Raw genomic sequence first — 72,089 nt, forward strand, 5'->3', positions numbered from 1 at the left:
AATCACATCTTTATTTCAAAAGATTTGGTTTCCTTTGTACTTTGTTTTATGCATTTAAAAACCTTATTCTATTATTGTTCTGTAAGAAATGATGAACAGGCTGATCTCAGAAAAGCCTGGAAAGACTTACATGAATAGATGCTAAGTGAAGTGAGCAGAACCAGGAGATCATTGTACAGGGCAACAAGAAGATAATAAAAATGATAATCAACTCTGGCAGATGGGGCTTTTTCAACAAAGCGATTCAAGGCCATTCCTATGGTCTTGTGATGGAGAGCCATCTGCAGCCAGAGAGAGGACCGAGGGGACTGAAAGGGCATCACAACGTGGCACTTTCACTTTTCCTTGTTGAAGTTGTTGTTCATGGGCTTATTTTTCTTTCTCATTATTCCCTTTTTGATCTGATTTTTCTTGCACAATATAAATAGAAGAATTGCACCTGTTTATATATATATTGGATTACTTGCTGTCCAGGGGAGGAGGTGGAGAGAAGGGAAGGAAGGAAAAAAATTGGAACACAACGTTTTACAAGGGTCAATGTGGGAAATTATGCATGTTTTGAAAGGAAAAAGCTTTAAAAAAAAATAAAATAAGAAGTTGATTTGCGTGCAAGGAGGGCCTGGTCTGGTTGGCTCCGTTGTGAAAAAGCAGTTATTAAACTACAAACACTTCCCCGGCCCGGTCCCCTTCAGCAGGCGAGCAAGACTGAGCAAGGCTGCGGGTTGGAGAGTGCAAATAATAAAACAGAGGGAGGCCATTTTCGGAAGCAGGGGCTCTCCGCCTGGAGCTCGCGAGCTTTTTAAAAGATATTGCACTAAATATTGCAACATAATTGGTTTCCTTCGGAAACATGTTAATTTCACTACGTTACTTTGTGCACAATGCCCCGGTTGCCACCCTTGGAGTGTTTGCAAGAACGAGCTCTGGCCACCAGGGGCGCTGTTTGCAGTTTGACTAGAAGCTCCGCGAGGGTAAGGACCAAAGCGCCTCTAAAGCAAGCTCCGCACGGGCGGGAGACGCGACGGCGTGGCGTCAGCGCCGAGTGTGCGCGCGCGCGTGAGGCGAGGGAGCGGGCGCGCGCCCGGCGCTCCGGCAGGAAATCCCGCCCCGGAAGTGCCGCTCTGCCCGCCGGCAGAGCCTCGCAATGCGGCTGTGCGGGAGGTAGGGGGCGGGGCCCGGAGGCGGCTGACAGCGAGAGGAGGGAGTCGAGCCCCCAGTTTGAGGAGAGGGTCTTTGTCCCCGCGGGACCCCTCCCCAAGATGCCGGCCTTCCGACAGGTGGGAGAGAAGCAGCTGCCCCAGGAGATCATTTTCATGGCCTGGTCTCCCAAGAGGGACCTCATTGCCTTGGCCAACAAAGTGGGGGAGGTAAGTGAAGGCAGGACCCCCGGCCCGCCCGGGCCTCAGTTTCCCCCGCAGTTCCCCTCGTTAGGCCCCTCCCCGAACCCGAGGGCCCGCGGCCTTGTCGCCGGAGACGCTTATAGGAGTTCCTTCATACGGCAGGAGGCCCCTTAAATAAAAGGAAATTAACTCAAAGTAAATAAAACTAAATAAAAAAGAAACAACAGGTGCGGAAACGGAGGGAAGCTTTGCCATCCCCAGCCTCGAGTTGGTGCGACTTTGGTTTCCCATCCAAGTTAAATTATTTTCCAAAAATTATACAAATGTATGTGTGTATGTATGTGTGTGTGTGTGCGCATATAACGTGCACGTGTGTGTCTGTTGCATGTTACACATTTATCCATTTCAGCCCTTGCTAATATCCGCAGGAAAAGACAAAGAAGGGAAAAGCCGAAAAATCCCTTCAGTTTCCATAGCGTGAGGCCAAAAGAGCAGATGAAGAAGCTGAGGCTGACAGTCTCTGTGAAGCGCTTCAGACTCTGCTGAAGATACAAAGCTAAAAACTTGCCTCAGACAGGGCAGTGATTACCCGATGTCATGTCCCGAAGTTCCGGGCGCAAAGGATGCTGGGTTTTTGGAGGCGAGGATGATGCTGGAACAGGGAAGAGAGTTAGAGGTTTCCAACGGAGCCTGTAATAAAGGGGAAGGCCGGGGCAGGGCGTTTGAAAATGAGAGAATGGGTGAAACCATGGGATACATGTATAGGAAAATTGAATGCGCCGTTTTGTGGGTACGTGGGATGTTCCACTGGATTTGTAGTTAAAGAAAGTTGGGTTTGTGCCTCAATGTGAGGAACACTTACTAATCATGTGATCTTGAACTAGTCTTCTCTCCTCATGGTGTCTCCCATAATGTCTCCCTGTCTCCCAGTCATTCTGTCTCACGGAGTCTCTGTCATTGCTAGTGCCAACTTGTACTCTATATACTGATAGGTATTTTGTCTCCATTAAAATGTAAGCTCTTTGAGGACTGTTCTTTTGTTTCTGTACTTTCAGTGCGTTGATACTTAATATATGCTCCTTAACTGATGGCTCTATAACTTATGAGTTTATGAATACATGAAGGTGAGTAGTGGGGCATGAGTCTGGAAAGGTAGGCTACTTGTTGTAGCAACCACATGATGGAGACTCTTACGCTTTTTTTTTTTTAAATCATCATTGTAAGGAATTTGGGGAAGCTTCTTCCACCAGTACTGATGGACATCTTAGAGGTACTGATAGGTTGATATAGGTTTGATTATTATGCAGAAATAATCAAACCTATATGTTTTTGACTCACTAGGACAGCTTTGGAGAGTTTTAATTTAATTTAATAGGGTGATGGAGAGGGTGACAGGAGGAGGCAAATAGTACAGATATTGAAGAACACTTAAATATTTATATCATATTCATGTCCTTGAGCATAGAGATAATTTTATTCTTTATATTTGAACCTCTAGCACCTAGCATAGTGTCTAACACATAGTAGGTACTTAATAAAACTTGATTAATTGTCAAGAGACATTTCAAACACAACCCGTCCAAACTCATCATTTCTTCAAAACCCCTCTTTTTTCTTAATTTTTTAATTTCTGTCGAAGACATCCTCACTCTTTGAGTCTCCCAGGTTTGGAACCTTGGCCCCTCAAATCCTTGTGCCAACATGTCTTTTCAACCACATTGTACAATATTTCCCCTCCTCCCTTCCAGGATCTAGCCAAACAGAAACTCGCTCTATTCTTTATACTTCACATCCCTCATCCTTGCCTTTACACTGTTCCTGATGATTGTGAGACATTTCCTCCTCATCTCCATCTCACAGAGTCCTTCTCACTTCAAAATCCAGCTTAAATACTGCTTTAACATGAAGCTTTTTTAAATCTTCTCAATTACTAATGCCATTCCCTTATAATAACAAGCTTACTAAATGCTTGTTGATTGACTGTTACTTGTTAGGGACCTATTATCCCATGCCCTAGTTCTTAAATGATCAACTTTAGGAGGCTAACATTAAATTATAAAACTTCTCTTACATTAAACTCTACTTAGAAGGAACCTTAAGGAACCTTTTATTGTCAAGCTTGGGAAAAGTTCATAGAAGAGCAGGCTCTGATTTTCTAAAGCAGAAGTTATTTACCTTGACTCGAACTCTAAAAAACTATTTTGAGAACTACATTTCAATGTAATTTATTTGCTTTGCAATCTTATATATTTTATTCATTTAAAAACATTATAAAAAGTCTTTATAGGTTTCATCAGCCTGCCAAATAGGTCCTTGATCCAAATCTGATTAAGAATGGCTGCTATGGTGTTGCTATATTCTAGAATGAGTATAGTATTGTCAGGTTTTTCCAAAATGTTTCCCTGTCATAAAATAATTTGGATTGCTATTATTTCTACAAAAGCTCTTATCTCAAGTGCTGCCAGAATTAAGATTTATTGGAACAGGTGTTTGAGGAAAACAGTGTTCTCTATCTATCTCAAACTAGGCCATCTGCTGCCAACCTCCTTTTATAACTACTGAAATTGTCTTTTTTATTTTGCAGGGTGTTTTTTAATTTTTAAAAAATTCTCAGTGCCCTAATATTTCTTCAAGACATCTCATTTTGTTAATCCATTACTAGGAGAGCCATCTTATGTTGCTTTTATATTGAAGCATATGTAATTATTCTGCATACTAAAAATGCTTTAAAAAAAAAACTTTATAATTTCAGTTCTTCTAAATGTGATGTTTGTCATGGACTGAGAAGAGGAATAATTATATTCCTTTCCACATCCAGCACTTATGTTGAAGCACATTTACATTTATGATATTAATTGTTGACCTGTCAACATTAAAAAGGTTAGATAATTTACTGGATAGACAATTAAGTAGATTTTCTCATTTCTTCAGTTTTTAAAAATATATTTTTACAATTCCTTCAGATACTACTGTCTGTAAACAACTGTGGGTTCCTTCCAAAGCTAGTAGATGATTTAGAAAATAGGAATTTTAATCTTTATAATTGTCTTGCTTTAAGACTCAGCTGGAGTTCCACTGTGTGCAGTGATCTTTCCTAGTTGCCTCTTGATGTAACGGTTTTCTCTTTGAGATGTAACTGGTTTCTCTTTCTGTTCTGTATAGGTTTTGCATGTACATAGCTATCAAGAAGTTACTCTTCCTTTAAAATATGAATTTCTTGAAGTCAGGACGAATTTTTTTTTTCATATTCCTAACACTATTCAATAATACCTGGTAGATAGTAAGCATTAATGCTTAGTGATTGACTGGGTTTATTGTCTTTATAGTTAAAAAAAAATTTTTTTTTTTAAATCTGTTCCTCAGGTTTTACTTCATCGACTAGCAAACTTTCAGCGAGTATGGAGTTTGCCACCAAATGAAAATACTGGAAAAGAAGTGACATCTTTGGCTTGGCGACCAGATGGGAAAAGTAATGATAAGTTGTCTTTTTTTATTTTAATTAAAGCTTTTTATTTTCAAAACGTATGTATGGATAATTTTTCAACTTTGACCCTTGCAAAGCACTTGTGTTCCAAATTTCCTCCCCTTTCCTCCCACTAGATGGCAAGTAGTCTAATATATGTTAAACATGTTAAAAGTATGTTAAATCTAATAGAGGCATACATATTTATATAATTATCTTGCTGCACAAGAAAAATTGGATCAAAAAGAAAAAAATGAGAAAGAAAATAAAATGCAAGCAAACAACAGGAAAAAGAATGGAAATGCTATGCTGTGACTCACACTCAGCTCCCACAATCCTCTCTCTGGGTGTACATGGCTCTCTTCATCACAAGATCATTGGAACTGCTCTGAAATATCTCATTGTTGAGAAGTCATGTTCATCAGAATTGATCATTGTATAATCTTATTGCCATGTACAATGATCTCCTAGTTCTGCTCATTTCATTTAGCATTAGTAATGTTAAGTATTGTTGCAGAAATTTTCATTATCAGAAAAGGGAGTTTGGTAGAAACCTTATTCCAAGATAGAATTTTATGTCCATATTATGTCCTAAAGTTTTTAAATATTCCTGACTTGATTCTTTTTAGAAAGCTGTTTCATAAAAATCCAAGTGAAACTTTAACAATTTTTTCCTGTAAAGACATGCTTAAATTAAACATAATTTAACATATAGATAATGGGTGGTTTTTTTTTTTTTACCTTTTCCAAAAAGGAAAAGTGGAAAACACTTGACTTTACAGATTCTAGTATTTAGTTTGTTTGCTTGACATTCCCTAGCCTCCTTTCTCCGTTCTTTTGGACTGTAGAGCATCTGGCCCAGTCTGTATTTTTGTAGGTATATCCAGCTCACCTTGTTTCCTTCCATTTCTTTCCTCCACACATATTTCATATTGTTTTTTGGAGGTAGCCCTGAGTTTTTAACTGTCACTAGAATACTTGCTTTGGCTGGTTCTGCCAAAGTTGAAAGACTTTATGTCCTTAAAGATAATGTGTCTGCTGCTGGAACCCGAAAAAGATTGTTGGCTGCAAGATAGCTATTAAGAATAAAGTATTTGTCCATGGTAATTCTGTGAAAAGCTTGATAGCGTCCTCCAAACCAAGGCAAACTGTACTTTCATATTTGGTGGCTTCATTTTGAAAATGGCAGGGAGGGAAGGCCTTGAAAACTGTAAAAGAAGTTTGCGATTAAAAAGTGAGAAAAGTCCTAGATTTCTTGGAGACCTCATGCCTATAAATCCTAATTTTCTTCAAAAAGAGTTGGAAGATACAGGGAATGTCAACCACTATTGAGTTTCTCATATGGGCTTCTTTTCTGAGTTAGCTGCTTTTGTATAGTTGGGTCTGGAATTATGTAGCATAAAAGTCCAAATACCAAGAGAAAAGATGAAAATGTGAAGGAGACATTGTATGTACTAATAGCAACTCCAACTTAACCTATTTGAATAAGCCATTGGCTTTGAAAAAGGGGAAATGGACTAAGGTAAAGATATTATCATCTTGCCACCATTTCTTAGAAAAGTTTAACTGTTTTAATATAATTGCCACATTGGAGAGGCCAAAAGAGCATTGAAATTAACAACTTAGTCCTGAAGTCAGGAGGACCCAAGTTCAAATCTGGTCTCAGACACTTAACACTTCCTAGCTGTGTGACCCTGGGCAAGTCACTTTACCCTAATTGCCTCAGAAAACAAAAGGAAATAAATTAACAACACTTGATCTCATTGTTTAGCAAGAGACGTGGTGGACAAGGGCAACTGTAGTTTAGAATGTAACCTCATTTTTAGAAAATTATATGGGAAAATGAAAGAAGATTACAAGTGGTATTGGATCACAAAATAATGTAAAGCAGTGAAAGAAAAGGCCTTTAAAAATTTAATGATCAGTGAAGACATTATGAGATCAATCATAGATTCATTATTCCCTAACAATTTAATCCAGTGACATTGGCCTCCTTTTTTCATGAACAAGACACTTTATTTTTTGTCCTGGGTCTTTTCTCTGGCAATCACCCATGTCTGGAAGACACACACACACTCTCATATACATTCACACACTCTCTCTCTCTCTCTCTTTTTCTCTCCCCCCTCACCAATCACTTTTTTTTTTAAACTGAGGCACTTGGGGTTAAGTGACTTGCCCAGGGTCACACAGCTAGGAAGTGTTAAGCGGCTGAGGTCAAATTTGAACTCAGGTCCTCCTGACTTCAGGGCTGGTGCTGTATCCCCTGTGCCACCTAGCTGCCCCCACCAATTGCCTTTCTTAAGTCCCAACTAAAACTCTTTCGTTTGTAGGATGCCTTTCACAACCCATCTTAATTCTAGTAACATCCCTATGTTAATTATCTCTTATTTATGTTATGTATGATCTGGTTTTTCTTGTTTTCTCCCATTATATTGTGAGTTCTTTGAAGACAGGAACTATACTTTCTGACTTTTGGTATCCCTAGTGCTTAGCACAACACCTGGCACATAGTAGGTGCTTAATAAATATTTATTGACTGGTCAAAAATTCAAATGGAAGAGATACTTCTTTTTTTTTCCCCTTTTTAAAAAATTTAAAATTATTTTTTATAATAGCTTTTTATTTTTCAAAATACATGCAAAGATAGTTTTCACCAATCACCCCTACAAAACTTGATATTCCCAGTTTTTCTCCCTCCCTCCTCTAGACAGTGCATTTTCCAGTATAGGTTAAACATGTGTAATTCTTCTGAATATATTTCCACATTTATCATGCTACACAAGAAAAATCAGATCAAAAAGGAAAAATAATGAGAGAAAAAAACAAGCAAGCAAACAGCAACAACAGAGGTGAAAATACTATGCTTTGATCCACATTCAGTCTCCACAGTCTCTTTCTGGATGCAGATGACTCTCTATCACAAGTCTGTTGGAATTGACCTGAATCACCTCATTATTGAAAATAGCCAAGTCCATCAGAGTTGATCATCCCATAATCTTCTTGTTGTGAACAATGTTCTCTCAGTTCCTCTCACTTCAGTAGCATCAGTTCATGTAAGTGTCTCCAGGCATTTCTGAAATCATACAACTGATCGTTTCTTAGAACAATAGTATTCCATTATATTCAAGATACTTCTTTTTGATCCCTTTTGATCCTAATCTACAGTTGATTATTCTGTTATATTATGCTGAATATTTTGAAATCTGAGCAATACTTCAGGGCTTCAACAGCAAGATCCTCGTCTACTCCTATGAAATTACCCTAAAAAGCCATATTGAGAAGAAAAAAAAAAAAGCAAATGAAGGATTATTTGGAAAATTATAACATGCGGTTTGGCTGAGCAGCCCCTTGAGTTTAGTCCATAATTACATATATCTTGAAAAGGCAATTCAGATAAACTATGAACTGGGACAAAATTGAATAGGATGAAAGTGAACTGAATAGTATTTGGGAAATTGTGTGGGGCTTCAGATAGTTTGCTCCATGTTCCCAAAGCAAATCTTCTACTTTTCTCCAGTGATGTTCAGTGTCTACAAATCCCAGAATACAATAGGTTTGTAAGAAGCAAAACTGAGGTTACCCAAAGAACAAAAAGGAAAGATACAATATAAACACAAGTTTACTGTAGTCTGTCTGTTACCAATAGTGATTTACATGGGAGAAGTTCTGTGAAGAATATCATCGAGGATATCTGTGACCATAGAAGGTTCTTTTGTCATTTAGTGAGAACTAATAATGACATGATCTAAAGGTTTTCATAAAATACACAAACATTAAAAGATCTAGAAGTATGTTGGAGAAATCCTCTGGAGGATTTATATAGGCTATCAATGAGGATCACACAGGATAAGAAGGTATGAGTAAATGACATAGTATCCACGCTGATGAGAACAGATACATTGAAACACCAAAGAATGTTTCTAATTTTTATGGTTAATGAAAATCATCACTAATTTCATTTAATGTTTTCGTGGTTTGGGCTCTCCCCTGTCCCTTTGTACAAATAATCTGAAGAAATTTGTTCAGTTGCATTTTATTTATACAGTGTGCTTCTCCTGGGAAAGAACCATAGTGAAATTAACATGTACTCATAAATCAAAAAATTTTATTAATCAGTAAATGAGCATTAAACATTTTCTGTGTATCAGGCATTGTACTAAATGCTAGGGAAGCAAAGATTTATGAAAGATCATACAGTAAGTGTTGGTTAAATAATGAGTAATGTTATCACTAAAAAATTAAATATGAGTTTGTCAGATAAAGGCTATTGAGAATTATTTCAAGTAGTTTGTTTTTGGGAGGGATAAGCAGGAATTTATAAGACTCTTGTACAAAGTTGTACTTTAGTATAACTGGATGATATTACCTGAGTCCATATTTGAAATTTAATGAAATAACTTGAAGTATTAATATTTTTTATTGACCCATTCAGAGATTCTACAATGTAAAATTTATTTCTTATCAAAGACAAATGTGCTTCTGATTTCTGTGTTCTCATTTGGTAAAAACAGCAATAGGATAGAAAAAGTATTGAAAAGTATAGAGATAAAGTAATTTCTTCTAGGCTTGTTTGTAGATTCCACTATATCTTGGTAATAAAGAATGCCTGTATAGCAATATATTGTAGTTTTTTTTTTTTTTTTTTTTAACATGTATAGGTCCTTTATGGACTTTTTTTTTTTTGTCTTAAAAATTTTCCCAGGAGTTTAATGCTGCATTATTAATAGCATCATAAGCTAGAATTCTTAACTAACAATAGCTATGATGAGAATTTATTTGAAATGGACAAAATTAAACAGCAAATTAAAACTGTTAAGGATATTAACTTATTAACTATTCAGGATTCTTGAGCCTATCAATGCTGTCAATAGAGTTACATTTTCATATGCTTAATTACCTGATATTTGATTGTCTTTTTCTTGTAGTTTTGGCCTTTGGCCTTGCTGACACCAAGAAAGTTATTTTGTGTGATGTTGAGAAGCCTGAAAGCTTGCACTCTTTTTCTGTGGATACGCCTGTTACTTACATGCATTGGATGGAAGTTACTGAAGAAAGCAGGTAGGTCAAGAAATTTTAAAATCTGCATTAATGTAAACTCAAAATACCTATCAGAGATAACTTACAATGTAATTTAGGAATACCTCTGGCAGCAGCATATTTCTCCCTGTTTTACCAAAATTAGTTTTTTTTTTTTTTTAATATAATACTCTCCTAAATTCTTTTCTTTTATAAACAAGTGTCTTTTTTTCCCCTCAATAGTATTTTATTTTTCCAAATACATATAAAGATAGTTTTCAACATTCATTTTTTTTTCTTTATTATTTTAGCTTTTTATTGACAAAATATATGCATGGGTAATTTTTCAACATTGACCCTTGCAAAAACTTCTGTTCCAACTTTTGCCCTCCTTCCCTCCATCCCCTCCCCTAGATGGCAGGCACTCCCATACATGTTAAACATATTAAAGTATATTCAACATTCATTTTTGTAAGACTTTAAATTTTTCTCCCTCCCTCAGTTACCTCTCCACTCCCCAAGACAGCAAGCAATCTGATCTAGGTTAAATATGTGCAGTCCTTTGCAACATATTTCCATATTTGTCATGTTGTGCAGGAAAAATCAGACCAAAAGAGGAAAAAAAAAAAAAAAAACTATGAGAAAGAAACAATGGGGAAATACTATGTTTTGATCCACATTCGGTCTCCATGGTTCTCTCTCTGGATGTGATTGGCGTTTTCCATCCCAAATCCATTGAATTGCCTTGAATCACCTCATTGTTGAAAAGAGCCAAGTCCATCCCAGTTGATCATCATATAATCTTGTTGTCACTGTGTATAATGTTCTCAGTTCATATAAGTCTTTCCAGACTTTTCTGAAATCAGCCTGCTCATCATTTTGTATAAAATAATAGTATTCCATTCCATTCATATACCATAACTTATTCATACATTTCCAAATTGAGAGGCACTAATTTCTAGTTCCTTAAGCAACAGTATTTTAGGACTCTGTATATGTGTGTGTGTATTTCTACTTATACATATGTATAAGTATCTCTATTTCATGAAAGATATTAAAATTATTTTTTAAAATTCAGTAGAGGCTATTCTTGACAAATTATTCTTATCAGTCATTCCTAAATAATCAGGAGTTTATTGTTATTCTGTGGTTTTTAGGAATTTAAGAAAAATTACTTAAGTAGTGATGATTTATATACAAATTTATGAATAGTATGCTGAGCATCCAAAGGCTTTCAGGGCTACTTTTGTGTTAAATGTGGAACTGTTAAGTCAAGACTTTAGAATGGAGATTTGAGTATAAACCACAGAACTGACCATAAGCTAGCATAATTATAGCAGTGTTCTTCAAAGCAAATCTTGATACTTAAGAGTGGTGACATGAATTCTTGGATGAGTGTTTAGAGTTCCTGAACTATATTCCTTTATAGCAATTTTGTGACCTTAGAGAAGTCATTTATTCCTATTTTTAAATTTATAAAATGTGTACATTTGTCCTTTGCAAGACTAAAGTTGTTTGTGAATAAGGAAAACTCTTAATATGTTTTTTGTTATTAGTAAATTATCTCTTCCTCTGGAAGTGCTATATGTTTGTTGTAAAACTTGTTGCCTAACCTTACTTATTTTACCTAAATCTTTGTGTTGATTTTGCCCAAATCAATCTTAAAGTGATTTTTTTTTTCATAATGTAAATAGTAGCTATAGCTGTTTAGAGATTGGATAAAATTTTATTTTTACTTTATAGCATTTATTTTGAACTAAGTATTCAAAAAAAATTACATGTTTCTCAATGAAAAAAAGACATGAATATTTTATTCTTAATTTATAATGAATATAATAACAAAATTTTTATTTTAAATATAAGACCTGACTACTGTTTAGTTTGTGTATTTCTCTTTGAAAGATTAAAATATTTTCAAATTGTAAAAGAAAGTCATATCTTTAGTGTTTTAGACCATTCTTTTTGTTTCTCTAGTGTTTTAACATCTTTTTATAATGCTGAGGATGAGTCAAATCTCCTTCTGCCTAAACTACCTGCCTTGCCAAAAAAGTGAGTATCAAAGCTGGAAAGCTTTTTAACTAGTTGTAATTTTTTATTAATTTGAAATTTGTTATTAACTATGTTATGAAAATATCTTTAGTTATTTCATTTAAAATATTAATTTTCTTAATTTGTATTCTTATTCAGCTATAGCACCACTGCCAAAATTTTTAGGTAAGAAAGATTCTGTGGTATTTTTTCAAGTAAGAGAATTATTGTTTAGTATAAAATCTGAATTATAATAATTATTTTTCATATTTTAGTGAAGAAAAGTCAGATGAAATTATGAAGCTCTTGGGTGATGTCAGGTAAGTTTTTGTATAAGAATTTGTAGTGGCAAATATGTTTTTTTTTTTTAATAAAGCTTTTTATTTTCAAAATATATGCATAGATAGTTTACAGAACCTTGTGTTCCAAATTTTTTTCTCCCTCCCTTCCCCTTACCACCTTCCCTAGACAGCAAATAATTCAATATCAAATATGGGTGTCTTATATTTAAAAACACTTAATTTGAAGAGGAAGTTTTAAATGGATAATTTTATGTGTTAGTATTAATTAGCTTTTTTGGTATAATTTCTTTGAACACATTACACATTCTTTTAATATCTGTCATTTAACTTGATGTTATAGGCCATAGCCTTTCATTTTGTCAGTTTTAAAAATAGTTTTAAAAGACTGATAGCATCCCTTTCCTGTTTTCTTCAAAAGAAGAAATTGTAATGGAGTAAAGAATTCTTAAATGAAATTTTATCTTTGAATCCTAGGGATTGCATTGCAGTTTTAAATCTTTAGGCCCCATCAAATATACTTACTGTTGAGATGGAGACGTATGGTACATAAAGAGAAGAACTAGGGACATAGCATGGACAAATCAGTAAACCTTTTCTTTCTTTCTTTATTTTCCTTTACAAGGATAGAAAAGAAAACTTTCATCTTAGGTATAACTTTGCACAGCTTGATAGGACATCATAAAATTTAACTTCTTCAGTCAGCCTTTCTAAGCTTCTGTTTTTTTATCTTTAAAAACCAGGGATAATAATAGTTAACCTTGTGAGCTTGTTGTGAGAATCCAGAGCCCTAATGTGTGCAGAGTGCTTTGTAAATCTTAGACTAGAAATGTCCGGTGTCATCTTAGTAAAGCTGTGATGATACTGGCCATAGATAAGAAGAAGCACTGTATTGGGACTTTAATGATAATTCTTATTATCTGCCTACAACCTGTTATCTTCCAGGTAGCAGGCTTTGCTCATTTGCACAGTTGAATTTTTATACTGCTTTGGAAAAGATTAGGCATGGTTAGCTGAATTTGACCAACAAATCAGGAGACTTGTTTTGCTTTATCAATTTCCACTGCAGGAGAGCCTTAATATGTAGATTATATAGGAGAAGTCATTTAGAGCTGAGTTTTAGAACTTGATTATTTCTATTGTTGATTGGTCCTCAGCTTGTTGCCTTACTTTTAATTAGGCTTAATGCTCTTGTCCTTGGAGGAAACTCTGAGTTCATTGAGATCTATGCTTATGGAATGTACAAAATTGCCACCGTTACAGGGGTGAGTTTTCCTTTTATATTTTCTTTTTAAATATAGCAGCTAATTGGTTTGTGAGAGAAGATTCAAACATTAACTATTGTAATTTTCAGTGATTGAAATAACTTTTTCTTAAATGCTGAATGTGTATTTTTTTTCTGAAAGGAGTGATGAATATTTTCTTATGATCTTAGAAATTAATTAAATTTGGAAGTTAGAGATTTCAGCCATAATTCATACAAAAGTAAAAGTAAGAGACATAATAGTCATAACAAACAGGAACTATTAGTTGCTAATGGAATTGAAGACTAAAAAAAAATGATTGATGTGCTTGTAGTCTCATTATAACCTCACTTTTGTTTATTTATTTATTAACAGTATATGGAGAATAAAAGCTAGAATTGGTGGCTAAAATACAGCTAAGCTAAATTAGTTACAACTAGTTTTCTTTCTCTCCCCAGCAGCAGAGCTAAATGCTTAGTGCTGAACTTGTTCCCTCCTAAATTCTACCCTCCCCCTGTACCTCCCGGGGAGAGGGAGAAGAATTTCTGCTGCTGAACTCTTTAGTTGTGGAAACTGACTTCTTAGGTAACCCAAGGGAAGAAGGGAGAGAAGAAGGCCTGAATGAAGGCTCTAAATGTGCAGGTTGGTTTGACCGCAATGCCCATGGCCGAAGGCAGGCAAGATCCTGATCCATGGAGATTTCTGTTGCATGAGCTGTCAGGTTTTCTAGGTTTTACATAGGTTTTTGCCTTATATATTATACACAAAGGTAAAGTTGCACATTAATATTAAAAACGTTATTTGAGTGAAATGAACAAATAAAATTTATGACTGGAATCTTTTCCCTTCTCAGGTTTCTGGTTCGTGTCTCGGCTTATGCTTATCAAGTGACTTGAAATCATTATCAGTTATTACAGAGACAGGAGATTCTACCAGTATTATGTCAGAAATTTCATATTTTCAGGTGAGTAAAATTGAGCTTCAGAGCAATGTGAAATACAGTCTATTTCTTGTAGACATGTTATTCTTATCTAGTGATTTCAGTGGCTGAGAACCATTTTGATGATCTATAGCTTAATAATATTAAGGGCTGAGAGTTAGAGAGCTCTTTAAGACCTGCAAAGTTCTTCACATATATTCCCATTTCTGAGCTTTACATGACTGAGATAAGTACCACTGGTATTATTATCTCCATTGAGATAGCTCGGGGCTCCTAGAGAAATGACTTGCCCATAGTCACGTAGTAAATAGAATTTGTTCACACGTATTTTGTCTAAGACAGAATCAGAATCCAGAATTTCTTCTTTGGCAATAAAACTCACCTATATCCAAAATCCCATAAATGCATAATATAGCAAGTAATCCAGTATAGGTTAAACATGTGCAATTCTAATATACATATGACCACAATTAGCATGCTGCGCAAAAACAGTCAAATCAAAAAGGGAAAAAATGAGAAAGGAAGCAAAATGCAAGCAAACCACAATAAAAAAGGTGAAAATCCTATGTTGTGATCCACATTCAGTTCCCACAGTACTCTTTCTGGGCCATAAGGCTTTCTCCACCACAAGACTATTGGAACTGTCCTGATTCCTCTTGCTGTTGAAAAGAGTCACACTTGGATACATCTCTTGGTGATGATTTTGCTGTAAATAAGGTAAAAAGTAAGACTCTGGTTTTCACTGCAATTTCGTCTGTTGTGCTTTACAGCTCGATACTAGCCTGTTGTCTACTTACTTACCTGAAGTGACTCGGATGGCCAGAAAGTTTACTCACATTTCAACCCTTTTGCAGGTATTTATTTAAAACTTGTTTTATGTGCAACACTAAAGTGATTGATTTCTTCAGTTCCTTATATGCCAAGGGCATAAACTTTCACTTCTTGACATTCATTAACACTGGGATAGCTTATGTTAGGATCACTTTGTATCAATGTATGGAATGGAAATTTTATTGATACTTTCTAAGAAATAAAAAAGTAAACATTTTTGATGACAGTTCAAATATTACTTTAAAAATTTTTAAAGTTTAATTTGGAAAACATTTTAGAGGAAAACATTGTAAACTATACAGTTTCTAAATAACAGTGCATTTTTAAAGGGCAGTGTGTAATCTAAAATTCGGTTTCAAAACTGAAGATTTATATAGGCCTCCATGATTTGACCAAACACTCATTTTGCCAATTAGTATAATGTGAAATATGCTTGTGGAAAATTTTAAATGGGGAATTTTAGTAGAAGAAGAAAAAAGAGTCTTCTTCTTCGAAATATATCTTGATACTAACTACTATTATTTATGTTTTCATTTTTTTTCTGTGATGCTTAGATCTAAATTCATTAAAAGATAAATTTCAGATTATCATGAGTCAGATCATAATAAGTATACAAATTTGTAATTGACATTTCAGGATATAATATTTTATTGCTTTTTTTTTTTCATTTTCATTTATAGTATATAAGGTTATCGTTGACATGCATGTGTGAGGCTTGGGAAGAAATATTGATGCAAATGGATTCTCGTCTCACCAAATTTGTACAGGTAGTATTATTGAAGCCTCTGATTGAAAAGTTAGAAATGCATTAAGTTCCTTAGTTACTTTTAGCTCATGCCTCAGGAATTTAAGAAAACACATAAATGGAGCCCTGTTACCTTGAGAATAATAAAATGTTCAGTTTGATTTAACTTCTCAATAATTTTTAAAACAGGGGAATAGTTTATTCCACAAAATGTCATTGATGCTTTCCATTTTGACTTAATTATATGAAATGGTTGGCTTACTTGTTGTGAGAATGATGTGGTCACCAGAGGAAAGCTGGTTGAGAGGATTATTGGACAGGGATTTTGATGACAGGAGAGGTAAGCATATGGAATAAGAAAACAGCTAGCAATTAGCTATATAATAGCTAATTCTCTTATTAGTTATTGATAGTCTAGTGACAAATGTAAAGAAGAATTTTTAGGGAAGATTTAATGAAGAATATAAGAACTGTATTCTTTTTCTGAATAAACATGTTTGCAATTCTAAATATTTCATATCTTGGTAAAATAAGAATAATAATCACCGTAATATTTGTCCCCTAGGAAAAGAACACAGCAACCTCAGTGCAGGATGAATTCATGCAGCTGCTCTTATGGGGGAAAGCAAGGTAAGAGGATACTTTGTAGTTTATATATTAAATATGTACTATTCCTTTAAAAAAAATAGAGCTTTACAAGAAATCATTGTACATGGCAACAGCAAGATTACATGATGATCAATTCTGATGGACGTGGCTCTTTTCAACAATGAGGGGATTCAGGCCAGTTCCAATGGTCTTGTGATGGAGAGCACCATCTGCACCCAGAGAGAGGACTGTAGAAATTGAGTGTGGATTACAACATACTATTTTCACTCTTTGTTGTTGTTTGCTTGCATTTTTTTTCTCATTTTTTTCCTTTTTGATCCAATTTTTCTTGTGCAACATGATAATTGTGGAAATTTGTATAGAAGAATCATACATGTTTAACATATATTGGATTACTTGTCAAGTAGGAAAGGGAGTGGGGAGAAGGGAGGGAAAAAATTTTGAACACAAGGTTTTGCAAGGGTGAATGTTAAAAGTTATCCATATATATGTTTTGAAAATAAAAAGCTTTAATAAAAAGCAACAAAAAAGAAACAATTACAAAGCTTAAAAAAAAGATTTATTAAATAGAGAAAAATTATTAACATGCTGTGTTTTTTTTTTTTTTAATTTTAGCCTTGAACTTCAGTCCCTCTTAATGAACCAGTTAACAGTAAAGGTATAGTTAATAATATGTGTATTACAAATGTATATGTGTTTGGAACTGGCTATGGATTTCAAAGAATGAGGTTGGATCTGTACTTTCGGTGGTATAGGGAACTCCCAGATGAGGAGGTCCCTTTCTGCCACTGTTGTCAGCAGTTTGCATGCAGAATCTCAGTGTTTTCTGGAACCTGAGTGTTTTTATGGTTTGCCAAAGGTCACAGAAGCAGTTTAAATATCAGAAATGGGACTTGAACCCAGCTCTTCTGGGCTTTAAGGCCAGCACTTTAGCCATTATGCCATGCTCCCTCTTGTGAATCTAACACACATTTCTACTTGCTTCCTTTGAATTGGCATAAAATCCCTTAGATGCATGCTGATTTATTTCTCTTTTAAAAATTAGGGCTTGAAAAAACTTGGCCAGTCGATAGAGTCATCATACTCCAGTATACAGAAATTGGTCATAAGTCACTTGCAGAGGTATGATTATCTGGAATACTTTAACATTGTAGCTATTGAAATGAACTTAACTAGAATCTTGTAGTGATTTATCTCCTAATGACTGTCCCTTACCATGATTCTAAACTTTTATACCTTTTTTTGATCATTGAATGCAATGATCATTGAATTGCATTGAATCCTAAGAGTAGGATTTAAAGAGCAAATGACTGAGTCTATCCATCACCTCCATACTGTTTTCTCTATCACTTGTAAATTGACTTTTTTTTTTCCTCACCTGTTTTTAATAGATTTAGAAATGGGATTGTTATTGTGCCTTGAGGAAGTGAAATAAATCAGGAAGTAATACTCAGTTTAAGATTTAAACCGTGGTGAAAACCTACACATGATCTTAGTGGTTTCAGGCCTTTTAGTTTTAGATTTAAATATAATAAGATTGTTTTATAATATCTGGATAAGCTATTGTAATGTAATTTGAATTGCATTTTAATTTCATCCCTCAGGAAAAATGAGAACAGAATGATAAATTCAAGTTCTTAGGGGTAGCTTAGAAAATAAAACCCAAATTAAACTTATTGTTAGCTTCTAGTCTGAAAAACTGTAAATTTTTAGGCTATATGTTTAGTACCCATTATGATGGTGGGTAATGATGGGAAAAACTGAGAAATTCTCTTTTCTTCTACTTTGGTAGTGGCTCTGAGGCCTTATTATACCATTTGAGTGAATTGAAAGGAATGGCTTCTTGGAAACAAAAATATGAACCTCTTGGACTAGATGCCACTGGAATTGAAGGTAATTGATTTATTTCTCAATAGATTACATTAAGATTGTTTTTGTTTACAAGTAAACATCTTGTCTTTTTTATTTTTTCATAGATGCTATTACTTCTGTAGGTTCTTTCATATTAAAGGCAAATGAACTTCTTCAGTAAGTATCATAAATGTACGAAGTTTTTTGTTTTTGTTTTTCTTCCTAATTAAAAAAAACTTGAATAATAAGATCCCAATCTAATTTTTTGAAGAGAAAAAAATTAGAAAGCCAAAAGAAAAAGATGTTTTTCCCAAAAAATAGAACGATCTTCTTTTATTTTAACAGCCTAAGTGCAAATACATTTCTTGTCAGTAAATATTAAGTGAAGATAATTTTGCCAATTTCTACATTTTAAATCTTCTTTTCCTAAGATAATTACAGTTGACTATTCATTCCATTTTACAGATAGAACAATTGAGGCAATAAAAGTTAAATGGTCTAAAGTCACTTAGCCAAAGCTGCTAATGCCCTTGCCTGTACTCAAGTAATTGGGATATAATACGTAGTGGAAGAGGAAGGGATGCAATGTAACTTTAAATATTGATTAAATATATTAAATATAAAGTCGAAAAGAAATTTGGCATAGCTGTTGAATGTAAACTCAAAATAGGTTAGTGGTGTGTTGTAGCTGAAAAAGTAACTAATGTAGAGTTGAGTCTCACTGATTTGTTTGCTAATTATCTCCATGTGAGTATAGTGGTGGTGTGGTGTAGAGTATAAAATGTTGGGCTCAGTCTGCAAGACCTGGATTAAAATCCTTGTGTTGCTTCTTAAATGTGTGATCATGAGCAAGACATTTCACTTTTGTACATCAAGCAAGTTCCCTGTGGGTTAGGTTATGCAGCCTGTAACATCACTTCCAGTTCTTAGGCTGTGCTGGTTTACTCTGACGTTCCTGAACTTCATAGAAGTGAGAAGAATTTCTTTTTCTTTGAAATAGTAGTGATGTGGTCATGTTGGTCCTAAAATCAGTCACCTAATAAGTTCTTACTATATACAATAAGGTCAGTGATAGCAACCTAATCTCCCTAGGAGTGTTATTTGATTTTTTATTTGCAAAGGACTTTCAGATTTGGAGAAGATAAGTGCAGTGCAAGTGTCGTATCTTTTATGTTGAATAATGATCCTAACATTTGTAAGCTTAAATGACTCATATCCAGAAAGGGATTTAAGCAAAATGAAAATTGCTTTACAGAACTTATTTGGAGTTAAATCTGTAGATAACAGGGAAATTCACTTTTTGAAATCCTGTTTTAGCACTTGTGAAAGATCAGAAATTACATTCTAAAAATAGCATCCTTTGAGACCACAGAAATTGCCACACTAGAAATTCCACAATAATGATTTTCTCTTGGTGTTGATGTTTTTTATTTTACTGACCAGTGAGCATATTTTTGGGATGTGAGGATAATGCTGAAAACAGTTTTTCTGGTTTTCTTTTATTTGCAAAGTCAAAAAAGGATTTCACACTTTACTGAATGTTTGGAAAGAACTTTATTTTTATGGCAAGGTTTCTTAGAATCCGAATTTGATTTATTTGCCTTGAGGTTAAAATGAAAGTGAATTTTCTCTTTTGGAGTAATTTCTGGATTTGTTAGGTTGATGAATTTTGTCTTTAAAGCCCTACTTGTTGTGTAAAGATGAAATATGGCTGTGAGAATTATGCACATTAATTTTTCGTCTTAAATATTCTATCTCACTTTAAGTAAAAAATAAGTGGAACCAACTACCCAAAATAAATTCATTACTAACCCTTTCTATTTTATTTGTTTAGAGTTATAGATAGTAGTATGAAAAACTTCAAAGCATTTTTCCGGTGGCTGTATGTAGGTAAGATTATCTATTTCTTTCTGCTTGTTTTAATTCAGTTCTTAATAAATAGGGGTAATAAATTAATTCTAGAGTTATTCTATTAAAATAAGTTACTTGTATTTTTTTTGACAACTCCTCTGTATAATTCAAAGTTACATTTTTTAAAAAATCTCTCATGCAACACTTCCTGTTATCAAAAGTTCAAACCACAAAGAATACACACATATTTATTCATGACATAATTTCATATATTTATGTAGATCCATGTGCAAATAATACATATGCTCATGTCATCTCTTGTATTGTCACCTTGAGTTTTAAAAGCAATTCGAATTTTTTAGGTATGGTTGTCTTGTTTCCATTTTCTCTGCCAGGGAAAACAATATTTAGACAGAAATCAACAGGACATAAATGGCTACTAGAGAGATGCTACTCAAGAAAAGTAGCTGCCAGCTGCCCTGTGTGAGCTGGTCACCAGAGCCAGAAGGACTCTCTCCTGGAATACTGACAATTGGGAGTTATTGCTATTTGGGGGATCAGGGAGAACAGAGATGTGCTATGGGATCAGAGAAGGAGGAATTTGTTTGAATTTTCTAAAGAGGAAAGAGAATGAAACCTGAAAACCAGACCAATGAGTGTGACTTGGAGTCTGGTCAGCCGTGATCTCAGAAAGCCTCCAGAATGACTGTGAGACAGGTCAGGGGAAGGCTGCAGGGGCCTGAACCTTAGCTGATAGAGTCAGCACGTTGAGAGGCAAGAGCTGGGACAGAGATTCAGTAACAGAATCTGGGGGATTCGGAACCAGGGAGCCACCTTGCATTTGTTCTCTGGAGTCCCCTTGTCTGTGGCGTAAGTGATGCCTTTATCTGCCTCCTAGGAGAGATTAGTAGCTGTGGAGAAGTGGTTGATCTAGGGAGAAGATAGCTTGTGGTATGGGAGAATTGTCTAAAGTCTTTCATCCTTTCGAGGACTGGGCTGGCAGTGGGCAGAAGTTGTGAAGAAGTGAATGGAGGCTTGCTGTTAGGGAAGAATGGGCCCCTTAGGATGAGCTGGGGGGCAAAGCAAAGGCTGCAGGTTACTGCTTGTCACGGGATTGGCCTCTGAGTCCTTCCGGTTCTGAGATTCTGGGCATATTAACTGTTTGCTGTGATAATCCTGAAAAGGAAACTGAATAACCTTATAGATAGTAATTTTCTGAACAGTCATTTCTGATGAAGCCCCAAGCCCACAGCAAAAGCGTTTAGGGCGTTTATCTGATAGTCCTTTGGCTCCATGTCTGAAGCCTCTTGGTTGGCTCCCACTTATCCTTGAAGGGAACACACTCTCTTAAGGCGATGTCTGTGCCACAAATAATCCTTTACAATGTAGACAGCTTTGCATTTATGTGTCATTTTAGTTTCTCAACAGCCCTGGGAGGTGGAGGCTGTTACTGTCCACACTTCATATGTGAGGAGGCTTAGGTCAGTGAAGTGATGTGCCCATGTTACTAACCATGATGGAAAGCTAGAGGGCCTTTATCAGAATTTCTGTGTAATATATAATAATGGATGTTAATGATAACACTGGAAATTCTGCTGTGATAGTGGTACTTTGTTATTATCCCTCTTTTATAAGTGAGGAAACTAAGGCAGATAAGACTTAAGTGCCTGGCCCAGGGTACATAGCTGGCAAGCATCTGAGGCAGGACTCTCACTCAGATTTTCCTGGTGCCAAAGTCAACCCTATGCTACTTTATAGACCAGTTTCTGATGAATCTTCATCATCATAGTTTTCTATGGGGAAGAAACGTGGATCCTTGTTCAGTTTCTGCCACAAATTTGTAGTGTGGGCTTGTCAGTTTTCTAATCTGTGAAGTGAGGAAATTGAATAAGATTATTTCTTAAGCCCCATCCAACACTTAAAAACTTTTTTTTTTAATAGTAACTTTTTATTGACAGAACCCATGCCAGGGTAATTTTTTTACAACATTATCCCTTGCACTCACTTCTGTTCCATTTTTCCCTCCCACCCTCCACCCCCTCCCCTAGATGGCAAGCAGTCCTATATATGTTGAATATGTCATAAACACTTAAAAACTTAATAATTATTTGTATTCATCATTGTGTTGGGCATTGCACAGAATATTTTTCCCAAGATAATATTTAAAAGTAGATATAAAGAGTCGGTGACATATGTAACTCTTAAAATATTAGCCTCATTTAAGTGAAGCATTTATATATAATTAGCAGGGAAAATGTTTTGTTTTGTTAGGGGAAATGTTTTTGATGAAAAATTTGAAAAAATTAACTGTCTTACAAGGAACAAAGGTTTAAGGGGAAAATGTGATATTTAAATTAAACTTCTCTCTAACTAAAAGGGAGAAGCTGTTGTAAAAATAGGCACTTGCATCTCCATAGTAGAAGCTAACATTTATATAGCACTTTGAGACTAATAAAGCTCTTCACATATGTTATTTCATTTGAACAAAGAAATATATAGAATTCTGAATGAAAAAATAGATGAAAAGTCAATGAGGTTTGATTGAATGGAATAAAAGAATTTCACAGAAAAAAAATGGTATATCCTAATTTAGAGTGTCTGGTGCTAGAAGGAAATAATTTTTCCTAAGACATAAATACAGGATACTATGTGCTAAAAGTACTATTTTGAAAGAAGAAATTTTTTCTTACTAAAGTTTTTGTAGTTTTCATTGAAAGATAATTTTAACTTTTATCTTCCCAGCAATGCTGAGAATGTCAGAAGACCATGTGCTTCCAGAACTGAACAAGGTAGTGTATTTTCCTAATGCAGGTAATTTCTAATATTTAGAAAGTTTAACTACCCTGGCAATTCAAGCAATGTTACATAGTTAATCTAAAAATTCAGTAAATTTCAAATATTTATTTTATAGCAGATACTGTATAGGTTATTAAAACTTTTTCTGAAAAGAAATTCCTGCAAGATTTATATTCTGCCCCAACAGAGATTTAAGATTGATATGATTTCTCAAACTGTGTAACTCCTATTAGCAAAATGTATTATAATAATCATTGAATTGTACTTTAGTCATTCAAAGGATCCAGTAGTACTTATCTTCCATGGTGCTGATCATAACCCATTCAGGCTTTTTTAATCTCATGCATTTCTTATTCTTGTTCTTCTGTGTGAGTTCTTGGAGAGGATTTAGCCTGCCACCTTGGAGGCTCTTCAGCAGTTGTAGCACTTGAGATGTCTGTCTGTTACCCCGTCCTTTGACTATCTGACTGAACCTTTCTTTTTTCTGACCATACATTTTCTGAATGATAATTATTATTTTTTTTTTTTTTTTTGGCTGAAGCATTTGGGATTAAGCAAGTTGTCCGGAATACACAGTCAGGATGTGTTAAGTGTCTGAGGCTAGATTTGAACTCAGGTCCTCCTGACTTCAGGGCTGGTACTCTATCCATTGTGCCACCTAGCTGCCCTTCTGAATGATATCTTTAACACTATTTTTTGCATATAAGTTCCCAATGGCAAGATGGCTACAGCCTGCATACATCTCTATTATCCTTTGGGTCACCAGCAGTTTTGATTCTTTAGAAATTGTATAATTCTACTGCCATAGCCATGTAGTATCGCTGGAAGATTGTGAGTATTTTTTTAAATTGCTTATTGTCTTGGGGAGTTGTTTGCTTAGCTTTTCATAGTTTTCCACATATGATCCAGTTTAGTTTTTTTTCCTCCCATTCTGTGCCCATTCACTGTTCTCTGTAATACTTACCTAAGATACATGTACTGTTAGGATAATCAGTGGGCTGCCTCTCTAGATTTCGCCATGATCTTGGTCAATAGGCCTTTTCAATCATTTGGTTTTCTCTTTGTGGATTGTTCAGAGTAGTTGTAGATCCTGTTGAGGAAGCTTGAGTTAATGCAATCAGCACAATGTCATTTGGAGAATATCCTGATTTCTAGGGAATACCTGTACCATTTGGACTCATGGATACCCTGTGACATTGGTGGATACTTTTGATGAGCAAATATCTCCTGTTTTGTACCTTATTTGATATTAATAATCAGAGAAACTCTAAATAAGGTTATTTCTTTTGGTGTTTTTTAGTAAATTTTATGTCATCTTAACATATGCATAGGATACATTTCATTGGAAGAGAACATTTAAATCTACATTTTGATCTACTGAATTTGTTTTTATAATCAACAAACAGGGGCATCTTATAATTTCCATAATTTTTAATCAGTTATATCAATGAAGCTATAGTCTGCTGTTGAAAATTTTGTAAAAATTTGACTGTTCCCATCTCATTTTCCTCAAATGTATTTTTCATCCTTATGTAGATCATTCTCATAAAGCTTAAAAATGAAACTTAAACAAAGGACATTGGCCTATTTTGAACAGTTAAAAGATTTTCCCAGGTGCATGGCAGGTGTGTGCAGAAGCTCTCATCCAGAGGACATGCAGTGATGATTACATCAGGGTCTTCTGCTTTTATGTTCTAGAACATCAAATAAAAGTGAGAAGTTTTTTCTTTCCCCTTCTCCTTTTAATATTAAGATTTACATGGGGGAAAAATAAGTGAAAAATAGTCATTTGGGTCAGTAAAAATAATAATAATTGTAGTAGTGACTGATGGTAATAGTTCTTGATGCTCTCTTGGTCACCTATTTTTGGTAATAAACCCATTTGTGTTCCTTCTAATCATTTGGCATCTCCCACTCCTTTAGTGGGGACGATGCAAATGATACTCCCTAGATTGGGAGTGAGAGAATCTGAATCTGAATCCAAATCCCAGTGTAGCCACTCGCTGCCTGTGTGACAGTGGGCACAGGCCCTCTCTGTGTCTCAGCTTTCTCATCTGCAAAATAGTAGATAGGGACTGTTGATCTCTCTTCATTGAATGAAAAGTACATCAGAACCTAGGTTTTAACTATAGCACCATTTATCTTTAAGGAAGAGCAAGCAGAGAAAATGTGGCAAGCTGGAATTGAAACCAGCCAGGTGCTCTGACCTCCCAGATCCTCTGGTTCTAAATTTGTGAAATCTGGACTGTGTGACAGTCAGCACAGACTCCAGTTCAACTGCTTGGTTTCTGCTGTGCAGTTTCTGCTTAGTGGTGCCATACAATGGAGGCTATTATGTTCAAGTCTAAATGTCATTCTGCTGTTGTCATTATGGCAGTTCTGGCATACCTAAACCCTTTTGTGTTTCTTGGTGTTCTTCCTGTTTGCCTGTAAAAGTTCCTGATAGTCTGTCTTGGGTGGAGCTCATGCTAAATTTTCTGTAGACTAATTTTCCCTTTTACAACCTTTCTTTTTTCCTTTTTCAGGGAATATACCTATAATCTTGTATTATCTTCCTCTTTTAATTTTTTCAAATAAGTTTATATTCTAAATTCATATTTCCTTTGTGTATCATATTTTTCAGCTCAGAAAAGAGATTATATATTTGCTGGTTGAGGCATTTTCTTGACTCTTCCACCAAGTTGTTGCAATTGCCTAGACTATAGTAGAAAATAAAAATAATCCATGTCAGTTTCTTTTTTCCTTTTCAGTTTTTAATTCTCAGGTCAGGTTAGAATGTTTTTGACTTCTTATCTTTATCCTTTTAATTTGGTTATGATTTTGACCTTTGCTCTGGTGAATCAGTGATCTCACTATACACAGAACAAGAGTCTTAGAGTCTTTATGGTCTTCATTTTATTTTTTTAAAGTCTATTTTCCTTTGTAGCTTCTCTTGGTGATATAGAGATTAAATAATTGATGAAACATTTAAATGGCTTAGCAGATTGTGACAGACTATCCTTCCCCTTGGTATCTTAAAAAATAGTGACTAAGATGGGTTAGATCTTGTCTAGCCTGGAGCCAGATGGACTAAATCAGCCTTAATTGAGTAAGATCAATCTTCCTAATGCTCTACACTCTGTATATCATTTGTAGGATTATTTTCAGTCTGAGTAATCAATCAGTCAATGAGCATTTATTAAATACTTATTCTACTCCATATGGGTTACCAGTTTGTTCTATTCCTTGTACTTTAGAAAACCTTATAACTTTAGAGAACCCCAGTTGGATTGAAGTAGGTGACCCAGTCACAATTGTATCATGGCCTCTAAAAGGATGAAACCAGAATCAAGCGGTTTTGAAAATAGGATGGGAAAGATGGCATCTGAGAAAGCAGTAATGCTGGAAAGAATAGTTCTGTACTATTTTTGGAGTAAGACTGGCTCACTCTTGATACTGAGAACTCCCTTTGGAGACTCTTAAGGATATAAGGAATTTAAAAGCTATTTGCTTGATTGAGTCAATAAATAAATAGGCTTTTCATTAATTGTATGAGCTTTAAATGCTAGAGCTTAGTCTGAAAAAACTAATTTATATAAATTTCTGTATCGTTTATTGTCAGAATAGTACTTTGTTGTTTTAACATTTCTGTTTTTTAAGGAAGTTTCCTTTTGAATAGATGTTTTATTCTTAACATTTTGTTCCTTTTCTTTTTTTGGCAGATGACTCAAAAAGATATCTCATTTGTTGCTGATTTTCTTACGGAGCATTTCAATGAGGTAGGAACCAATATTGTTTAGAATATTGTCTTCTGAGAACCAAAGTGGTGGCCCTGTTTAATTATAAAGATGTAATAACATTTATTCTAATTTAATGAAAGTCTGTGTCAAAGTAAATAAATAAAAATAAAAGCCTGTATCAAGTTTAAAATAACTGAAAAATTGACATCATCACAGATCCATTTAACTATTGAGTAAAATCAATAGACAGTAATGCTTGTTTATCACATATCTCACCTTTAAATGAGTTGATTTGAGCTATATTTGGTCTCATATTATATAATGGAAAATGTACATGCTTTATTATAAAACTATGACTGATGATTTATTTTTTTAAGTAAATGAGATCAATGTGTTGAATCGTATAATATGTTTGTTTTCTCTAGGCTCCAGAGCTTTATAATCGAAAAGGAAAGTACTTCAATGTAGAAAGAGTTGGTCAGGTAAAAGGTTTTTATTGAACTTGGCTATCATGCTGTTTTTCTAGCAATCTGTAAAAATTTTTATGGTAGTATTAGTTTAATAAATCTGTTATTGAGAGGTAGCAGTATGCTAGATTTCACAATAGACAATGATCATTTACAAACACTTGTTAAAACAATTATATAACTGATAACATGATTAAAATGTATTTCCTAGAAATAGAGCATTTCACATTTAAATTTTTAGTCTCTTTTTATAGAAACTTTAGTTTATAATACTTTATTTTTACTTAATAATTTTATATATGCTATGTTGATCATCTGATTTTATATGGTTAATGGCAATAAATCACTTCTAAATTTAAAAGTGAGTTGAATAATCCTCTATATATAATAACAAAATAGAAGTGCTTCCTATTCTTTGACACAGTTTTTTGTTTTCTTGAGTTTAAGTTCTAAATAATTTGTTTCTAGTATTTGAAAGATGAAGATGATGATCTTGTGTCACCACCTAATATTGAGGGAAACCAGTGGTATGATTTTCTTCAGAATAGCACTCACCTTAAAGGTATTTAATAATACTATTAGTACAATAAATTGACTTTGGTCACATTTTAAAACTACATAAATCTACTTAAATAAAAGCAAGTATTTAATGAGTGTTTTTTATAGCCCTGTCCAAGCTCTTTTGAAGCCAGTAACTGCTTTTGTGTTCATTTCAGTTGTATGAAGAAACAGAGAAAGTAGAAATCAAAAAAGAGATCTGTGGCTGGATAGCATCATTAAATTGCACATATCTCTCAATTAGTAGGCATTAATTAAAGGCCTTTTATGTTCCAGACACCGTGCCAAGCCCAGGGGGTACAAATACAAAGAATGAAAGAAAGAGCTTACTTGAAAACTGACATCACAGGTCCATTTCATTACTAGATAAATCAGTAAATAGTAATGCCAGTTTACCACATATCCGACCTTCAAATAAGCTAATTTGAGTTGTATTTTGTAACTCATGTTCTACAATAGAAAATCCATATGCTGTATTGTATTCTATTAGGGGTGTCAGCAAATGTGTTTTTTTTTTTTTTGTTGTTTTGTTTTGTTTTTTGTTTTTTTTTTGCACGCGCTTGTCCAAGCCACAGATTGGCTATGGCTGGTGGGAGGTGGTGAGGGGTGGAGAATAACTCCTTGGTTTGAGTCTGAGAGGCCTGGGAGATTGAATTGCCCTGCTCCATAATAGGGAGAGGAGGAGGTGAGAAAGGTTATGGGGAAAAGATAATGAGTTCTCTTTTGGTTGAGTTTAAAAAGTCTAGGGGACATCCAGTTTGAGATGTTTGAAAGAAAGTGAGAGAGACAAGATTAGAGTTTAGCAGAGGGATGGGACACGTAGACTGGGAAATCATCAACATGGAGGTGGTCATTAAATCCATGGGATTTCACCAGGTAGTATAGAGGGAGAAGAGAAAGGGACCCACCATGGAAACCTGAGGCCGACCTGCTTTCACAGGACATAGTATGAAGGGGGATGCAGCAAAGGATACTGAGATGCATGGTGAGCTGGTAAAGGTTACCCGGGAGCTATTGGACAGCAGAATCTTCTAGAGCAGCATCATGAAAGCACAAAGGGGAAAGATTTTTGTGGGGGTCAAGGTGGCCAACAGTATGAAGTGTAACACACTGAGAAAAGATTATCAGAACTCCTCGGCACCTTTGGACAGAGTGGCTGCAGTGAGTCATGAGATCAGAGGCCAGATGGCAAAGGGTTGAGGTGTGAGAGCAAAAGATGTGGAGGCGGAGAAGCTGCAGCTTTTTCTAGGAGTTTGACTAAGCATGAGAGGTGGGGAGGTCCAGGGTGAGGGGATGCTATGAGCTAAGGAAGCTGTATTTTCTAGACAGATTTGATTGTTTATTCCCAGTTCCTAGTGTTACACTAGAGGAATGTTGCTTGACTCTGCTTTGTTATCCTCCACACTAACTGGCATTCTTGGGAGTAAATCTAGAATTCTTTCCCATTCAATAAACATTCAAGATACCACTAGAAAAACTAAAAAAAAATAATAATAATAATGATAAAATCCCTGCTCTTAATAGTCTAGTAGATTAGAAGAAATAGCAGGATGTATCCAGATGAGTAACTTTTTAAACTACAAGATTGTCACAATTTTTTTCTTAACATAAGACTTTTGAAAAGTGCAGTGATTCACTATGTATGTGTTGAAAGGTAGTATAGCATGTTAGATAAGAGTGTGCCTCTGAGAAAACTAATTGAGAGTGTCTGGAAAGTGACTTCCCTTCTCAGTGCTTGGGGCACTTTTCTAACCAAAGCACAGAGAAGATGTCTATTTTGGGAGAGAGTGTTTCTTCACATAGCAGTTCCCTGTATCAATGAAATCAGAGAGCCAGTCCATGTCTCTGTGTATCATAGCACTTAGGTTTTGTATGTTAAGGTAGTATTCCACACAGTTGAATTTTCCAGTTTATAGATGCTCTCCTGACAAAACTTAAAAACAAATTTAACCAGAATTTATGGAATTCTTTTTAAAATGTGGTCAATCAAATGTACTGAATAAGCAATTAAGTACTTTTTGAGTGATTGAATATAATTAGTGTGTGTGAGATATATTGAAATGCCCAAATTGAATTCTGTAATGATAGTAGGAATGTTGATTGTGTCAACTAGATAGTTAATAGACTACTTAAATTTTTGAATCTTTTTGTATATTAAATCATAATTTTTTATTTACAGAAAGTCCTTTGCTGTTTCCCTATTATCCTGAAAAGTCGTTGCATTTTGTGAAAAGACAGATGGAGGGCATTATCGATCGTTGTTTACAAAAACCAGCAGTAAGTTTTAGATAAAATTCAAAATAGATTGGACCAGATCGTGGAAGACTTTGAATTTCAGGAAGAGTTTTAATTTTATTTGAAGCACTTATGATTCTTAAGCAAGAAAATTGACCTATGTGTTAGAAATATTCTTTTGACAGTGTCAGGAAGCATGAATGTCTGTATATCTTACTTATATAAATGATTGATCATTATTGTGGACATTTTTTTAAAATGGATAAAAAAATGTAGGATGGAGAAAGCCTTAAAAGCATTGGAATATTTTAGTTACTGAACAAATTAATCATGAACAGTAATAGCATAAAGAGATTTGATTAGTATCGTTTGAGTTGTAGATTTTGTTTAAAGGGCTGCCTAATGGATGATAGAAGGTTAGAAGAGGCAGTTTTCTTCCATGTCCTATTCCTCTGCTACATTCATTAAAATTACCAGAGAAGAGGCGTGGTCCGGAGAAGTAGTGGGGTGATGATGTTTATTGGGAAAAGGGCTGGATTTGGGGTCAGAAGATTCTGGCCTGCCTCCATGGTCCTCACTCTTGTTTGCTCTGTAGCAGTGGACAGAGAAGCCACATCCCATGAGCCTCCCTCCAACTCAGTATATGTCCTTTAAGCATCTTGGGCTCGGGCTAAGAACTAGAGAGAGAAGAAAGACAATCGAATCTTTGGAAACTTGATATCAAGTCAAGTGGAAAAGATATGTCTTTAAATGGCCTCACTATAACAAGTTAGAATATAATTTAAGTGCTTAGGAGAGTTTCTGCCAACTATTGAAGGAGGAACAAATCACTTTGAGATGACAAGTGCCAAGAAAGCTTCATGAAAGGAGTAGGATGCAGCTGGTCCTACAATTCTGTGGGCTGGAGATGAAGGGGATCCCATGCAAATGCTTTTGTAGGCTGGGTGCCACAGATTAATAAATAGTGTGGAGCCTGCTTAGACTGAAATGGTCTAAAGCATAGTCAGAAAGGTAGATTCAGCCATGTTGTAGCAATAGTCCTTAAATGGCTGTCCTTGAAGTTGATATTCTGTTGAGTCAACAGTAGGAAACTTGTAAACTTTAGGACAAGGGAGTAACACTGTGCTGCGTTAGAGAAGAGGGAGATTGAAAACTGGAAGATCACATGAAAAGTTAAAGAAGTTCTGAAGAAAGATGGTAAATATGGTCAATGTTTTATTTTGCAGACTTCATGAGAGTATTTATTATGAGGCAAGTATTTTTTAAAGTACTTATTAATAGAACTCTTATTATCAGTTAATTTTATACAGCAACTGGATTGTAAACATTAACCACTTTTTATTGTTTGATTTGTTTTTCATAGAACATTTCTGTTTGTCTCAAGAAACATGTTCTATTCAATTTTAAAATATTTTCATTTTTATAGAATGTTATTGGAAAATCAGTGAATCAAGCTGTCTGTATTCCCTTATACAAAGCTACTCGAAGGTAATTTTCTCTACATTTTCACTGTGTAATTCTGTAGCAAATTCGAGATTTGCTGACTTGTTTTTTTCTTTTCTTTCAGCGAGGATTCTACCCCTCGATTGTTCCAACTGCCCTTCCTGTGAGTCTATCCATTTCATCTTTGACACCTTTTCAAAGCAAAAGTTACTGAATCCCAGATATAAACTTATTTTACTTTAACTTGTTTTTTTTTTCCCAGCTGGAATGACAAATCTTCAAACCTACATTATGTACTCTTTACTATGTCAGATAGTTCAGCTTCTAGAATTTACATTTTGAGGAGACACACTGACATCTCGAGGTTAGTATTACATTAAAATGAAAGAATAATGACTGATATGCACGACCTCATTCCTTATGCAGACAGTTTTTCTCCTTGCCCCTTTATATTCTTAATTGAAGATAGATTTTGCTACTAATTAACTGCGTTGCCTTGAATAACTTACTTTGTCTTTTTAGGTCTTAGATTTCTCATCTGTAAAAGGAAGGGTCTAGACTAGATAGTCTCCAGTTCTGTGATTTTTTTTTTTTTTTTATTGTATTGGAAAGTGCTTGGAATCTGTCCATTAAGTGTAGCCTCTACTGTAGTAAGAGGAAGCAAAACAAGCCTCAGATCAATGAATGTTACTTTTTTTTTTTTCCTGATCTCCATGAGCAACAGAATTGGTTACTTGTTCCTTTCAGGGAGAGAGCTTAGATCCTATGATCATTGAATGGCCTTCGTTTCATGAAGGAGAGGACTGGGAGTTCAGTTCTTGAATGGGTTAGGTGTCTTAGCCATCATCACAAACCAGTTAGTAGACAGAGCTCAGGTGTCCTTAGGATATCTAGTTCTCTTTTTGCTATAGTACAAGTCACTTCACTTTCAGACTGGTGAGCAAAGAAGCCTCACACTCTGCTCTCCCACTGATAATGGCTTTTTTGGTTTTTCTGAGGCCAGTTAGTGAGCTCAAAAAGCAGCGATTCCAGGTACTCGCAGTTCCTTTGAAAAATGGGGGGTTTATCAGTTCTGATGGATCAGGCCATCCTCAGCAACGAGATCAACCAAATCATTTCTAATGGAGCAGTAATGAACTGAACTAGCTATGCCCAGAAAAAGAACTCTGGGAGATGACTAAAAACCATTACATTGAATTCCCAATCCCTATATTTATGCACACATGCATTTTTGATTTCCTTCACAAGCTAATTGTACAATAATTCAGAGTCTGATTCTTTTTGTACAGCAAAATAATGTTTTGGTCATGTATACTTATTGTGTATCTAAGTTATATTTTAATATATTTAACATCTACTGGTCATCCTGACATCGAGGGGAGTGGGGGGGGGGGGGGGGTAAGAGGTGAAAAATTGGAACAAGAGGTTTGGCAGTTGTTAATCCTGTAAAGTTACCCATGTATATATCCTGTAAATAAAAGGCTATTAAATAAAAAATTAAAAAAAAAAAAAAAAGAAAAAGAAAAATGGGGGGTTTATGCCTGAGTTCTAAGGAAATCTCATGAAGTTAAGATAAACCTGATAAGAAAAGGGAAAAAAAGAAAGTTGCTGGATATCCTTCTTAATTTACTCATGACATAATATTCTTAGAAGTTATAAAATATTGATGGTAGCCTCTATTTTTCCTGATGCTTTAATCCAACTAATATGTTTTCTGCAGGGAGAACTAAACTTATATTTCTTTAGGGTAGACTGTATAATGTAAGTAATGTACTGAATCTTCCAATCAGGTCCTTGGAAAAAACCTTTAAATTATTGAATTATCCAGATTGACCCACAGAACATATTATCTTTTTTCTTCCTTTCTCCAAGGTCTGTCAGTAATGGACTACTTGCTGTTGAATTTGGAAATTTCTTGAATACAGCAAATGAAAGCTTCGAAAATAGGTATATTTTGAGCTTTGTCTAGAGAACACACAATTAATGAATAGTAATTTAGTGTCCTTGGGGTGTATTTTACTCTTGAATATCAATGTTTTACCTATATCTCAATTAAGTAAAATGGAATTTAAGGACTGTCAAGCATGATAATGTTGCTAGTATCTACTATGATGAAAAAAATTTCTTTACATTTTTTTAGTACATGGAAGAATAATCTGTAGTTGAGTTAATTATGGGACGATAACATGTTTCATAAAGATAGGGATAGGGATGAAAGCTTTGATTTCATTGATGTAAGAAACTTTCTGATGGAGACAATTTTAGCAGTGTAGGTTCGTGTTTTTTTGTTTTTTTTTTAACTTAATCTTAGGGAATTGGCCGGGTACTGAGACTTAAATCTTCCAAATTCTGAGGCTGGCTGTCTATATTGTCCATGCTGCTCTCAAAATACTTGAAAAGGTGTGTGGTAATTAGGACACTTAAAATTTGGGCCAAGGTGGCAGTTCTGCTCTGGGGATTTAAGAGACAGTATGGGTTTCAAAAGTTCTGATTCTGGCTATACCAGATTAACTGTGTATCCAATTCAAGATATTCTGTAGACATTATATTATGTACATAATTTCAATGAAAAATAACTCATCTTCCAGAGTCAGCTAGTAGAGTAGAAAAACTAAATATGGAATTCTTAAAAAAAAAAAATTCGCTTGTCCATCCTTAACAAAAGGAAGCAAAGCCTTTTGATTTATGTATTTTTCTACATGAAATCTCACTTTTACCTCCCTGTCCAGCAGTTTGAGTGAAACTGAATTTTCTTTAAACCTAGGAATCACCTTGATGCCACTCAGCTCAGTTTACCATAAAGGAATACCTAACACTGAGTCCTCTGGGACTTTCAGCAGAGTTGCTGATTAAGTAGAGTAAGAACTTAAATCTGATCATTGATCTCCAGCAGGCTCTCTGACCATAAACTAATTTTTTTCTGTACTCTTGGTTTCATGAATGTGTAATCAAAAATCTAGTTCGATTAATCTGTCATAAATAACAGAACAGCAGGTCAGTGGGAATTTAGAAGAAAATAGAATGCATCAAATATAATGAATCCTGAAAAATATTCTAAAATAAGATATGACTTGATCATTTTCTTTTTCCCCTCCCTGCCCGTTTAATGCCTATGCTTAAAGTGATCACTCAGTTAATGAATAACCTCTAAATATAATAAATTCAATTTTACTCCAGCCCCTACAGCTGTCTTGATGCACATTTTTATGATGATGAAACGATAACAGTTGTTCTGAAGGAGAATGAAGAACAAGAAGGCAAAGAAAGAATCTTAGCTCAGTTTCCATTGTCTTTGGTATATACTAAGGAAGATGCTCCAGAGAAGGAATTCAGCGGGACAACCACTAAAAGGTAGAAGAACATTGGTAGTTACTTCTCTCAACTAATAGTTAAATTTTTTTTTTTTAATGTAGAATGTAAAGTCAGTTATTCAGGGTATGATTAGTAAGAGTAACCTTACTAGTAACTGAGCTGCAGGGTAACTGAAAAGCAGGGAATTCTCCTTCATTATTCTGCCTTCTGTTAGAACAAGGCGAGATGTACTTGGGTGGAATGAAATGATCTCCTCAAATCCCCATCCCAGGAGAGCCCTGGAACATCACTAATATAGACGGAATGGAAGGCTGGTTTTATATATTTGTGTGTGTGTGTGTGTGTGTGTGTGTGTATGTATATACATGTATATACATACACACACACACACACACACACACATATATACATAAAATTTATTTTTATCTTTTGGAACAAAGGTCTTCTTTCAAAGTGGGATACCAAATACATAGTAGAATTGGGGAAACTCCCACTTTCTATTCTACTGTTCATTGTGATGGTACAAATCAAGATCCATCCCCACTAATTCTAGGTGCTATAAGAACCATATATTCCCACCTTCAAAAGAAAATCCTTATATAATTGAGACTTAAGGAACCAGATATTTCTTTCTCTTAAAGTTTGTTAACCTATTTTCAAAGGGAATCAAAGCAATACTTGCTTAGCTAAGTTAATGTAATAGGCATTTAACTGTTTAAAATTGCAGCATTATGAAGACTAAAACTAGGAAAAATGGTATTGGAAATAGAGAATAGTGGAACAAAGAGAAAATATCTAGAGAGATTACGAAGATCTTGGTGATTCTTTAATCAAAGATGATTTCCCAGACTAGTTTTTGCTTAGCCAGGCCAGAGACCCAAAATTGAATTTTATCTCTGATCTCACTAATTATGGGATCTTGGGCATGATTTTAGCCTCCCTGGCCTCAGTTTCATGCTCTGTACAATCAGAGGATTAGGCTAGATGAATTTTGAAATCTTTTCCATCTCCAAATCTATGAGCCTGTGATCCTAAAATTGTAGGATTTTTTCTTCCTTTTTCAAGAGAAGCATTCTAGATGGATTTGGATAGAAGTCGAAGACACAAAAAATGAAGGGAAAAATAATTCTACTTTTTATGGTCTTACTCTGTGTAGGCTTGATGAACAGAGTGATCTTATACCTACACATACTGTCTTCCTGGAGAGTCAGTGGAGAATACTGGAGAATATGAAAGCGCAGTATGTTGCTGTGAATGGTTTTCGGAAAGTCTCTTGTGTAGTAAGTATTTATATTTGAATAGGGCTTTTAAAATTTGTTATGGCATATTACTTGCATACTTTGGATCCTTAGCTGTTCAATTTTGTGTTAGAGAGTACTAAGTAAAAATCAAATACTCTCTATCTTTATAATCCCCATATTCTTTTTATATATCGGAAACCTAAACTTAGTAATTTTAGCATAAATTGAGATAAGCGAGTTATTTCTAGGGGTGGATAGAGCACCAACCCTGAAGTCAGGAAGATCCTAGTTCAAATCTGGCCTCAGTCACTTAACACTTCCTAGCTGTGTGACCCTGGGCAAGTCCCTTAACCTAGTTACCTTTGAAAAAAAAAAAAAAGTTATTTCCCTTTAAAAGAATCCCACTTTTCTAAGAAAGTTTCAGTTTCTGCTTCTATTTTACAATTACTGAAAAATATATTTATTGGGCTGTTCAAATAACATTTTTTAATGTTTTAAATATCTTTAAAACTAAATCCTTTTTATATTTCTTTAGTTAAGTTCAAATCTTCGTCATGTTAGAGTATTTGAAATGGATGTAGAAGATGATGGGGAGGCAGAAGAGGAAGATGATGATGACGAGGAGGAATCTTCATCCCATCATGTGCCTGGTGAGCAGGAAGAATTAATTCAGTCTGCAGATAACCAAGAAAGTATTGGCAATGAATCTGCCGATCTGGTGGATGCAGTGGAAGATCAGGAATCTAACTTAGATTCATAATCTCAGCTGCAGTTATTTTATATGTTCTCATTATGTTAATAAGTAGGTGGGCTAAGATTTTTTTTAGAACACCTTAATTTTTTTCTTTGTACCAAAGAAATAAACAGTTAATTATCTTGTGAACAATGCATATTTTCTTTAAATCTGCTTCATCTTCCAGAAATGTAACCATTGGAAGGACATTTCCTTTTGCTGATGTTTCTTTATAAAACTGCCTGAAGAACTGTAGTTTTTAAAGCAAACATTAATTGAATTTGAGGAAGGGAATTCAGTCTTTTCTGCTTCTCAAAAAGTAAGTGTCAGGACTTATTCCTCTTAGCACAATGAATTTATATTTAAACAGTTGTCATTTATTACTGAAAGAGGCTATTCAGCTTCTTTAGCATTAAAAAATTTTTAATCAACAAAATGTACTATTTTTATTCCATTTCTTCTTTGTAAGATCCCTGAATGCTTTGTATTTGTTATATTTCCATTATCAGTTAAAAATGTGAATGTCTGCGGTGCTAAGCTTTCAAAATGTGAAAAGATTGCTGTTGCCCTTATCAATTAAATACCCAAAATACTACTTGTCCCTAAATTATTAACTTTTCGCATTCTCTTGATTGAACTTTTGATTCTATGAATCAAGAATATTCACAGCTAGAGCTATTGGGTATTAAAGACATGTAACAGACATCTGTACAATTTTACTTCTTGGGAACATTAGGAGTAATAGGTTCAACTAAATATAATTTAGCATTAGTGTTAATGAACTCTTATGCACTGTTGATTTCTTAATGTCCTCTCCCAAATTAATGGGTATTATTCCTGTGCAACTGTCAAATACTCCCACCTTTTACCTCAATCCTCGCTGCAATGTGTTGGTCCATACATAAATCAGTTTATAAAGACTCAGAATTTCTTCAGGCTGGAAAGTGCAATCAAATGAATAGTTCACATGTAAGACTATTCCATGCTTTTCTGCTGTTTCATATAATATTTCTTTTCTTACACACTGCTAATAGATCATTGTACAATACTTTTTTAGTTAGAAGATAGGATGAGATATTTAGAAGAACTGTGGATTATATCAAGAATGTGCTATAGCTGCCTCAACCTGGCTTGTGAGAAACAATTGTTCTGATTTCAGTGTGAGCTTTTACTCACTGGGAATCAGCCAGTTCTACATTCAGGGCTTGGACTCTTGTTTTGTTGATAATCTAGATTTAAGAAAGTGCTGGAGATAATGTGAATTAGGCAGATTAAATTTAAAAATCCATGAGGTTTTTTTTTAATTTGTTTATAGAGAGCAGAATATTAAACAGTTATTTGAGCATCCCAGGTTTTATGTGTGGAGAACATAAATATGGTACTGATACCTAAACAGAAAGATAATTACAAACCAATCTCCCTAATGAATATTGATGCAAAAATTTTAAATAAAATATTAGCAAAAAGAGTACAATTTATCAGCAAAATAATATATTATCACCAAGTGGAATTTATGCCAGGGATGCAGGACTGGTTCAGGAAAACTATTGCCATAACTGACCATATCAGTAACAAAACATATGATAATCTCAACAGATACAGAAAGAGATTTTGAAAAAATACAGCTTCCATTCCTATTAAAAAGAAAACATAAGAATAAAGGAAATTTTCCTTAAAATAATAACAGCATCTATCTAAAACCACCAGCACTCATATTTGTAATGGAGAGAAGCTGGATGCATTCTCAGTAAGATCAGGAGTGAAACAAGGATGCCCATTATCACCACTGTTATGCAGTATCATACTGTAAATGGTGGCTTTAGCAATAAGAAAAGAAAAGAAATTAAAGGTATTAGAATAGTCAATGTGGAAATAAAACTATCACTCTTTGTAGAGAATATGATGATATACTTAGAAAGAACTACAGAATTATCCAAAAACCTACTTGAAACAATTAACAGCTTTAGCAGAGTTCTGGGATATTAAGTAAAGCCATACAAATTATCAGCATTTCTATATATAGCTGACCCAGATCAGCAGCAAGAGATAGAATGATAGATTCCATTTAAAATAACTGTAGACAAAAATGATAATTTTCTGTAGAACATGAGAATAGCCAGGTAGGAAACAGAAAAAAAAATGGCAATCGTCACAGCCAGAACTGTTGACTAAGTTATTAAAGAGAAAAGTCCTAGAAACATCTTCTTTCTGTGCTCTGGAAAGTTGTAAACTACAGATAGTAATTCTCTTTGTATAGCTCTGAGCCCGCAAGCAGGAAGTTGCATGGTAAAATATGCCCGAGTTGTAAAATCTCTTTCTCTTCTAGTCACTGTCCTATTGCCTCTCTCTGCTGCAGTTGCCCAATGACACATACAGTCTAGCAATGCAACAGTTAAACCTTTATTACCTATTTAAATAAATAGGTGGTCAATAAGCTATTGGAGGTAATTTTCAGGAAACAGTGATACTTTCACTTTTCTGGAAGGGAAAAGAAATGAAAAAGGAAGAAGATATATTCAAGAAGAATCACCAGTTAAGTTCTGTGATCAGAGAGGGGCCAATTTTTAGGGGCACATTTCATCTTGACACTCATTCATTTTCTTGCAAACATGGTTCCAGTTCTAGAGTCTAGTGCAGAGGAACTCAAGCTGTTAATGTGCTGTCTTGTGCTTTTCATTCTCCAGTGGTTTGTAGTCATGGAAATTCCCATGGTAGTTCCTGCTTTGCATATCTGGCTGTTGATAACTTAAGTCATACATTTTACATATATGCATATATACATGTACATATTACATATATACATATATACGTGTGTGTATTCAATTTTATTTTCAGTTCCATACACTCTCTGCCCTCTGCATTCTTCCCCATCCACTGAGTAGATAAAATCCATTACAAATTTGTATAGTCATGCAAAACAAATTTCTACATTAGCCAGATTCCCAAAAAATTTTTTAAAAAAGAAATAAAATGGAGAAAAAAGGAAATACGCTTTAAATGACCTTCTGAGTTCATCTGCTCTCTCTCTCTAGAGGTGGATAGTTTCATCATGAGTATCCTTTGGAAATGTAGTTTGAGTTACATTGATCATTTACCAAGTCAAATTCCATACTGTTGCCATTATTGTTCTGCTGGGTCTCATTCACTTACATTTGTATCAGTTCATACAAATCTTCCCAGACTTTTACAAACCCCCCCCCCTTTTTTTTTCTGATTTCTTACAGCACAATAATATTCCATTGCATGCATATATCGCACTGTGTGTGCCCATTCCCCAACTAATGAATATTTCCTCAATTTTCAATTCATTATCACAAAAACAAGCGGCTATAAATATTTTTGTTTATATAGGTCTTTCTTTGATCTCTTTGAGGGATAGACCTAATTGTGATATTGCCAACTTTCTCAAAGGGTATTTCTAGTTAAATAGTTTTTTGATAGTTCAAAATTGTTTACCAGAATAATCGAGACTGCTTTGAAGCTTTACCAACAGTGCATTAATGTACCTATTTTTTTCCTGGTTTCTCCAGGATTTGTCATTATTCTTTTTTAATCTGATGGATGTGAGATAGTACCTCAGAGTTGTTTTCATTTTTATTTATCAAATTATTAGTAACTAAGAACATTTTTTCAGTCATTGATAGCTGTGTTTTTTTTCCTTTGAAAATTTTGGGAAATATTTTTTAACCTCAACTGGCTCTTTTTCTTATGAATTTGACTCTGTTTTTGTATCTTCTTTAGAAGTGAGAAATGAGACCTTTTTCAAAGAAACTTGCTGCCAAGATTTTTGCTATTGTAATGGTTTTTGGGTGCTACCAACCATTCCCATACAAGACCAAACTTACCTGATAAATGCAATGTGTTTTGAGTGTTCCCCTCCATCTCTCTCTCCTTGGTCCTCTGTGTTCCTTGAGACAAAACAGTATTAAAATAAAGCAAATTAATAATTCTTTTTTATGTTAAATCCAATATGTGTAAACATATTTATACAATCCTCTTGTTGCACAAGAAAAATCAAATCAAAAAGGAAAGTAAATGAATAAGAAAACAAAATGCAAGCAAACAACAACAAAAAGAGTGAGAATGTTATGTTGTGATGCACATTCAGTTCCCACAGTCCTTTGTCTGGGTGTAGATGGCTCTCTTCATCACAAGATCATTGGAACTGGCATCAATCATCTCATTGTTGGAAAGAGTCACATCCATCAGAATTGATCATTTTATAATATTGATGTTGCCATGTACAATGATCTTATGGTTCTGCTCATTTCACTTAGAAGCAAATTAATAATTTTACATTGGCCTTGTGTTTTAAATGAAAGGAAGAGTCAGTTAATGCAGCAAACTTCATTGTTGTTTTATTTTAAGAAATTATCTCACCCTCTCCAACCTTCAGCAACTTTATCAATCAACAGCCATCAACATCAAGGCCAGATCCTCCACCGCGAAAATGATCATGGCTCATGGAAGGCTCAGATGATGATTAGCATTTTTAGCAATAAAATATTTTTAAACTAAGGTATGTACATTTTTTTAGACTAACACTACTGTACACTTAATAGAAGATAACACAGCTTTTATATGCATTGGAAAACCAAAAAATTGCTGTATTGGGATTATTGCAGTGATCTGGAACTGAACCTGCAATATCTCCAAAGGATGCCTGCAGAGTTAGCATTGGATAAATTTGCTTTTGAATGAATAAATGTCCCTGTGTTGACTTTTGTTTCTCCAAATCAGCCCTTGAAAAGTGATTAGCAAGGTGAGCTAGCCACTGCATTTTACAAGCTGTTACTCACTAGTACAGGTGGAGGGCAGCATCTACCCAATTCGATAAAGTTAATCTTTACTCTTAGTAAGTACATCAGCATTGGTTGATATCTCTCTCTCTCTCTCTCTCTCTCTCTCTCTCTCTCTCTCTCTCTCTCTCTCTCTCGTCTCCTATCTGCCAGTCAGTGTCCTGGCTTCTTCCATCCTGAACAAGTCTAGATAATTTTGTTCTTGCTTGAATGTTATCAGTCCTGAAGTGCCAGAGGCTAAAGTCCCTAAAGTAGAGGAGCCAGTCTGGGAAGAGTTCAACTGGTGACTTGCTTAGGAGCCAGCAGACACTTGCCCCTTTTATCTGGTTTTTGACTAATTTTTATAGCACCCTCTAAGTAGAGATTGCTGTCCTTTTTACATCATTGTTAATTCCCAAACACTGCCTTATCCCCCAGTGGATCTCTTCCTTGTAAGAAGTACAGTCAAGCAAAGCAAATCAAGATACTGACCAATTCTGAAAATAGATGCCTCATTCTGCACAATAGTCCACACCATGTTTGCCAAGAGTTGGGAGCCAGGCTTTATCACTGTTCCCCTGAAATTACTCTTAAACAATGAATTGGCTAGATTCCTGGAGTCTTTCTGTTATTTTCCTTTTGAATTGTTATGATCATGAGAGAAATTGTTCTTCTGGTGGTTCTTATTTTCCTCTCCATACATTTATTCACCTAAATTGTCTTAAATTTCTCTAAAATCTTCATATTTGTCATTTTTTTTTTGTGGCATAACAATATTCCATCAATTCACATAACATAATTTATTTAGCCATTCTCCAATCAACAAATGTCAATTTTCCTCTTAATCATTTGTTGGTATAAAGTATAATCATGAATATTTTGTACCTAAGAAATCATTTCCTCTGTCTTTGACATCATTGTGGCATATTTCTAGCCAAAGCTTCAAGCACTTTTAAAAATTGTCCCTTACCTTTTCTTCCTCTTCTCTAATTCTTTAAAAAATATTTTATCTCCCCCCAATTACAAGTTAAAATGTTCTCTAATTCTTATAAAAAGATTATGTATGTTATAAGTTCCATTTTCTAATTTCCTTGGATATAAGATTGTCATTTTTTACTTCCTTCTCTATATAGAACCTTTTCAAGGCAATCGGAGAAATTGCTGTATGGTTTTAGAATCAGGTTCTCTATTCTCCTCCCCCAACTCCACTCCCAAACTTTACCAAATTTCCACAGCAGGAAGCTCTGGGGGAAAAAACTAGAATCTAGGAACGTGGGAGACACGACCTATAGGTCAGAGAAAGGAGGGAAGAGTAACCAGCTGAATTTGTAGTTTAAAGAGCCTGGGCTCAATTTTGCTCACTGCCTGAGTGACCTTGGGCAAATGGTCTCATGTCTTTGGACCTCAGTAGGCATTTGGACTACATTGCTTCTAAGCCCCTTCAGCCTGTAAAATGATTTCACTTAGGGCATTTTTACATGCTATCTTGTATTAGTAGGAAGGCAGCATGATGGATTGCTGGCTTTGGAGTCATAAAGTGCTAGATTCAAGTGCCACTTTTTTTTTAATAGCTTTTTATTTACAAGATATATGCATGGGTAATTTTTCAGCATTGACAATTGCAAAATCTTTTGTTCCAATTTTTACCCTCCTTCCCCCCACCCCCTCCCCCAGATGGCAGGTAGACCAATACATGTTAAATATGTTAAAGTATATGTTAAATGCAATATATGTATACATGTCCATACAGTTATTTTGCTGTACAAAAAGAATCAGACTTTGAAATAGTGTACTATTAGCCTGTGAAGGAAATCAAAAATGCAGGTGGACAAAAATAGAGGCATTGGGAATTCTATGTAGTGATTCATATTCATCTCCCAGAGTTCCTTTGCTGGGTGTAGCTGGTTCAGTTCATTACTGCTCTATTGGAACTGAATTGGTTCATCTCATTGGTGAGGATGGCCAAGTCCATCAGAATTGATCATCATATGGTATTGTTGTTGAAGTATATAATGATCTCCTGGCCCTGCTCATTTCACTCAGCATCAGTTCGTGTAAGTCTCTCCAGGCCTTTCTGAAATCATCCTGTTGGTCCTTTCTTACCGAACAATAATATTCTATAATCTTCTTATACCACATTTTATTCAACCATTCTCCAACTGATGGACATCCATTCAGTTTCCAGTTTCTGGCCACTACAAAGAGGGCTGCCACAAACATTTGTGCACATACAGGTCCCTTTCCCTTCTTTAGCATTTCTTTGGGATATAAGCCCAGTAGTAACACTGCTGGATCAAAGGGTATGCACAGTTTGATAACTTTTTAAGCATAGTTCCAAATTGCTCTCCAGAATGGCTGGATGTATTCACAATTCCACCAACAATGTATCAGTGTCCCAGTTTTCCCACATCTCCTCCAACATTCTGCATTATCTTTCCCTGTTATTCTAGCCAATCTGACAGGTGTGTAATGATATCTCAAGAGTTGTCTTAATTTGCATTTTTCTGATTAAAAGTCCCACTTTTGATACAGAATGATTGTGTCACAGTGGACCAGACAATTATTCTTTCAGTTCTTGAGACAACTTTCTAAATTACAAGGTATAGACTTGCATTGTTAGAAAAGAATTTCCTCATACAATACCACAGAAGTCAAAGGTCTACTTCCTATCTCTAGCCTCTATAGTCCCCAACCCCTCAAATTTTAACATTTTTATTTAAAGTTTTAAGTTCTGCATTTTAAGACAATAAGCAATCAGATATAGGTTATACATGTGCAATTATGTAAAACATTTCCATATTAGTCATTTTAGATAAGAAAACTCAAATAAAAGACAAAGAATGAAAGAAAGAAAATGGAAAAATAGCATGCTTCAGTCTGTATTCAATTGGTTCTTTCTTTGGACATGGATGATATGCTTCATCATTGGTCCTTTGGGATTGTCTGAGAATTTTTCTCCTTTCCATCTGTCACTTCCCTTCTGCTTCCTCCCAACCCAAACCCCATTTTCCTTTGATCCCCTTTATCTTTTTTCCAGTGCTTCCCAGATGTGCATCTCTTTGGCTGGTCCCCTTACTCGTTTTCTAACTTTTATTCTAATTATTTGGGCACTCCTTTCATTCCCCATCTTGAAAAGTTTGTTGCTAAAAAAGAATTATATTGTTTTTCCTCATTGGAAATATCTCACACTTACCCTAGTTCCTCATTAGTCATTTTAAACAAGAAGTCTCAAATAAAAGGAAAAAAAAGGTGGAAAATAGCATGCTTTTATCTGTATTCAATCAATATCAATTCTTTAGAGGTGGATAGTGTACTTCATAATTAGTCCTCTAGTATTGTCCTGAATCATTATATTGCTGAGAGTACCTAAATCATTCACAATCCTTCATAGAACAGTATTGCTTTGACTGGGTACAACATTCTCCTGTTTCTATTCATTATGCATCAATTCATGTGAGTCTTTCCAGGTTTTCCTGAAATCATTCTGCCTGTCATCTCCTTAGAGCACAATAATATTCCATTACAATTGTATACCAGAGGTGTTTAGCCATTCCCCAGGATATGGGCATTCCCTTGATTTCCAATTCATAGCTACCGCAAAAGAGTTGCTATAAATATTTTTGTACACAAAAATCCTTTTCCTTTTCCTTTTTGAATGCTTTGGGATATAGACCTAGCCCAGGGTTTGCTGCATCAAAGGGTATCCATAGTTTGATAACCCTTTGGGTACAGTTTCAAAGTGTTCTCCAGAATGGGTGGATCACTTCACATCATCACTAAAGTGAATTAGAGTCCTAGTTTTCTCTCATCTCCTGTAACTTACAATACTTTTTTTTTTTTGTCATACTAGCCATTCTGATAGGTGTGAGGTAGTAGCTCAGAGTTATTTTAATTTGCACTTCTCTGATCAATAATAATTCAGATTATATTTTCATATGACCATGAATAGCTTTGATTTCTTTGTCTGAATAGTACCTGTTCATATCCTTTGACAATTTGTCAGTTTCAGGAATGATACAAATTCTTGTAAATTTGAGAATTCTCTACATATTTGAGAAATGAAGCCTTTATCAGAGATACTTGTTGCCAGTTTTATCTGCTTTCCTTATAATTTTGGTAACATTGGTTTTGTTTGTGCAAGAACTTTACTTTTATGTAATGAAAATGATTTATTTTACTTTTAGTCATGCTCCCTATATCTTCTTTGAAGCCACATTCTTCCCTTATCCATGTGACAGATAAATTAATCCATGCTCTTAATTTGCTTAATTGTCACTTTTTATGTATAAACCATATGGCCATTTTTAGCTTATCTTGGTATATAATGTGTGATATTGGTCTTCACTTTATTGTTTTCCAATTTTCCTAGCAGTTTTTGTCAGCTAATGTGCTTTTGTTTCAAAAACGTGGATCTTTTAAAGAGATCATAAAGGAGAGAAAGGGACTCACATGTGCAGAAAATCTTTGTGGCGGCCCTTTTTATAGTGGCAAGAAACCGGACACTGAGTGGCTGCCCATCAGCTGGAGAATGGCTGAGTAAATTGTGGTCTATGAATGTTGTGGAATATTATTGTTTTATAAGAAACGACCAGCAGGAGGATTTCAGAGAGGCCTGGAGAGACTGACACGAACTGATGCTGAGGGAAACGAGCAGGAGCAGGAGATCATTGTGCACAGCAACAACAAGACTGGACGATGATCAATTCTGCAGGACGGGGCTCTCGTCAACAATGAGATGATTCAAACCCGTTCCAATGGTCTGGAAAACAACACAAAACAACTCAACATGTCCTGCTCTTTCTGAACCCACTGGGACTTCCTGGCAGAGTTAGAGGAGCGCGGCCATTCCCTTCTCCTGCTCATTTTGTAGGCGGCTGAAGCGGCTTGCCGGAGGTCTCCCAGCTCCAGAGCGTCTGAGGCAGGATTTGAACTCGGGGATGAATCTACCCGACTCGGGCCGGGGCCCTTGTCCCCCGTGGCGCCCCTAGCGGCCTTCACGGGAAGGGAGAGGGCAGCGATCGGGACATGGCCCCTTTCCTTCCTTGTGGCGCCCGTTAAAATGTGAGCGGGTCAGTGTTGGCGGTTTGTCTGTGTGTCCGTCCCGCTGCTTAGCTCAGGGCCGGGCCAGTGAAGTGACAGGCCTGGGGCCATTCCGCTGGGGAGTGCTCTGGGCTCGGCTTCTCCCGGGGCGCCGGGGCGATGCTCCATACTTCTATGGATCCTCTGCCGGGAAGCCTTCTATTCCTCACTCGCTTGATTAACCCTTCTCTTTCCGTTCCGTGCCGTTTCCCTGATCCTCGGTCACAAGGCTTACACCTTGACAAAAAACACCCCCAGGTGGTTGTTATCATTATCTCTATTTTATAGAGGAGGAAACTGAGGCATTCATTGCCTTGCCCAGGGTCACATGGTGAGAGTGAGTTCAGCCTGAACTTGGGTCTGCCAGACTCCTCTGTGACATCTAGCTCTCTACATATCTTAATGTTTCTTTTGCCTTTAATCAGCTTTGCAACATGGCATGCCTTCGTTGTTTCTTTCACCATGGTAGGAATCGGGAGGAGTGGGAGGTTCTGGGCTGTAAGTCACACAGTCACTCGAATCTCTCTAGGTCTTGGTTTACTGAAGTTCTTGGGAACTCAGTAACATTGAAACAGATGCTTCTAAGATGACTTTCAGTTCTATAGTTTTCTGAGTTTACATTATAACAATTATTCTATTGTACAGTATTTATATCATGGGGCTTCTTCTGTCATCAAGAGCATAGGCTTTCTTTGGGAGACTTCTTTGAGTGAAGTTGTGCCTGGTTACTTTTATCTGATATTTTCCTACACTTTCAAATATGGTATGTACTTATTAGTTCTTCCTTACAAGCACACAGGTTCACAAGGCTCAGCATATAAACAAGTTCATCTAATGGTTAAGGGAAAAGAAAGGCATCATTGGAGCCTCTTAGAACTATTACCTGCCATGGAGCAAACCCCTTTTCTAAAAGCTATAACTTCAGCCATTTTCATCGCTTGATGGGTAGCAACAATATATTTTCATGGCATGGCTCTCTTAGTCTCTTTTCTGGCTGGATACCACATTCCCTGCCCTTTATCTGAAGATAACAGCTCCCAGTAAATGGTGCCCAGTGTCTCCTCCATCTCAGCTTCTCCTGACAAAACTCTTCCTGCGTTCTCTACCATAGGGATCCCAGTTCCCTCGTCCCAGAGGCCCTGCTATCCCTCCAAGACATGTGGGTGGGAATGTGCCTGGTGCTCTTTGGTCAGATCTAAGCTTCCAGGACTCCCCTTATCCTTTCTTCTAGCTCAGAGGCAATGCTCTTTAGAATTCTGTTCCAGCATTCCCTCATGAGCTACAATTCCTTTGTCATCTTCTTTTGGGGATATGAGAAATAAGTCTGATGTTCAGTAATACTCCATCAGGAGCCCTCCTCTCTCCTTCAAAATGGGTCTTTCTTATATTCCAAGATAAATATGAGAATCCCTCCTGCTTCCCCTCTTGCCTTTCTCTATATTACCGGCGTTTAGCACAGGATCTGAAACTTAAGGGCCTGTTGCCTGGCTGACTGATCTCTCCCCATTTCTCCTTGTCACTGGAGTCCCCTGTAACTTCTTCACAGTTTTCTGTAAATGGAGGTGGGTGGGGAAAGCCTCCACAAGGTCCACCTACACTTGTGGGATGTTTTATACTCCTCAGTCTGCATGGCAGTCTTGCTTGTGTAGGGCCTTCTCTGAAGTCTGCTGTGGACATTCTGGTCGTAGGCAGGTGACAGGATGCAAGGCTAACTTTTCTTTAAAAAGTCTGGAGGACAAGTGGTTGGTCCCTTTCTTCGGCTCCCTTCAACATCTCTCCAGGTGCTAACAAGGGTGCCTGGGCTTAGCTGCTAAAACAGGGACCTGGGCTACAGTGCTGAGGTCTTGGGGTGCAGCTGTTCCTCTGAGAATGTGTATTTTCAGGATTTGGTGAGGGAAGGCAAGGAGAGGCCTCCTGTCTGCCAGGAAGTGGAGTTTAGGAAGATGGGGGTCAGCCTCGGGCTGCATTTGTCTGGCAGAAAGCTGACATGTGCAAATGAGTTTAGCTGTAGTGAAGGCTCTCTGTCTGCGGAATTGAGCTAGAGGTCATAGGGCAAGGGGTGGACATATTCTCCATTAGTGCAGTCATTTAGACCCAAAGCAGCCCCAGCAGCCTCTCTCTGATTGCTGAGGGCCAAGTCTGGCTTCCTCTGGCTGACAATCCAGTGGTTCCTGTTAGTCCTTCTCATTGCTTTATTCAGCCGTTTATCTTTGTATCCCCATGTGACTCAGGAGGGCTCTTTAAGGGAAGGAGGCCCGCCCCGGTGCCAGGTATGGACTTGTTAGTTCTGTAAGTATTTCTCAGAGCCATTACTACCTTCCTGGCTTTCTGCCGGGACTGAAGAGACATCATCAGGTCCCTACCTTAGGAAGATGTAATCTAAAACAATTAGAGAAGTAATCCTTGGGCAATTATTGAGAAAGGCCACCCGAGGTGGTCTTCCAGACAGTGGAAGGAGAGTTGTAAATGCTGGAGGGTGTGGTTGTCCCCCTGGAAAAGATGCTCAGGCTCTTCCCAACCTCCAGCTACATTTATGCATCTACAAGTAGATACGGAACTTCTTTGCAATACCTCAAATTTAAAGTTAGGAGAAGAACATTTCCTTTTAGGAATCAATCAATAAGCACTTATTGAACCCAGCCCTGGGTTACAAAGATAAAAATGAGAAACACCCATCCCTAGAGGTGCTAACTTGTAGGCTGGGGAGGCCAATGACTAGGATCTACCAGATAGTCATAATGGTGGGGTTTTATTGTTATGTCAAGAAAGACTTCCTTAGAAGGCGGTCCTTAAGATGAAGCGTCCAAATCAAAGGATTATAAATTTAAAAGTAGAAGAGACCTTAGAGATCATCAGGCCCCAAAAGGCCAAGTGAGTTTTTAAAGTTAAAACAGCAAATAAGTGGCTGTCTCAAAATCCAGTGATTTTTTTTTCCCCCCAGCAATGGAGGTGAGAAGGGAATGCATTCCAGCCATAAGGGACAGGTACTAGAAACATGGTGCCGTGTCTGAGGAGCAGGAAGCGGGATCATGGTATTCATGAAGAAGACTAATAAGTTATAAGACTAGAAAATTTGATTGGACTCAAGTTGTGATGGACTTCAAAACCAAAGGAATTGGTTTTTGTTCCTAGAGGTAACAAGAAGTCTCTGAGGGAATGACCTGGTCAGATCTGTGTTTTAGGAAAAATCACTTTGTTTAAAAAAAAAAAAAAAAAAGTTTTTTCATGTAATTAGAAAAAAAAAAAAAGATATTTTTAAAAAGAAGAAAATCACTCTGGCAGCTGTGGAGAGGATGATTTGAAGTTAGAAACAAAGATCAATTGAAGAAAGGAGATGCCTTAGAGACTACTGTAATAGCTCAGGTGAGAGCCTCTGATGGCCTGAACCAGGGGGTGGCTGTGTGAATTGAGAAAATTGTGTGAATTGAGAAAGGGAGATGGATATGACAGATTATAACATCTGTAGATGAGGTAGAAATGACAAGATTTGGCAACTAATTAAATAGATGGGATGAAGAGTCCAGAATGACACTGAGGTTGTGACTCTAGCTTATTTATTAGGTATTAGAAAGAAAGAGAATTGAAAGAGGATTGAGTTTTGGGGGAAGATAATTAGTTCTCTCTTGAACATGGTGAGAAAGTCCAGCTCATTCAGGTGATAACTTGTGCTTGCTTGTCCTCCAGCATAGTTAGTATTCTCTTGGATAGGTAATTCTACTGTGTTCCCTGATCATGCTCTTGTAGTTTTTATGTCTCCTCCTGCAAATAATCATTCTCATGCTCTCTTAGAAAAGAGAGGAGAAAGATGACAGGAAAAAATAATGATGATTGTTGGAGGGGATGTGGGAAAACTGGGACATTGATTAATTGTTGGTGGAGTTGTGAACGAATCCAACCATTTTGGAGAGTAGTTTGGATCTATGCTCAAAAAGTTATCAAACTGTGCATACCCTTTGATCCAGCAGTGTTACTACTGGGATTATATCCCAAAGAGATTATAAAGAAGGGAAAGGGACCTGTATGTGCACGAATGTTTGTGGCAGCCCTTTTTGTAGTGGCTAGAAACTGGAAACTGAATGGATGTCCATCAGTTGGAGAATGGCTGAATAAATTGTGGTATATGAAAATTATGGAATATTACTGTTCTGTAAGAAATGACCAACAGGATGATTTCAGAAAGGCCTGGAGAGACTTACACGAACTGATGCTGAGTGAAATGAGCAGGACCAGGAGATCATTATATACTTCTACAACAATACTAGATGATGACCAGTTCTGATGGATCAGGCCATCCTCAGCAACGAGATCAACCAAATCATTTCTAATGGAGCAGTAATGAACTGAACTAGCTATACCCAGAAAAAGAACTCTGGGAGATGACTAAAACCATTACATTGAATTCCCAATCCCTATAGTTATGCACACCTGCATTTTTGATTTCCTTCACAAGCTAATTGTACAATAATTCAGAGTCTGATTCTTTTTGTACAGCAAAATAATGTTTTGGTCATGTAGACTTATTGTGTATCTAAGTTATATTTTAATATATTTTAACATCTACTGGTCATCCTGACATTTAGGGGAGGGGGTGGGGGGGTAAGAGGTGAAAAATTGGAACAAGAGGTTTGGCAATTGTTAATGCTGTAAAGTTACCCATGTATATATCCTGTAAATAAAAGGCTATTAAATAAAAAAAATTAAAAAAAAAAAAAAAAGAGAGAGGAGAAAATCCCTTATCCTCCAACTGGTAGAAGCCTTTCCACTTCTTTTTCACTTAGTTCTCTATCCCAAGGCTTGTCATTTCTCTAGCCAAAAGTGGGAGAGAGATTATCTTTTTTTTTTTTTTCTCTCCAGGCCTCTCAGGGCTGGTCCCTTTGATGGGAGACCTCATTCTAACTTATGGTAACTATGAAAGACATTTTTCTTTTTCTTTTCTTTTTTAAACTAAGTTTATTTTTAATACACATTATGAATCATGTTGGGAGAGAAAAATCAGAGCAAAAGGGAAAAACAATGGGAGAGATTAAAAACCAGAAAAAAAAGAAGTGAACATAACATGTGTTGATTTACATTCTCCTTAGTTCTTTTTCTGGACTCAAAGGCTACTGGGATTGCTTCGGATCACTGAACCACTGAGAAGAAGCAAGCCTTTCAGAGTTGATCATCGCACATTCTTGCTGTTATTGTGTACAGTGTGTTCCTAGTCCTGCTTGTTTCACTCAGCATCAGATCAAGTATATCTTTCCAGACCTTTCTATAATCAGCTTGTTCATCATTTTTATAGAACTGTCTTGCTCAGTTTCTCCGGCTTGTTCAGCCCAATCGATGGGCATCCATTCCTTTTCCAATTCTTTGCTACCACAAAAAGAGCTGCAACAAACATTTTTGCACATGTGAGTCCTTTTCCCTCTATTATTTCTTTGGGGTTTCCATAATGATTTAGAGCTTTTTTTTTTTTTTTTCATGTAACTATAAATGGCTTTAATTTCATCACCTGGAAATTGTGTTTTCATCTCCTTCCTCAAAGACGTTTTTCAAGCAATTATATTTGAAGGCAAGGCCACAAACAGGAACTGGGCATTCACCCAGATTTTTAAAACTTTAAGGCAGGAACTGGCAAACTATGCCTGTAGGCCAAAGCCTCCAGTGGTCATTTTTTTTTTTTTTTTTTGGTGGCAAAAGTTAAAATTGGTTTTACATTTTAAATTAAAAGTTTTATTACATTAAAAAATGCAAAAATCAATGTCATCTTTGGTTATGTAGCCCTTGGCCTAGTTTGGTAATCCCTGTTTTATGGTTTTTCCTATTGATCTATTCAAATGAGTATCTGGGGAAAAGATACAAAAATAATCTCAAACTGGCATTTTCTTGTACACATGAACCCATTCAAAGTTTTACATCTTTTACACTGTGTAGAATGATCCTGGAAAGGGCCTTATCCTCTTATCAAGTCCAAATGCAGTCTGAGGGCATATTTCTTCCATTTCACATTTACTGTAATTTTTCCTTTTGAGCTGCAAATTTGCTAAAATCTGGAAGAGGAGCATACACTTACACTTCTATAGAAAGTAGCTTAGATTTAGAGCTAAAAGGGATCCTTAATGGTAATCTTGTTCAGCCCCTTATTATCTTACAAATAATGAAACTTAAAGAGCAGGAGAAGTATATCATTTTGCCCGAGGTCACACAGATAATTATTGCCAGACTTTAAGATTTGAATGCTAGTTGTCTGTTTATCAACTTGGCGATCTTTGATCTTTCCAGTTTACCAAGATGTTCTTTTAATTTTACTGCCTTTTTGCTTTGATCCACTGGTTGATATCAAATGTGGTTTGGTTATTATGTATTTATAGCAATCTCTCTAGGCTTTTCCTAAATTGGTACTTGAACTTTTCAGGGCATAGACCAACATCACACCATATACCAAGATAGGGTCAAAATGGATAAATGATTTAAACATCATAAGTAAATTAGGGAAGCATAGAAAAAAATCTACCTGATCAGATATATTGATAAGGGAAGAGTTTAAGACCAAGTAAAAGATAAGAAAGGTCATAGAAATTTAAATGGATAATTTTGATTATGAAATTGAAAAGGTTTTGTGCAACTAAAACCAAGGCAGTCAGAAGTAGAAAGAAAATGGGAAACTAAGGGGGAAATTACTGCAAGTTTCTTTGGTAACAGCTAATGGTTTCATTTCTCAAATAGATAGTGAACTGAGTTAAATTTATAAAAATCCAAAGCTATTCCCCAATTAATAAATGGTCAATGAATAGGCAGTTTTCAAAAGAAGATATCAAAGCTATAAATACTCACATGAAAAGATGCTCTAATTCACTATTGATTATACAAATGTAAATTAAAACAACTCACACCTATAAAATTGGTTAACATTATAGAAACGGAAAATAACAAATGCTGGAATGGATATGGAAAGAATGGGGCACTATTGCATTGTTGGTGGAGTTGTGAACAGGTACAACTATTCTGAAATAAGACTGATGACAAGGACCACAAGAAAGGGCTATCAAACTGGGATGACCTTTGATCCAGAGGTGCCACATCTGGGTCTATATCCCAAAAAGATTTAAAAAAAAAAAAAAAAAGGGGAAAGTGACCTATTTGTGCAAAAATATTCATAGCTGTTCTTTCTATGGTGGCAAAGAATTGGAAATTGAGGAGATGCCCATCAACTGGAGAATGCCTGAATAAGTTGGGGTATATGATTGTGATGGAATACTCTTGTGCCACAAGAAATGATGAGGGAGGTGGTTTAAGAAATTCCTGGGAAGACCCATATGAACTGATACAGAGGGAAGTGAGCAGAACCAGAAAACTGTACACTATAACAGCAAGATTGTAATGACGATGGATGGTAAGAGGCTTAGCTGCTCCCATCAAGACTCATCCAAGACAATTTCAAAGGACCTTGGATGAAAAATGCTGGCCCCCTCCAGAGAGAGAACTGATGACTACAGAGTGAAGCAAACTTTTATTCACTTTCTTTATTTTTCTTATTTTATGTATTGTGTGTTTTCTTTTGCAATATGGCTAATATGAGAATGTTTTACTTGACATCACATGCTTACATTCTCAAAGGGTAAAAAAGGACTAGGCAGAAAGAATTTAAAACTCAAAATTTTAAAAATAAGTATTAAAAAATTTTGCATGTAATTGGGAAATGTTTAACAAAATAAATAAAATATATTTTCTAAAAAAAAAAAAAAAAAAAAAGTTTGCAAGATGAGTCCCTGGGAAGGGAACTATCACTCAAGGATTAAGTTCCTCTGTAGGTTTGTACCCCTACAACTATAGCCTATGAGCCCCTGCAGTATATTTAGCTTTAACAGTGAGCCAGTAGACATAATTATCTCAAAGCAGACACATTTCTTAAGAGATGGCAAGATTAGTAACTACAAAATATTCCCTCCATTAGAATAAGGAAAACGTTATTTTTGTTTCCAACCCTTTCAGTGATATCACCAGTTGAACTGGAGGAGATATCAAGAGGTCCAAGGTGTTCTGATAAATGTCTCTTCCCCCAACCATTAATGACTACACAGAGGGAGCTTGTTATTTGAGATAGGCCTATACTTGAGTCTTTGGTCTCATTTGGGTCATTTTCATCAAGATATATTTATTAATAAAATAAAGTATATCACATCATTGGGCGCATTCCCAAGGCTTGCTGCAGAGCTCTGCCTTACAGGAGTCAGGTTCAAAAAAGTCAAGAAGAAAGTTGTATGTTTACATTAAAATTGTCTTTTCTAAGCACATTTATTGGTCAAATGCTTGATTGAACATGGTACAGAACATGTAAAATGAACTTCATAGCTTTAAGAGCTACTTTCTGAGGAACTATAAGACAAAATCCTTTAACATCTAGAGCTTGGCAAGAAGGACAAGTAAAGTTTATCTTTAGTCACCAATTGTCCTGTTTTCAAGCTTCTTTTTTCCCATCTTACATAGTTTCAATTAAAAAGTACAGCTTAGTGTTATTCTTGGGTCAAGGATGAATCATTGAATTACAAAGATGAAATTTTGAGGAGTGACTCCTAGGCTTTGTTTAATTTTCCCTTTATGTTTGCCTTTTAATGTATGGATGGAGTAAAGTAATTCCTCTCCAGATAAAGATACTGTGTGGTGGAGGAAATGGGAAACAGAAAACCCAATTGGGCCCTTTCTCTGAAGGAAAAAAGATACCAGAAGGATGAGGTTTTCATAACCTGAGGGGATATCAGAAGGAATGAGGGTTTTTGTTTTGTTTTATTTTGTTTTGTTTTGGCTCTTTAAGACCTATTTAAGGAAAGAAAATCAAAGAAGTTAAAGTTGAAACAGGAAATTCTTTCTTTAACATCCTCCAAGATGAGGCCCTCAGGATAGAAGGAAAGTGAAGAAGGCAGTTGAGGGGAGTAACAGGTAGGGAATGCTAAACTGTATGGAAAAACAGGAAATCTTTATATGGGTTTAGCTTGTATTCAATCAACAATTACTCCTTAATAATTTTTTTCGTGCTTTTTATGTGGAGAGGACTATATTAAGCATTGGAAGAGAGACATAGTTTAGAAAATGTGTATATTCACAAATAAACACATATATAGGTCACAAATACACATATCTAGATCACAAATGCACACATAGATACATATTCCCATTTGTGCATGTGGCTCTTTGTCCTTCCTTTCTGGAAGAGGCCCAATGACACCATGGGCAGTATCTTGACTTGCTGGTGAATTGCAGAAGGGGGTCAGCCTCTTTCTCTCTTCCCAAGTCTTTGCTGTCCAGTGGCAAATGTCCCATGTGTGAAGGTGGCTGACCTTGGAGTCCTCAGTGTCTGACCGAGCTCCAAGCCTCTCCTCCGCCTGCTCAGCTGCTTTCATGGCTTCTGTAACAAGGTGTTGTCTTCCGCCAGTCTGATGGGGGGGGTCTTCCCACACTTGGGGTAGGCACCCCCTGAGTCACTGACAGGGCCCTGGATGTTGACTATAAGGCAGAAGGAGGAGGTAATGGCAATGCTAAACTGGAGTGACAAGTGAATGTCAGAAATCATATCACAAGGAGGAAATCGGAAGATCTAGGAAACCATAATGTGCTTCCTTCCAGACGGGTTGAGTTGGAGACTCCATTCTGATGTCGAGTGCAGAACTACTGTAGACAATTAGTTATCCAGTTCTGGACTCAGAAGAGAAGGGAGGGAGGGAAAGATCAAGGATGGAAGAAAGAAAGAAAAAGAGAAGGAAGAAGAAAGGAAAGAAAAAAAGGATAGTAGAAAGAAAGAAATTAGGGAAGGAAAGGTCAGAAGAAAGGAATGGAGGAAGGAAGAATTTATTAAGTGCTTACTATGTGCTAAGCAATGTGCAAAACTCTTATTAATACAAATAAGTAAAGCAAGATATCCCTCCCCTCAAGGACTTTATATTATTGGAGGAGACTTCTCAGAGAATAAAGTTCAGCTGCAGGACAGATGGAAAGGCCCACAAGGCCTAAGGGCTCAGTGGAGGTACAGATATCAAGGATCAGATATCTTTGGATTAAGTCAGCCGGTAGGATGTTAGTTATTATGTGTGGGTATAGAAGTGGGATCTGCAGGGCATAGAGACAGACAGGGAATGGAAAAGGAAGAGGACCTCAGGAAGCAATGACTTGGAACATAGTAAGGCCAGATGGTCTTCTTTCTCACCAGATGTAATGGAGTTAGTGATTCCTATCTCACTCAAGCCGGGTGAGCAATCAAGCAGCCCTGATGGGTTCTGGGTGACCCTGGGCTCTGGGAGGGAATGAAGGGAAGAAAAAACTTCCTGCCACTAAACTATAATGAATGTAATGATTTGTGGCAGAGCTCAGCTATCTCTGACAGAGATCGAAATCTGCCTTTCTCTGATTTTAGTGCAAGTGAACAATTTCTATTATAGTTGGTAGTCTAATATTTCTTTTCATATCCTTTTAAAGGGAATGGGAAACATAGGAAAACTTAGAAAGTACTTAAAAAATAAAAGGGAAATTGACCAAATATAATTATGGGAGATAGCTCCAAGACAAGTAGGAAAAATCTTAGAGAATAAGGCATAGAGAGATCAAGATTATAGATTGTGTGGTGATTCGTGGCAATTCCAATAGACTTGAGATGGAAAATGCCAATCACATCCAGAGAGAAAACTGGACACTGAATGTGGATCAAAGCATAATATTTTCACCTTTTTGTTGGTTTGTTTTTTCTTTCTTTTTTTTCCTTTTGGTCTGATTTTTCTTGCACAACATGATAAATATGGAAATATTTTTGAAAGGATAGCTCATATTTAATCTATATCAGATTGCTTCCTGGCTTGGGGAAGGGGGAAGTGAAAGAGGGAGGGAGAAAAATTTAAAACACAGAGGTTTACAAATGTAAATGTATTTGAAAAGGTAAAATACTAATGAGAAAAAATACAGATTGTGGATTTGTAAATTATCACACAGAAGTGAGTATTTGTAGTAATTGAGATTATCAAGTGAGAAAAAAGGGTCAACCAAAGAGGAGCCCATGGGAAAAAAAAATGCAAAAGAACCAAATAAATGAAGGAGATTATGGTGTCTTGGAGTGGAGGAAAAGAAGGGGATGGTCACCAGTGTCATTAGCTGCAGAAAGATCTAGGAGAATGAGACTGAAGAAAGACATTTGTATTTGACAATTAGAAAACCATTGGTGACCTTAGCCAGTTTCAGTAGAAGAATGATGGACAATGGAAGTGTTGGCAGCATTGTATTTCCTCTCCCCGTGCTTATGGGCACCTACCTTGTAACTCATAATCCTACAGTTGCCTGGGGAATGGAGGATAGTCATTGGTCTGTGACTACACACCCACTTTGTATCAGAGACTGGGCTTGAGTCCTGGTCTTCCTGCCCTTGAAACCACTTCTTAATCCACTATCCTATACTGCCTTTCCATAGATAGCTGTTCCAAGAATCTTAGCAATGAGAGGGAAGTAGATGATGCAATTAGAGATGATTGGGCTAGGATAGTCAAGGGAAGTTTATTTTAGATTTGGAAAAGCCTGAGCATGCATGTAGACAGATGGGAAGGCACCAGAGTCAAAAGAGAGATCAGAGGCAGGAGAAAAGGAATATTGATAAAACAAGACTGGAAAGAAACAGGACAAAGAAGTACTTGTGCTCCATCAGAGACCATCATCTCAACATCACTCGATTAATCAACATGTTTCAAATCCACCCAATTGTGGGATCATTAAGGTCACAGTACTCCATCTTTTTCACAAGGATGCTATAAGTTTGTCAAATGCTTTGCTAAAAATCTAGTGGAATTCTTCTGATTTACTAGGTAAATAGGCTTGGGAGAAGAGAGTGAAATAAAACAGAGAGACACACAGACACACACACAGAGAGAGAGAGAGAGAGAGAGAGAGAGAGAGAGAGAGAGAGAGAGAAATAAAAGAAGAGAAAGAAAGAAAAGAAAAGAAATAAAATGGAAAGTTAAGGAGCAAAGAAAAAAGAGAAAAATAAAAGGTGAGTGAAAGAAAGAAAATTCAATTTAGAACAAATCTTTTCTTTAAAGTAACCCAGGTCCCTCTTAGTAATCATTGGTTCTCTTTCTAGAGGTTTGCAAAACATCCCTTAAAAAAGATTGTAGAAATTTTCAGGGAATCAACCTCATCAGGTAGTCTATAGTTAAAAGGGCAAGAGCCCTTTTGAAAACTGAGTTAAAACATTTGCTTGTCCGCAATCCCATGCTTCCTTTTCCATTTGTGAATCTTTAAAGATCACTGGCCATTTTAGCAACTACATCTGCCATTCCTTTCAGTAATGTGAGAATTAGTTCATCAGTCTGAGGTGCCTTGAACTTATCAAGAGCCAGATCTATTACTGGTCCCCTTACATAATATTCCTTTTAAGCACAACATCTACAAAGACCATTGAGGGCCTCAAATAAGAAATGATTCAAATTCTCAAATGAATGAATTAAGGTTGTTTTCTGGACCCAAAGGATTGTTTGTTTGTTTGTTTGTTTTTCCCCTAAAATGGAAAGAAAAATCGATCCAAGTTCTCCTATTTTAATTCCTATATTTGCTGGTGGTATATGCTTTTCCAAATGAGTGGTTTTTGTGATAAATTAGCATGCACTTGAGGGAAGGGAGAGAGTTCATGAAACAACAGAAAATATATTTCTGAAAGATTTTTTTGGAGGCTATTCTTCACAGACAGCTAAGTGTCATGAGGGCTGGAAGCTGAAAACCGAAAATCTTCAAGTCTGTACCAGATCAGTTCTTGGGGAGGGGGCTCAACCCTGGCTAGGAGCATCAAATATGGCTGTCTAATTACAGAAAAAGTCTTGTGTCTGGTGTCTGTCAAACAGTGTTTCTCACTTCTCAGAGTATCTAAGGAAAGAACTCATGGGGGAAACTAGGGCCTGTTAACTGTGCTCCCATAGATATTCCTTTAGAAAATACCTTTGGGAACTTGAGCATTTTAATTTGTTGAGGCAGCTAATGAAGGAGAAGAAAAGAGGGGATGTGGATGGAGAAGAGGTGGAAGAGATTTTGATGCACTCCACAGCTCATCTGTCAAATTTATTGGGCTTGTTCTCCTAGAAATAAGGCCTATTCTCATGGCCTTTGCTGGACTGAAACATTCCCAGAACTCAGGGCTCATCTATCAAACAGATGTCCATTAATTCATAATGGGCTTAATGATAAAGCGCAGAAACAGCCATTAAGTTCTTCATGTTCTGAATTTCTAATTTAACTCTTCACTCCTCCAAGTCAGGTTTAAGGCTTTAAACCATGCTAGAGACGGGCAAAAAGGTTAATGCTCATCGAGAATTATATTGGCTGATCCTGCATGGAGTGGGTGGGATAATCTTCCAGAAATTATATTTATATACATACATAGACATGCTAGTAAAAAAAAAAAAAAAAAAAAAAATCAATCCGTTTGCATTTAAAGAGGTAAGGTGGCCTTGCATTTATAGAAATCCTAAAGAAATATTCTTATACATGTTATGAGAAAGCTCCTAGCTGACTCTAACAGATACCACAGTAGGAATAGTGTAGGAATAGTGCTGGCCCTGCCACAATGACTTTGTGATCGTATCCATGTGAGTATTCTCTCCTGTGACCCAGATTTTAATCCATACATACCTGCTATCCATTCTGCACAATTATTGGTAATACAGTGGCCAAGTGTGCTGGCTTTGGAGTCAGGAATACCAGACACTTTCTAGGCAAATCACTGAACCTCTCTCAGATTCAGTTTCCTCATTTATATGATGGGGTTACTAGCCACCTATCTTACAGAAGTGCTGTGAAAATTTTGGGAGATAGTGTATACGTATAGCTCTTTGCAAAACTGAGTGTGCTGTATAAACTCTTGCTATTATTTTGCAGCCTTCTATGAGTTTACTGCAAGAGTTTCAATTAAGGTGGTGGGAGCCTTTCTTAAGTTCTTTTGACACCTGAGAATGCCATCTTCTATCAGTCATCTCTTATTCTTACCACTCAACTAAGTCATTTTTTAAAAGTGAATTTGTTTTCAGTGGATCCTTTTTCACTGATGCTCTTTTGTAATTCTGATTATTTTTTCTGAGTACCTGTTCTTTCCCTACAGTGGGATGGCAGCCTTCTGAGAGCAGGGACTTTTTGGTGCTTTTTGGTTTTGCACCTAGATCCTTGAGAAGAAGACAGCATAAAATAGTGGAGAGCTGTCCTTGGAGTAAGGTCTGGGTCCAAGTTTTGTCTCTGCTGCATACTCACTGTGAATCCTAAGGAAAATCTAGCTGCTTAAGAAAATCTTGGAGAATTATTGGGTAGAAAAGCAGTGGTTCTTAAAGTGTGGGTCAGAGAATCCCTGGGTGGGTGGGTGGGGTCTCTGAAACCCTTTAGAGGGTTTACAAATTCAAAATTAGATTTTATTTTGAATGTGGTACATGCTTATAAATATAATCCACATCTTTGTTCAGATTCTCCATCATTCTTAATAATATAAAGATACTGAGAACAAAATTTGCTGGAGTAAAATCCCAATAAAGTTGTGCGTGTGTGTAGAGTTCCTGCTTGGTCTTGGCAGAGACTTTGGAATCTGAGAATTCATATATCAGTAAGATTCAGCTCTATTCTAGTAAAACTTGAAGAGTCTCCAGTTACCTTCAGGTATTTTTGAAATCCTTTATAACATCCAGGATTAATGTAAGAGTCTTCCTTGGCCACTGTCCTGCATTGGTACCCTTCAATTTGTGGGCCCATTGTGTAATGACAATGATATCCTAATGACCGAAGGGGACAAGGATATCAGGTTTTCCATTTTCATAAGGCAGTATCTACATTTTTAAGCTAATGTCATTTCCATTGGCAAAGACCTCAATTTTGGGGATCCCAGCTTTGTACTTTCCTTTTAATGTTGTGTTGGAAGTACCAAAAAATTACAACCAGTATTTCTGGTAAAGGCTTCATTTCTTAAAAAATAGAAAGAACTGTGTCAAATTTATAATACAATACAAGTCATTCCCCAATTGATAAATCATCTAACCATATGAACAAACACTTCTTAGATGATGAAATTAAAGCCATCTATAGTCAGATGAAAAAATGCTCTAAATCATTATTGATTAGAGAAATGCAAATTAAAACAATCTGAGGTATCACCTCACCCTCTCAGCTAAGATGACAGGAAAAGATAATGATGAATGCTGGAGGGGATGTGGAAAAACTGGGACACTAATGCAATGTTGGTGGAGTTGTGAATGGATTCAACCATTCTGGAGAGCAATTTGGAACTATGCCCAAAGGGCTATAAAACTGTACTTCTCTTTGACCCAGCAGTGCTATTTCTTGGTCTGTACGCCAAGGAAATCATAAGGGAGGGAAGAGGACCCACATGTAAATAAATATTTGTAGCAGCTCTTTTTGTGGTAGCAAAGAGTAGGAAAATGAATAGATGCTCATCGATTAGGGAATGGCTGAACAAGTTGTGATATATAAAAGTAATGGAATATTATTGTTCTATTAAAAATGATGAAAAAGCTGATTTTAGAAAGGCTTGGAAAGATTTACATGAACTGATGCTGAGCAAAACAAGCAGAATCAGGAATGCATTGTACACAGTAATAGGAAAGTTCTGTGATGATCAACTAGGAAAGACTTGATTCTTCTCAGCAGTTAGTAATCGAAGCAGTCTCAATGCTTTGGACAGAAAATGCCATCTGCAATCAGAAAAAGAACTGAGGAGATTGGATGTAAATAAAAATTTAAAAATAAAGTTTATGGGAACCATACTTAATACAAATGGAAAGAGTACTTAATTTGGCGTTAGAGGATCTATGTCCAAATCCTTGCTAAACAGGAAAGAGAAGAAAGAGGAATAAAAAAAAAAAAAAAGAAGAAGAAGAAGAAGAAAGAAGAAACAGCAACAGCAGCAGAAGCTAGGATAAATTTATTCTGGCTGGTATTCATGTTGTGAAACTTGAATCTCCTCCGCAGTGGAGTGATGTCCTGGATAGCTTCAAAGTATTCTGGACTCCAGGAACCTTAACTAATTTCCTTCTGTTTTTACTGCAGAATTGAGCAGTAAGATTTACTCAGTTTTCAAGGGGAAAAGTCCATTTAAAAGGACCTCTTCATTTGGTAGAAAAGGGATGGAAGGAGTCCACAAACCTCACCCTCTCTGGGGGCCTGTTGTTTTCCTGCTGAATTCCCATTTAGAGTGACTGACATATGGACCCCAACCTATGCAGGACTAGTCCAATGGGACTTGAGTTTTAAAGGGCCCTTCAGGCTGCTGCTGAAGCAGGAGAACCAAGGCTGATTGGATCTCTCGGGATGATGAGGGTACTGGAGCATGATGGAGAGAATGCTAAAGAATTTCAAAAACAGTTCAGAACCAAGTGGGAAATGAAGCTAGAAGAGGAAGGCAAGGAAGATTGTCTCACTCCACTGACTGATTTGATCTATTAGTTGGTCCTGTGCTTATCAATACCTGGGCTTTGCCTCTAGGCCTAGATTAAACTCAGAGAATCTTTTACAAAATTCTGGAGCTCATTTCTATGCCGGCTTAGCCTAAGGCTTCAGGGAAAAACAGAGAATAAAAGTTCATTAAGTTCTTTCATTTTCTGAATTTCAGATTTAACTCAACTTTCTGAATGTATTCTCTAGACTCAAAGGTGTATCTTAGTCATGTTCATTAAGGACTTTTTGTTCCATTTTTTTTTCCCCTCTCTTGGAGTGTTTTGCATTGACTTTGACTTTGAGAAACAAACAATTACCTGAAGTGATAATAACAATAACTCTCAGTTATATTGTCCTTGAAGGTTTTCAAAGCCCTTTAGAAATATGATCTCTTTAGTTAAGAGATATGGAAACGGGGGTGGAGAAGTAAAGTTACTTGCCCAATTTGCCAGGGCTAGTAAGTGCCTAAAGACCTTCCTTAGGTCTTCCTTACTCAGTTTCTCTAATAGCTCACTAGAATAGCTCTAATAGTCCAGGGTAGCTCAGGATAAGTGAGACCCGGATGAACACGTGGGTAAAAACCACATTCATTCTTTAGATTTTGAGACTATTTCCGGAAGAATAGAGTTACATAAGAAACAATGGCAAAGTTAACTGCAATTTAGGTACCTAACACTTTCCTCTCTTCACAATTCTTTCTTAGAAGTGTCACCTCAAGTACCAGATTGTGTGTGTGTTTTGAGGCAAAATAGAGAATGAGGAAGTTCATTTGTGAAGTGATTCAATGGGCATATTTACCTTAGTATTTCCTTTTTGAACACTAAATTCATTGCCCTACTGCCAACATGGTATTTATAATGTTTCTTTTAACTTGTTTAAATAGATAGGGCCCCTTGTAACACAATGGATTCTTAGCTCATCAATTAGAAGCCACCTCTTGGGAGTGTGAGATTTGAGCTTTATAGGTCTTTAATTTCAAAATTAAATGTGTGCTGATACATTTTTAACAACCAGTTAAATTCCTAGTGGGGAAAATTGTTACATGACACTGTTTTAAGTTTATTCTGCTTTATTAATTTTTTTCTGTCATTTTCAATAATTAAAACATAGATCAAGCCCTGATTTGGAGGGTTTCCTGTTGTCCAAGATGTAAATTCTCCTTCTTGTGAGCAGGTATAAGCTAGCTCCTGAAGTCTAGGCACAGCATCAGTGCCCATCATGTGGCTGAATTCTCCCACAGAGATGAATTTGCTTTGGGGTCCCTCAAACACTTGTTCCTCCTATTGTTAACATCTGTCTGCTTTAACAAGGAAAAAATAAATTTATACTTAGAGAAAGATTCCCGTTAATAGCAAGCTACTGTTTCAAACAATGGGGGACAAAACCAGTGGGAAAAGGGATGGTTTTTATGTAAGAAAAAATATTTTCTTAATTTTTCTCTAAAAATACATATTGTGAAGAGGGGAAAGAGGGGAAAGGAAGGAAAAAACTCCCCAAAATATTTCACAGTAGCTGGTAAGAACATTTTAGTATTTATCTCTCAGAATAATCATACTTTCAATTAATCAACAAATATTCTTTTTGACACTGCTGTTTTAAAAAAATTTTCAACATTTGTTATTTTCTTTTTTAAAAAAAAAAAAACATTTTATATATCAGTCTCCCTCCCAGAGAACCATCCTATATGATAACTAGTATTTTTTTAAAGACAGAGAAAAAAAAGTTAGCACAACTGATTAGTATGTTGGAAAAGCCTGAAAACATGTGCAATAAATGTATAACGTCTGTGGACCTCCCGCCTCAGTGAAAAGGGTAGATTTGGGGAATCTTCTCATATCTCTACATTTGAGTGCTGCTTGATAGTGTTACATTCACTTTTATGTTGTCATCACTGTATATATATTTTTCTTGGTTCTGCTTATTTTCCTCTTGATCACTTTGTATAGATACTTTCATGCACTTCACAATTTAAAAATCAGTTATTGTTTGTTGTTTGCCTTTCACTCTTGAAGAGGACAAAATGCAGTGACTTGTAAATGAATTGAATTGAAGAGGGAGATTGCTGTGGAAAGTCAACAGCCTCCATTTCCTTTAGACAAATGGCTCCCTTTTCATTTGCAAAAAAGATGATCCTTAGGGACCACTGGTGCACCTTTAGGGAGCTGCAAAAGCCGTGGAGAAAGTAGATGAAAAGATCTCGTGGATTGGTTAGGTTTCCAGTTTTAAGCTTTGCAAATGAGCATACAGCTGTTCTAGAAATACATTGGAAGTGGAGAGAGTGAGAGAGTTGATAATCCATGTAAGTTAGCAGCCTCCTCAGCACCCAACACAGTTTCCCAAAAGGGGTAAATTTGATGGAGCTTTGAAGAGGAGTGTTCTTGGCTTAAAATCCAATGAGAGCTTGCATCCTGTCTAAATGGGATGAGGTCCATGAAGAGTTGAAAAGTTTTGTTTCTTTTCAGGCTAATTTCCCCCATTCTCAGGGTTCTTTTAACTTCTCAGGTATTTTTCCTATGGCCAAAATTTGTTTATTTTTAAGAAAAGAATCTCATATAGGTCAACGGTTTTTATATAAAAAATTACATTTATTTTCCCAATACATGTGCATACACATATATGTATGAATGTATGCATATAAATATAGGAAATACCCTTAAGTTTGAAAGAGTGTGCATGTAAATGTCTGCATGTATTTAAATACATATATGTATTTATAAATATGAATTTATACATATTCTTTCAAAGAAATTTATTTTAAGTATGTCTTACTGGGGGAAGTTGACCTATAATCATGGATAGGACTAGTTGCTGAAAGATAGACTGATTGATATATGATTTTGTGCTCTCTTGTATGAATAAGTTTTCCTGTAACCATATTTCTCATTTAATTATATAATAGTTAACTTCTGCCTGTGAAGGTTTAAGCCATCTAACTAGTCTAAGGTTTTTGAGATTGTACTAGCTGTAAACATATACCTAGACTGACAAAGCCATCTTTCCATAGAGGAACACTTGAAAACAAATAGTTTAGCCCACCAAGAAATATCTCGAGCTTCAATTGATTTTAATTTAGTCCATGTTAGGCTCACTCTTGTAAGAAACTGCTTTCCATTTGGGAGGGAGTAGTCAGTATCATGAATACTCAGAAGAGAAAAGGGTTTTTCACAGGTTAGTAAAGAATTCAAGATGTGCTTTTTATATCCTAAAAAAACCCCAACAACCTTAAAAGGAGGAGATGCCCTAGCAAGCAATTATCCTTTTCTCTAGGGAAGTATCACTCAACAGTTTATTGCAAATTTGGTGGGGAAAGTATGAAGTATATTAATTTTATTTACTTATTTTGTTCTGCAAATATTTATTACATACTCACTGCGTCATTTCTCAACTGTTTTCAGGGCTAAATTTAGTTATTCTAATTAGACAAGAAGGCTTCAGTTTCATTTTATTGTACAACTGATTAGACTCAAGGGCATCATACACAGAGCACATGGCAGGCACTGGAGGAGATACAAAGTTTAAAGGAGACCCAGGACCTTCATGGAAGTTATAATCTAGGAGCCCACAAGGCACAAACACGTTTTAATAGAGTATTGAGCCTGAATTCAGAAAGAGCTAAATTTTAATTTTTCCTCAGACATCAACTGTGTGATTGTGAATAAGTCACCTAAGCTGTTCTCAAACTCAGTTTTTCCATCTCTAAAATGGGGATAATAATAGTGCCTATTTCAAGGAATTATTGTGGAGATCAAATTCGATCAAGTCACTTCTAAATGTTGGAGGGCTATATAAACATGAACTATTATGAATGTCATATTACATTAAAAGTGTATTAAGAAAGTGTAAAACAAAAGTATTCCTTGAGATCTGAGGGGAATGGAACAGAGATTGCAAACTGGGGGGGATAATCAGTATTGTAGGTATAGAATTTGGGATGTATTGGTTTTGCTCCTCTCGGTTCCTCTGCTCCACTGCATTCCTCTGAAGCAGATTGTATGTGTTTATACATTTTGGACAGAGAATCACAAAGCTCCTTAAACACAAGGGCCAGCAGGAGGTAGAAGAATGCTCCTTTGTCCTGTTTGACCCCCATTGAGCCTGAGGCATTTTCCTGGAAGGCACCTGAGGCACAATCACTCTCCTTGTCTTAGAGATGGCACTGGGCCAGTTCATCAGCTTCCTCTTAGGGCTGGGAAGCAAGGGCTCTGGCACCTGGGGTTCTGCAAGATTCATTCTGCAGGTGAGATGTAGGGTGGGGCTGGGCAAGGAGAAGGAGAGAGAAGAAACAAACTTGCCCTACCTCAGGCTTCAATTCCCTGCCATTTGACTTTACTCTCAAGTCTCCATTGACAATCCTCTTGCTGAGCTGAATGGTCTTTTCTATTCTTCCTCTTCTCCTCTTCTTTGTATCATTTTAAACTGTGGAACATCAAGATCTAGTTAAAAATAAGAATCCCCTTTGGGTTCCACAATGCTGAATCTTATAGGTTTCCTTTTACTGCTCTCATTGTGTATTCTCTTTATCCTTCCTTCTAAAAGTAGACTTTTTTTTTTCCATTTCCTTCTTTTCCTTTCTCTGTACATTCTTCTTTGATCATTTGGTCCTGTCTCATGGCATTAGCTTCTGATCCAGTACAACAAACATTTTGTAAAGTGCCTACTATGTGCAGATTTTTTTTTTTTAAATGGACCAGTGATCTTATTGGTGTAGGAAGCACTTAGCAAAGAATCCCTCTCTACCACTACAGATCAACACCTGCTCTATAGCTCAGAGCCTTAGAGAAGAGTCCGGGGTATGAGAGGTTGTAATTTGCCCAGGGCTGTGTAGCCAGCAGTGTCAGTCTATCATGCATCACCAAAGCCCAACCTTGGATCACTCCATCCTGCTTTTTCTTCTATTCATGGGAAAGACATGAAACTAAGTATGCTTGATCTACATTGAGGTTATATTTTCTCAACTGGAACCTCACTGCAGCAAGGCATTCTTTTATTTTATAATTTTGGGGATTAATATATATATATATATATATTATGTTATGTTATATTTGGGCTCTTGAGAGATAAAGATCTGTTCAGGATTACACAGGTACTAAATTATACCCCAGGGATTCAAACCCAGGCCTCCTGATTCCAAGTCCACCTACATCATCCTACCCAAACCAAACTTAAAGATGGGGCCAGTCTTAATTTATTTTTTAAAATTATAATTAATATCAGACATCAACACAATCAATTAAACTTACAAACTTATAACCTTTTTATACTTCTCTATTCAATTTCCTTGCAGCAGCTAAGTGATACAGTGGTTAGGTTAGGTGCCAGGTTAGGGATCAAGAAGAGTTGAGTTCAAATCTGCCCTCTGACATTTGCTATTGAAGTGGTTTGCCATCTCCTTTTCCAGCTCAGATTTACAGGTAAGGACATTGAAGCAAACAAGGTTAAGGATTTTGTCCAGGAACACACAGCACAGAGTTAATAAGTGTCTGAAGGCAGATTTGAAGTCAAGTCTTCCAGACTACAGACTTTCTGACTCTAGGACTCTATTCACTGTCATCTAGTTACCCCATATGTAAAGTACTCAGAACAATAGTAGATGCTTAATAATTGTTTGTTTCTTCCCTCCTGTTCTCTCTTTCTCTTTCCCTTTATCCCCCTCTCCCTCCCTCCCTCTTTGCCTGCCTTCCTTCCTTCTTTCTTTCCTTCCTTCCTTCCTTCCTCTCTCCCTTCTTTCCTCCCTCCCTTCTTTTCTTCTTACCAGAGCTGGACTTGGAACCAAAGTTGTTGACTCCAAGTTTGCTGAACTCTACATTATATTGGGCTGCCAATAAATATATGTTGATTTGAATTGAATTAAAATGAAAATAACAATACAAATACAATAAAAACAAATAATTCAAATAAATAAAAGTAATACAAATAATAGCATTTAGATAGCATTGTAAGGATTGTAAAGCATTTTATAAGTATTAACTTGTCTTAGTCTCACAACAGTCTTGGAGGTAACTATTATTATTATCCCCATTTAATGGATGAGGAAATTGAGACAGAATGATGTGAAATGAACTGTCCAGAGTCACACAACTAGGAAATATTTGCAAGCTTCAGGTCTTCCTGACTCTGGGCTCAACAATCTATCCACTGTACCACCTAACTGCCTTAAAAATAGGAAAATACCAGGTCATAAAGGCCTTAGCTATTAGCCTGAGAATTTTAGCCTTTTTTGGTAGGCCATGAAAAGTTAGTTATTGAAGGAGCTCGTGAATGAGAGTGACATGATTGGGTCTATGCGTAAAGAAGGTTAATTAGGCAGAGAGGTGTGAAGGATGGGTTGGGGGAGAGGAGAGAGTGAGTAGAAGCTCAATAAATACTTGCTGGTTAGTTAGTTGTTTGATTGATGATGGATCTTGCTTTTCAACTTATCAGCTCTGCAAGGCCTGATTATTGCCCATCAGTATCTCTGTCAGTATGTAGCATTTCAATGCCCCTCAATGGGAAATATGTCAGATGTTCATGCTGCTGGGATAGATTTGTCTTGATCTATAAAATGTCTCTTTTTCTTCATCAGTATTTCTCATGGTCTGGTAAAGCTGAGAAAACCTCCTAGAACCAATCCTATTAGTTGGGAAATGGATAGAGTAACTGCTAGAAGGGAATATTTTTAAAAAATTAATTTAAATTACTGTTAGCATCTGTTTCCCTACTTCTTCAGAACATATTAGTCATATTCCTGATTTTCTATTCTCTTTCCATATTATTTTCTTACTCCTGCACTACTTTTTTTTTTTTTTTTAAAGTTTTAATACCATAAATTAACTGGCTTCCTTTCCTCTTCCTCATATAATTCTGACTTACCATATTTTAACTTTAAATCTCTTTCTAGCCCATCACGAACACCTTCTCAGATTTCATTTTCTTTCATTGTTCCAAATCATCTCACCTGATCGATCCTTTTTTCAGGTACACTATTTCATTCTTTTTATGTTAGCAACATGAGTGTATTTCATGAGAGTGAAACCAACTCTTTTTCATCTTTAAATCCATTCTTAACACTCATGTCTCCATTAAATTTCCATGTAGCAAATATACAAATATGGCCTCTTCTTTTTCTTTCTAGTTGGGCATGAAATATTTCGATACTTTTTCCTATGAGGAACAAACAACCTTACTTCATTAAAGATAAAGTGAATCATTAACCTGAGGAGCATTATTGTGTGGTTGGTTGGTTAAAAATACTATACAATTAGAGGATTTGGAAATTGAAAGAGATATTAGAGATCATCTAGGCAGATGCCCTTTATGTATTAAAAAAATTCAGTGATTTTTGGGGGTCCCACTTGGGGTAAGCTGATAAATATTGAACAACAATCTCTGCAAAAAAAAAACAACAACAAGGAATAACACACTTATAAGTTAAATCTGTATTATCAACACTTTCTTAAATCTAGATAATCAGCAAAACAATAAATCAAGCTAATTTGTAGTGTTTGATAATTTCAGAGGTATAGAGGTTCACAATAAAAATTTTAAAATCAGCTCTTTAAGATGAGTTTGTTAGCATTGGCTACAGCATACTTCTAGGTCTCATTCTTCCTTCCCTCCCTTTTTCCCTCCCTCTCTCTGTCCTGTTTTCCTCCCTCCTTCTTTCCCTTCCTTATCCTTCTTCTTCCCTCCCTCCCTCCTTTCCTTTTTCTCTCCCTTCTTTCCTTCTCTTCCTTCCCTTCCTTCCCTCCCTTTTCTTTCTCCATATCTTGGAGTCCATGGGCTAGATTTCTTTATTAAGGACCATTCCTTAAACCCAAATGATTGGCTTTCATTGATTGGCCAACAAAAGATCCCAGGCCAAGACTACTGGGCCTTTCTTTTGGTTCTGATTGCCTCAGAGTTAATGTAAATGGCAATTGTTTCTGTTTTGGCCAGAAATCTTCCCAAACTGACTTTTTTTTTTTTTTGGACTAGGTAAAAAAGGCCAATTCTTTGCTTCATTTGCTTTTTTATCTATCCTTAATAACTGAAAGGATGGTTCCCGCAGCCAGGCTGAGACCTGTTAAAGACCTTAGCTTAAAAAGGCCAAATGTTGGAGAGGATGTGGGAAAACTGGAACACCAATGAATGTTGTGAACTGATCCAACCACTCTGGAGAGCAATTTGGAACTATTCCCAAAGGGCATCTTTTGCTTCTTTGATTCTGCAATACCTTTACTAGTTCTGTATCAGAAAGAGGTCATAAAAAAGGGTAAAGAGTCCAGATATGCAAAAATCTTTTCAGCAGTTCTTTTTGTGGTGGAAAGGAGCTAGAAATTGAATGGATGCCCATCAATTGGGGAATGAGTTAATAAATTGTGATATATGAGTGCAATGGAATACTATTCTATAAGAAGTGATGAGCAGTCAGATTTCAGAAAAACCTGAAAAGATTTACATGAATTTATGTTAAATGAAGTGAAAAAACATACCATTGTACACAGTTGTAGAGAGCCACAGACCGTGGGAGAAATCTTGGTATAAGACCCTTCAAGTCAGAAGGAACCTGCTGATGATGTTTGGTTTGGCTCTCCTTGGGGTATCTGGGCCTTCCTGAGAAGTCAGGGGGAAGGTGACCACCTGTGTTCTACTTAAGCAGAGCTACTTACAGTAAGATGCATTTACATATTATTAGCAGGGTGCTTATAGTTGGCACATGCTCAGTGTGGTGTAGTGATGTAATATTACTAAGGTGTTTAGGGGCTGAGAGGACTTGAAATAAATGAACTCCATCTTTGACCATCCTTGTGGGTTCCAGCCTCATCACTCCTTCACTAAGACCAAAGACTCAGGCTACTCCAGAAGTCCTCCAGAGAGCTGGTCCAAATAGTATATTTTGGCACCCCAGTGTCGGGGCTCTAGAAAGCACAGTATATTTATTGGAAATCAAAATCTTAAAAATGAATGTTAAAAACTAATTTTACATGTAATTGGGGAAAAAATACTATTAAGTGGGGATGGGAGGGAAAGTCAAGATCCCCCACTATATCTGGGGCCATCTCCAGTTGTCCTGATAATACATATCTGGCCACTGGACTCAGTAGATGTGGAGGAAAAGG

General features: G+C 36.2%; 1 protein-coding gene across 3 annotated transcripts; it reads left to right on the top strand.

Annotated features, from left to right (window-relative positions):
- Positions 1-1,127: 1,127 nt before the first annotated feature.
- Positions 1,128-41,413, top strand: ANAPC4 (anaphase promoting complex subunit 4). 3 transcript variants are annotated; one of them, XR_004230233.1, is made up of 29 exons: positions 1,260-1,367; positions 4,704-4,809; positions 9,732-9,864; positions 11,797-11,871; positions 12,010-12,036; positions 12,126-12,170; positions 13,330-13,414; positions 14,247-14,357; positions 15,104-15,187; positions 15,845-15,931; positions 16,475-16,539; positions 17,134-17,176; positions 17,564-17,640; positions 18,311-18,411; positions 18,495-18,546; positions 20,204-20,259; positions 22,963-23,009; positions 26,718-26,774; positions 27,161-27,217; positions 27,671-27,764; positions 29,940-30,037; positions 31,422-31,483; positions 31,563-31,601; positions 31,701-31,802; positions 33,311-33,385; positions 34,616-34,789; positions 35,907-36,030; positions 36,527-37,043; positions 41,093-41,413. XR_004230233.1 is itself a non-coding variant. In XM_012552309.3 (29 exons), exons 1-29 carry the CDS (start codon positions 1,260-1,262, stop codon positions 36,917-36,919), a joined length of 2,307 nt encoding a protein of 768 aa, XP_012407763.1. In that variant the 3' UTR covers positions 36,920-37,427. The 3 variants fall into 3 exon arrangements, 2 of the variants coding, with proteins under 2 accessions (XP_003773387.1, XP_012407763.1); XM_012552309.3 differs by lacking the exon at positions 41,093-41,413 and having other exon boundaries at positions 36,527-36,641; positions 36,912-37,427; XM_003773339.3 differs by lacking the exon at positions 41,093-41,413 and having other exon boundaries at positions 1,128-1,367; positions 36,527-37,427.
- Positions 41,414-72,089: the final 30,676 nt, after the last annotated feature.

This window comes from Sarcophilus harrisii, chromosome 6 (genome assembly GCF_902635505.1).
Source record: "Sarcophilus harrisii chromosome 6, mSarHar1.11, whole genome shotgun sequence".
NCBI lineage: Eukaryota > Metazoa > Chordata > Mammalia > Dasyuromorphia > Dasyuridae > Sarcophilus > Sarcophilus harrisii.

Coding starts and splice junctions, on each gene's coding strand:
- ANAPC4 (XM_003773339.3), top strand. CDS start 1,260: ATGCCGGCCTTCCGACAGGTGGGAGAGAAGCAGCTGCCCCAGGAGATC. Junction 12,171..13,329: donor AAGCTCTTGGGTGATGTCAG/GTAAGTTTTTGT, acceptor ACTTTTAATTAG/GCTTAATGCTCTTGTCCTTG. Junction 30,038..31,421: donor GTTGTTTACAAAAACCAGCA/GTAAGTTTTAGA, acceptor TCATTTTTATAG/AATGTTATTGGAAAATCAGT.